Source organism: Arachis ipaensis, chromosome B2 (genome assembly GCF_059453495.1).
Source record: "Arachis ipaensis isolate K30076 ecotype BB chromosome B2, ASM5945349v1, whole genome shotgun sequence".
In the NCBI taxonomy this organism is placed as follows: Eukaryota; Viridiplantae; Streptophyta; class Magnoliopsida; order Fabales; family Fabaceae; genus Arachis; species Arachis ipaensis.
In genome coordinates this window covers 104,041,754-104,113,842 of record NC_142437.1, presented here as the reverse complement: position 1 = coordinate 104,113,842, position 72,089 = coordinate 104,041,754, and the positions used below count along the sequence as shown (strand labels likewise).

Sequence of the window (72,089 nt, the reverse complement as noted above, 5' to 3'; positions counted from 1 at the left end):
AGCGAGCAGGGTATTTGGTGGATTCGTTCAATTTCAAACCAAATATATAACTGAAGAAGCGAGCAGGAAAGAGATGTTTTTAATGTACATTGAAAGTCGCGCTCAGATATCGTTCATTGAGTTGTATATTGAGTTCGAACAATTTGAAGCTGACTAAAATATTGAACGAGAAGATTACAATAGTGATAATGAGGAAGAGTTTGAAAGCAATGATGAAGTTGTTGGTCCAGATGGAGACGAATATCAAGATAACGGCACTACATATGGAGGCAAATGTGACAGACGTGGCAAATGTACTCGCAAATGAACATTCGTTTAAGGACCCATCTTTCATGCGAACTTTGGATTTGGAAGCCATGCATGTTTCGGAGTTTCCAAAATATATGAATGCAGGTACGTAATTGCCTATATTTATACGAAGAATTAAAATTTTGTAATAATTTATATTGATCGATAGATCAAATAGTTATGTGACATGTAAAAATATACTTAATTAGCATTTGTTTATGTGTTTATTTAGTTAAATTTAAAATAATAATTTTTTTAAATAGTTATTGATTTAGTTAAATATTAATTAGTATTTATTTATGTGTTTATGTTTTTATTTTGTTAAAACTGAGATACTAACTTGATGTAAATTTCTTTATATTAATATTAATGTAGTAAGTATTGATTTTTATATTAATATTAAAATAAATATTAATATTGTGAACATTCATTCGACATATGAATATTGTACCGATTTGAAGGTAGTAGGTTATTATATGTCACATTCGGTAAATTATACAAAAACATAATAAACTATTAATAAATTAATAATAATTACTAATTTATTACTAAAAATTAATAATTTTTTAATAATAGTAACTAATTTATTAGACTAATGCTAAACTTATTATAGATTTAACTAATTTAATAACTAGTACGCATGCATAAATACAACTAACTTACGAATTATTTAACTATTATTATTAAAAAATTTTCAAATTTCACTACACAAACCATGTTAATTAAGTATCTAACAATAATCATTAATTATTAAAAATACTAAAAAAAAATTGACTTTACTAAATCCAATTTACTAAACTCCACAATAATACTCATTTAACTTCAATTCTAAATTTTATTAATAATACTAATAAATCAACTGTTTATATCCAGAATAATAATAATTATTAATAATACTAATAATTTAATTCCAAAATATTAATAATTCAACTGTTTCCTAAATTTTTATTCAATCGTGTTTCTTACGTAATTATTTATTTATTTATTCATAGTTTACCGGATAATAATTCCTATATCACTAATAATAAATACTAATTTACTATTAATAATAGCTAATAAATAAATTCAATTCTTATTTAACTAATAATGTTCTATTTTATTAAAACCTCAACTACAATAATATATTTATGTCAATTAAATATCTAACAATAAATAAATAATTATTATCGGAGCAAAAATATATTATATTTTACAAAACCTAATTATTAATCATATTTTTCAAAATTATTAAAAAAATTATACAACAATTAATATAACTCTAAAGTTAATTAATTATAATTCTCAAAATTATTACAAAAAATTCTAAACATATATTTTTTATTAATATATTATATTAGTCTAATTTAAACATTATTATTGATTAAAATATTCACTAACTAAATCTAAACATATATATTTCTAACTATTATTTAAACATATATTCCTAAATTTCTAATAATAATAATAATAATAATAATAATAATAATAATAATTCTGTAACATATATCATTTAAACATATATTCTTAAATTTCTAACAATATATAATAATAATTCTGAAATATAAACAAATTTAAAATACGAACTTATATAATCAAAATGGCAGAAATAATTGATAATATGAAGTTCAGAACGATTAACATCTTTACATTTTTATTTTTTTGGCATTGTAATTTTTTTTTTAACTAAAGAAGAAGAAGAAATTAAAGTGATGAAGAAGAAGAGAGAAAATAGTGGCCGGGTGGGTAAAGAAGAAAGCAACTTTGGAGGGAGAGAATGGGGTTCAGGAAAAGGGCATGTTTGTATAAGGGGCATCGTCGTGGGGGCACAACGCATGCGCAACACGTGGCTGGGAGGACGCAAATTGAATGGTTCGATTTGTGCCCCTTAAATCGGACCGTTTGATTACTTAGTCGTAAATTGTATCGTTTGATTTTTTTAATCCTGACACCACATTCGCATAAAGCACCCATGTACTTTATAACACTGTTCTACATCATTATTTTCTCCATATCAAAATTAAAAAGTGTTATTATAATTATAAAAAAAAGAATATTAAAGGCAATTTTAAGAACATACATGTATATGTATATTTTATTGAATTAAGAAGCTTCTATTTTCACAATGTGTCTTAGACTCTACACCATGTCTTGAAATTTAGGCTCGGTTTAATTTTGAGAACAGAAAAAAAATATTGAGAATAAAATATAAAAAATAAAGATATAAAAATTAGTGTTTATGTATTTTATCTAGTGATAAATTAAAATAATTTATAAAAATCTAATTTATTTTTTTATTTAAAAATTTGAAAAAAATATAATAATAAAAAATATAATTATAACAAATTAACAAAAGTAATAAAAAATAAAAAATAAGTTGTGTCTCTTATTAGTATTTCTGTATTCTTTTTATTAGGATAGATACAAAATATACTAATTTAATATTTTTAGACATAATATCTCTGTCCATGTCTCATCAGTCCAAACACAACTTTATGTTATTTCTGTCTTAGTGTCCCGTAATATTCATAGATTTTTATATATATTTTTTATTTATCGATCTTGTGTTTTTAAAATATATATTAAAATTTTAAATTAAAAAAATTATTAAAAATATAAAAATTTAAATTTTTAATACGTTTATTTTGTACTTATTAACTGAAAATATTATTTAAAATCTTCCACGATAAATTTATCATGTATTCTTACGGCACATATTAGTTAAACCATTTTTTTATTGATTTTTCAGTCAAATTGGACAATTAGCCGGTCCGGTTAGATTTTATACATAAACTTTTATAGTACCATCAATAGAGTAAATGGTCAAATTAGTTCCTGAAAAATTATTCACTCTCTAAATTGGTCCTCGAAAATTTTTTTAATCAAATTCGTCCTTTAAAATTTTAAATTAGCTAGTCATGTTAGTCCTTCTATCACTTTCATTGCTAATGGTGTCAAAATTTGTTGATGTGATACGTTAAATAATATCACAACATACACTTAGTAGTCCTAATTGACTATTAACATAATTAGTTTATAAAATTAGATTAAATCAATTCCAAATTAAGAAATTCCAATACCTCAAATTTTTCCCTCAATTAGGTTTTGATTTGATCTAATTTCATAAATATATTATGTTAATAGTGTTAAGTACCAGACAAATGACACAGCAAAATATAGAGATAAAAAATTAGAAATTTGTATAAAACATGGAAACAATTGAATAACTTTCTTTGAGAATTACAACTTCTCTCTATCACAAGGAGACTACAATAACACTCTTTCTTGACAAAAGGAGAACACACTTCTCTCTCTATATATAGAAGAAAACTACTCAAAGAAATATTATGTTATTCTATCTGGATGACTTTATTGAAATGAATTAAAGAAAAACTCAATTTATAGGTGAGTCTCTTCAATATGAACCATCCATCAATTAGAGGTATATAATTCTTCTCTTTTTCAACCATTAAAATCCTAAGGTTATAAACTAGGATTGTTTATTACCTTTCATTTTATTTAGTTATTATTTATTTTCTAAAATTAGCTTTACTAATTTTCACAATCTCCCACTTAAAGCTAATTTTGATAAATTTTTAAAATTCATGTTGCTCATGTATTCCATAGGCCGTATGAGGATCTACACCATTCAAACTTTTCTGTGTTGATTGGTTTTGTCATGGCATCTGCTAGGTTATCTTTCGTGTGAATCTTCTGCATATCAACACTTCCTTCTTCTACTACTTCCCGAATAAAGTGATATTGTACTCCAATATGTTTTGTTCTTGAATGAAAGGCAGGATTCCTTGCAATGTGCAAGGCACTCTGACTGTCACAATACACAGAAATCTTCTGTTGTTTGTGCCCGAGTTCTTCTATCAACCTTTGGATCCAAATAGCTTCCTTGCATGCTTGTGTAGCTGCCATATATTCAGCTTCTGTAGTAGATAAAGCTACAACAATCTGTAATTTAGATAGCCAGTTTACAGCTCCTCTTGCAAGTGTAAACACATAGCCTGTAGTAAATTTTCGTTTATCAAGATCACCTGCAAAGTCTGAGTCGACATATCCATTGACAATGAATTCTGATCCTCCAAAATATAATGCAACATTCAAGGTCCCTTTGATGTATTTCAAGATCCTCTTAACAACATTCCAATGCTCTTTACCCGAATCTGCCATAAATCGACTTACCACCGCAACTGCTTGAGCAATATCTGGCCTTGTACAAATCATGGCATACATAAGGCTTCCCACCGCTGATGCATACGGTACTCGAGACATTTCCATCCTCTCTGCTTCACTACTAGGGCACATACTTGAGGATAATTTGAAATTCATAGGAAGTGGGGTTGAAATTGGCTTACATTCTTGCATATTGAAGCGTTGCAAGATTTTCTTCAAATAATTCTTTTGCGATAGCCAAATCTTCCTATCTTTTTTGTCTCGGTGAATTTGCATCCCTAAAATCTTGTTTGCTGGTCCCAAGTCTTTCATATCAAACTCCCTAGCCAACTGTACCTTCAATTCTTGGATTTGATCTTTGTTGGGACCTACCACCAACATGTCATCCACATACAACAGCAGAATGATGAAATCATTATCACCAGACCTCTTGTAATAAGTACAATGATCTGAGCTAAGTCTGTTGCATCCAAGGCTAATAATGAAAGAATCAAATTTCTTGTACCAACATCTTGGCGCCTGCTTTAGACCGTACAGAGATTTAGTTAACTTGTAAACCAAGTTTTCTTTTCCTTGTTCTTCATAATCTTCTGGTTGGAGCATATATATCTCTTCTTCAAGTTCTCCATGAAGAAAAGCAGTCTTTATATCTAATTGCTCTCGATGTAAATCAAATACAGCACACGTAGCCAAAACTACTCTAATAGTAGTTAGTCTCACCACTGGAAAAAATATTTTATTGAAGTCAACACCTTCTTTCTGAGCATATCCCTTGATAACTAATCTTGCACGATATCGTTCCACCTGATCATTACTATCTCGTTTGATCTTGTAAACCCATTTGTTACCAATGGCTTTCTGACCTGCTGGAAGTTCAACAAGTTTTCAGGTATGGTTTCTATGTAATGCCTCAATTTCTTCTTGCATTGCTGTCATCCACATAGAAGCGTCTGGATTGCGCATAGCCTCCATAAAAGTTGTTAGTTCTCCATCTTCTGTCAAAAGACAATATGCATCATGGTTTGTCAAAACATAATTTGAGTGCCATGATGGTATTCTTCTTTGTCTAGTGGATCGATGAACTTCTATGTCATTGGCCTCTGCTTCTTGTTCTTCGTGCTGTGGTTCTGCTTCAGAAAGATCACCTTCTCTGCATTTTTCATCTATTTGAACAGTGGTTATCTCTTTAACAGTGCTGTCGTTTTCTTGTTCCTTTTGCAATTCATCTTCTGCAAATATCACATCTCTACTGACAACTACCTTGCGGGCAGTGGGATCCCACAGGCGATACCCCTTAACTCCATCAGCATAACCCAAGAATATACATTTTTTAGACTTTGGGTCCAGCTTTGTTCTTTCCTGGGAATTGTACATTACGTATACAGGACAACCAAATATATGTAAAGAAGAATAATTAGGTGGCTTACCTTGCCACATCTCCATTGGTGTCTTCAACCCAATTGCAGTTGATGGTGACCGATTTATCACATAATAGGCGGTTTTAACAGCTTCTGCCCAAAAAGACTTAGCTAAACCTTCAGTTTGTAACATAGCTCGTGCTCTTTCTAGGAGAGTCCTATTCATTCGCTCTGTTACACCATTTTGCTGAGGCGTGTATGCAACTGTGAATTGCCGTTGAATAACTGCTTGCTTGCAAAATGTTAGAAAATCACCATCGACATATTCTCCTCCATTATCTGTCCTTAAACACTTGATCTTCTTTCCAGATTCAATTTCTAACTTTGCTTTGAACTCTTTGAACATCGCAAACACGTCTGACTTCTTCTTGATCGGGTACATCCATAGCCTCCTAGAGTAATCATCAATAAATGATACAAGATATTTTGCTCCTCCTAGGGACATCTCCGGCGATTCTCACACATCAGAATGAATCAACTCCAATATGTGCTTGCTCCGAGCAGTTGATCTACCAAACGTCAATCTATGTTGTTTGCTTGTAACGCAGTGCTTACAAAACGGTAAGTTTACCGATTTGAGCCCGGGAATGAGATTACGTTCTACAAGAATCTTCAAGCCTCGTTCTGACATGTGGCCTAGTTTGCAATGCCATATCATCGTCATTTCTTCTTGGCTTGTTGAAGCAACTGATGCCTCTGCCTCTTGCAAAGTATCTCCCACAAGCATGTATAGATTTGTTGCAATCTTTTCTGCTTTTATTACCACAAGAGTTCCTTTAACAACTTTTAAGATCCCACCTTCAATATGGGTCTTGCAGCCAAGTTCATCCAATTGCCCAATCGACAACAAATTCTTCTTCAAGCCTTTTACGTGTCTTACCCCTTGAAGTGAACGAATAGAACCATCAAACATTTTTATTTTGACAGTACCCATTCCAACAATTTCTAAGGCATGATCGTTTCCATAAACACCGATCCTTCCGAGACAGGTTCATATGTACAAAACCAATCACGATGAGGAGTCATGTGCCATGTTGCTCCTGAATCAACAATCCAAACATCAGTGAGTTATTTTCTACCTTTAGAACCAATTGTTGCTTCGCCATACAGGATTTTTCCATCATCAGAGGTGCTTGCAACACATCCTTGATAACTTGATCCTTCTGGAATCTTCTCTATACTCTTCTTATTCCAACAATCTTTCTTGAAGTGCCCTCTCTTTCCACAATTGTAGCATTTGACCTGCTTCTTACTTTGTGACTTTGGTCTACTTTGACTCCCACTGAAACCATGCTCCATTGATCTCCCTCTTGTCATCAACAAAGCCTCTGCTTGTTTTGAGCTTTCTAATATATCTTCCTTATTCTTGCGCTTAGATTCTTCTTCAAGAACCGCAGCAGCCATGTCATCAAAAGAAAGATAATTAGTCAAAACATTATTAGTTAAGTTAATGATAAGCTGATAATATGAATCTGGTAGACTTTGAAGTAAGAGCTCTGCACGTTCGTTTTCCGCTATGGTATATTCCAACGATAAGAGTTGGGAAAATAGTGTATTTAGATTGTTGATGTGATCCGTTGTCGATGTGGATTCACTCATTCGAAGAGTATAAAGTCTTCTCTTCAAGAATATCTTGTTGTGAAGTGACTTGACTTCATATAATTTGGTGAGAGCATCCCAAATTTCCTTTGCTGTCTTTTTCTCTGCTACACTTGATAAAACTGAATCAGCTAGTGCCAAGTGTATGTTTGCAACAGCATTGTTGTCCATCTCCTTCCATTTTTCATCTGTAATTCTAGTGGGTCTACTTTCAATTACTGTCACGCAATTGTCTTTTCTCATAATGGCTTTTATTTTCAATTTCCATATGAAAAAATTACTCCCACTGAATTTTAGAATTTCATACTTTGCTGTCATTTTTTTTAGATGGTAACTCACAGCGGAAAAAAAATTATATTAATCAGCAACTTTTGGCTCTGATACCACTGTTAGGTACCAGACAAATGACACAGAAAAATATAAAGATGAAAAATTAGAAATTTGTATAAAATATGGAAACAATTGAATAACTTTCTTTGAGAATTACAACTTCTCTCTATCACAAGGAGACTACAATAACACTCTCTCTTGACAAAAGGAGAACACATTTCTCTCTATATATATAGAAGAAAACTACTCAAAGAAATATTATGTTATTCTATCTGGATGACTTTATTAAAATGAATTAAAGAAAAACTCAATTTATAGGTGAGTCTCTTCAATATGAACCATCCATCAATTAGAGGTATATAATTCTTCTCTTTTTCAACCATTAAAATCATAAGGTTATAAACTAAGATTGTTTATTACCTTTCATTTTATTTAGTTATTATTTATTTATTTATTTATTTTCTAAAATTAATTTTACTAATTTTCACAAATAGTCAATTAAAATTCTTAGGAGTATATTGTGGTATCATTTAACGTGTTATATTAACAAATTTTGATATTATTAATAACAAAAAGTAACAAAAAAACTAATATAACTAATTTAAAATTTTAAAAGATAAATTTAATTAAAAAAATCTTTTAAAAATTAATTTAAAAAAATAAATAATCTTTTAGATACTAATTTGATTATTTACTCACGACCAATGTCTATCACACCAAATTTTTGTTAAACATGCAGGTGTGACTGCATTAGTATACCAACTTTTCCCTCTAATGGTCCACCTGACCACCTCCCTTTGTCGATGATCACTTTTAATTCGTCCTTACCTGCTCTCCTTTCTCCCCAACTATATGCAACTGTTTTAGTGCTTTCTTATTTTATTTAATCATCATCAAGGTATCTGTGTCATTACCGAATACATTGTTGCTAGATTTGATGCACTTTTGAAAGATCGCACCTTAAAACTCTGGTCATAATTTTTAATTTTTTTGTTTTAGCATATTTGGATTAGGTTGTGGAATATCAATCAAATGTCGACACATATATGCTGCTTTCTCCCAGTTAATCTAATTCACATAATGAGTAACGCAAAAAAGTTACATATGCTTGATTCATTAGTGAAAGTTTGATTAATATATATAACTAAACATTCAAAGAGGATCGTCAATTATTGCCACACATAAACATAGGATATAGTCATAATTGGATGTTAGATAACATGATCTATGGAAGGGTGTGATGAAGACGTGCTTATTAAGTGGAAATGCGCAACATTTCTTTTTTTTTTTTTTTTTAACATTATCTTCTATTTCAACTGATTAAGAATTAATTTATTATGAATTTAAATTCTATTTATGAATATATCATCACTACTCAACAAATTAATCGTGTATACAAAATAAAATTTGAATTCTTGATACTTGTTAGCCACACAATTAATCCAAATTAATTCTTAAATACCATATAAATACCATATATATATATATATATATATATATTACTGAAGCTCCGATCCACATGTACCTATAATTACCATTTTGACACTCCAAAAGAAAATAGATCCTGATTAAATGTTTAATTTTCGATAATGTTATATGATTAAATTATTTTAGTAACTAATAACTTCAATTAAGTTAGTTCAATAATTTATTAACATAATAAAAATTAGTGTAAGAAAAAAAGATACATTAAAAAAAAGAAAAAAAAACTTAGTTAAATTTAATTATAAAAATAACTTGTTTACTTAATATTTATGATGAGTTTTTTATTGTGTAAATTAAAACATTAACATGACATGACTATTTTTTATCAAATTTGTTTTTTTAATTATTATTGACATCATTGATATAGTAAGTGTGAAAAATAATTATTTTTATTTATATAATATATTATATAATTATACATATGTAAAACATTTTTACAATGACGGACCAACTTAAAACAGAGTTTGTCTTGCTAGTGTTGAGAGTCATGAATTACACGACCCAATTTCAAGCACTTTAGGTTTAATTACTATAAAATTTTCAAACTTTTTCTAGAAACCAAAGTGATATTGAGGTGACCCTAATCTTTTGAATTAGCTTTTGACTTAATTATTTAAGAATTAATTAACATGGGCTCTTCACATATTAAGATTATCAATTAAAAAAATTTTCATATAAAAAAAATTACAATATTTAAATTTTCAATGTCTTATTTTATTATTCGAAAAAAAATAAAATAAAAATATAAATAATAATCTTAAGTTCTTAACATATACTCTTAACCCTTAAGAGAAATGTCTAGTTAGAATTTTTCTTATGGTATCACACTGTAATTATAATTGTTAGTAGCCACCTTATAACCATTAAAAAAACTTTTAAATATATTGGTATATTGGTATTTCAGTAAATTTTAATCTTGAATCTTAATTAATTATATATATTTTTTTATAATTAAAATTAACGATTAAAAATTACTAAAATATCATAATATTAATATACTTGAAAGTTTTTTTAACCATTAAATATTGCTCTTCAAGTCTTTGTTGAGCTAGCTTTAATTCCTGTTCAGTCTTTTAGTTAATAGATAAGAATTGTTTCACACTTTTTTTTTTAATTTTTGCTTTGATACTATATAAAAAAAATAAGTGGACTTAATTTAAGCTAAAATTAGCTCAAGAAGTAAAGATTACCTATATTTATAAGGACTATCAAATTTTCAATTGTAGATAATGCGAGACTTAATAAGATGGTTACCAAAAAAATTGTTTTATTCGCACCATTCAAAAAAATGAAAAATGAAATATGATGTTTAAACAGTTTAAACAACTACCACTTGTATTGGATTTCATGGTTAAGGCTTGATACCATTTATAATTTTATGTGTTATGCTAACTTTTGAATTTTAGTTATGATCACTAATTTATATATTATATAGTATAAAATTTGGCTTGATTGTAGAATCGTTACACAAGTCGGGGTCATCAAATTTAGCGCTTGAAGTTCTGGCCCAGTGCTAAACATGAGAGGGTGTATTAAAGTTTCACATTATCTAAAAATAAAGATTCAAATTTTTTTATAAATATAAAACAACTTTTACCTTGGAATTAACTTTTAGAATTGAGAAATATCAGCTTAATTTCTTGTATTTTTAAACAAAACTTGGCAAATTGTCAACAAATTGGTATAATAACTTTCATTAGCTTTTCTTTCTTTCACTTTTTTTTCCTTTCTAAAGGAAAAAAATGATTGCCCTTGTGTGTTTCAGACAAAACGATTTTCATTAGTACAAATATCTTCCTTTGATATATCAACATCATCAATATTTAATAATAAAAAAATTAGCTAAAAATGTTAAAATTTATTATTTTTAACTTTATTTAATATACTCTGTAATAAATAAATATTCAATGAAATAAATTTAAATTATTTTTGGATTAATTATTTTTTATTTCTCTAATATTATCGTGTTAATATTGTATAATAACTTTAATTAATTGCCATAAGGTCCAACCTCTGCTTTTCTCTCTATTTCTTTTTTAGTATATCTTTTAGAAAGAAAGAAAAGTTCAAAAACGATTGCCTTTAATTATGTGATTGAGACAGAAAATTTTCCTTAGTGAATAATATCTTCCTCTAACATATGATTATCCTCTCTCAGCTCTATATAAGGAGGTTCTCACTTCTCATGTATAGAGTATAGTTAATTATTTGTGTAGCTCCACTAATTAATAATTAAGCAAGGTAATTGAAGCTAGTGAATTTCTACTACAGCACAACCTTAGCCGCATGGAGAAGAACAGAATTGATGCAAAAACTGCAGAGATTGAAAATAATGAGATGAAATGGGTTCATGATTCTTCAGTTGATTATAAGGGACGAGTTCCACTCCGAGATTCAACTGGTTCTTGGAAAACTTCTCTCTTCATTATTGGTAAGTAATAACGACAACACTTCTTTTTGGTTAAACTAAAACTTCCTTATCGTTAACTAAACTGCTTTATCTGTTTATTTTGATTGTAGTTATCTCTGCCTTTTTTTTTTCCTTCTTTTTGTGGAAATTTTGAAATTCCATGGATTAATGGGTTAAGTTGTTTTCTTTTCCAAACATTTATGTATTCAATTTTGAAATAGAAAGATGGAGGAGCTTCCGAACTAAGCTGATTCTAATTTATGCATGGCTCCGTCCTCCGTAGGTTTATGAACATCTTAAGCCAATACTTCCATGAGCAGGGGTGTTCGCGGTGCGGTTTTGATCGGTTTTGAATAAAAAATTCACCCGATTTGAACACTAATTTTACTTGCGGTGCGGTTTAGATTGGATGCTATTTTTAAAAAAATTCGATCCGATCCGATCCAATTTCAAGCGGTTTGGATTTGATTGGATTTGCGGTTTTATAAATTAAAAAAATTAAATATATATAACAAGTCTCAACATCAAATTTTAAATAATCAACAATGACATAACAAGTCTCAACAATATCTTAAAAAGCCAACAATAACATAACAATAGAAATAAAATTATAGATTAGTTAAAATAAATAAATAAATAACATTTTGAACATAAAATATTTATTAAATAATAATACATAAATAATATAAAAATATATAAAAAATTGAACATCTTATAAGTATAATTGTAAATATAATAATAAAATAATAATATTATAGTACATTGTGCGATTTGGATTGGATTGGATCGGTTATGAAAATTAGATCCGAAATCCGATCCGAATCCGATCAAGCGGTTTGCGAAAAATAGAATCCAATCAAATCCGAATTAGTGCGGTTTTAATCGATTTTCGGTTTGGATTGGATTGGATGAGCGGTTTAATTTGGATCAGTTTGGATTTGAACACCAACAACTAAACAACACACAATTTTTAATCATATAACACATAAATTGTTTTTAATTGTGCAATTTTTAGTTAAATAACAAAAAATAATATATATTTTTTTGAAAAATACATAAATTTTAATTACATTACACTAAAATTGTCTTTTCTTCCTTTTTTTTTCTTCAAAAAATTCTGTGTTTTTTCGTTTATTTCTCATTAAAAAGATATGTTTATTGTGATTGAATTTTTGTATTTTTTTTCTTACTAAGTTTCTCTTCAAGAATAGTACGTGTATCCTTAAATTATTGCGTGTTTTATGTAAAACATTTATGTGTTTTTTTCTTGCACATTTTTATTTCTAATTTTGTCTCGCCACACACATACGAGTGGAAATAAGTTAGGTCAAGCCAGATTTTGATCTTAACAAGTGAGGCTTGTTATGTAATCAATTGATTTGAATTTGGCTTGTTATTCAATCTGATTTGACCTAAAACTTATTAAAAAGTCTGATAATTTTTTTTTATAAAAATAAAAATATTATTTAAAAAAATTTATTTTTTAATAAATATATTTATATATAATATGTCATATTTAATATTTATAAAAAATTTTAAATTTTAAAATATTTAAAATATATAAAATTATTTATAATTAAATATAATAAATTTAAAATATCTTATAATTTTATTAATAATAAAAAAAGTATTTATATATATAATTATGTATTAATAGATCCATATAAATTTAACAGGCCAATAAAATTAATTAATAAATCTTGACCTAACCTATTAACATAATAAAATTTTTATAAGAGATTACAAGTCCTTGCTAAACCACTTGACCTTTTTCTACCTAATTTGTCATTCTTAGGACGGCAGGTTAATATGCGAACCTAAAGTGCATCTCGCTCCGTTTTTTGGTGTGGGCTAGCTTGTTAGAAAGATTTTTTTTTTTAAATTAAAAATAAAATAATACAAATATGTTTATCTAAAATTTTTAATTTAAAAAATACCGTTAATTTAAACTAATATAAATATGTTTATTTATATATTTTTATTTAAAAATAATTCTAATACTCTTAAAAATCAAACATAATTATACAAGTTTTTTCTGCATAAAAATTTATATTATCATGATATTTATTATAGTCAAGACAGTAATAAATTTTTTTTTTATATTTTTAACCTCTTTATTTATATTTTCTGCCACATAAGCAATTCTATATTTTTAAATAAATATACTTGTATTAGTTTAAATTGATGTATTTGTATTTTTTTAAATTAAAATTTTAAATAAATATATTTGTATTATTTTAAATTAATGTAATAGTGTTTTTTAAATTAAAAATTTTAAATGAACATACTTATATTTTTTTTTCAATTAACGTATTCATATTTTTTAAATTAAAAATTTAAATAAATATATTATTACTAATTTTATATTTGTATAATCAGTGAATGTTAGATAAATATACTGTTATTAATTTCATACTTGTATAATTAGTGAATATTAGATAAATGTATTATTGCTAATTTCACTCTCCAACATAATTTTTTTTTTTAACGTAAATCATGGGTTTTTCTTTTGTTTTTAGTTTCGTACACATAAATCATGAGAATCTCTGATATTTTACTCTTTCTTGACATAAAACTCAGGTTGATACCATAATTTATGCTCAAAAGAAGAATTTGGCCACTGCACACTATCAGTGCATGAATTGTGGTATTTATATGGTTTTATATAATTTTTTTTAAAAACTTATAATAAACTCCTGATTTATATAAAAAGAGAAAAATCTTAAATGACTCTTGACAATTATTTCAAAAGACAACAAGGTTTTTAACAAAAAAAAAATCGTTTTCGATTTCTAATTTTTACTTTTATGAGACTGATTAGCTTCTCTGTCAATATTTTCTCTTTGTATTAACAGAATAAGCCAATATGCCATCTTAAACTATTAATTTATCCATTAAGAACCAATTAGGATTAATAAATTCTTTTTTGTTGGGCCGTTTAGTATACCTTTTTTAAATACATTAGCTAAATTAGCTAAATTTATTGTATAAAACTAAGAAATATTAGTAATTTTTAAATTATTTTTATTTATAAAAATTAAATAAAAAATATATTAGTAATTAACATGTCATATAAATATGTTTTGAAAAGAGATTATTGACAAAAAAATTAACCAATCTCAAAAAATTAAATATCAAAAATAAAAAAAAATACATTTTTTTGTTTGAAAATCTGATATTTTTTTCAAATAAATTATCAAAGACCGAATTAAGTATTCACTCGTATAAAAAAATAAAAAAACAAAAATATTATCTTTTTTATTTAGAACAATTTGATAATTTTTACCCTCAATTAGTTTATTTAAGTAATTTATCTTTTTTATCATGTTAAACGGGTAGATGTATTATTATTATTATTATTATTATTATTATTATTATTATTATTGCGTTTGCTTAAACATTATTGAAATTATGCTTTTTATTTAGTTACTTTTTCATTATAATAGTAAACCGTACCTTTTTGTTCATTTTTTGTAGTTAATCTACATGCTTGTATATCCGGTGTATATATAGATATTATATATTTGGAAACATTTCAAGTGCACCGAGAGTATCGGTGCACCAGTTATTTTAACCATTGATTTTAATTAATATATATTATATATTTTTTATAATTCAGATCAACGGTTAGAATAAATGGTGCACCAGTACTCTCCAGTATACTTGAAATGTTTCCTATATATTTATACCGTTATTGGTACCCATGTAACACTTAATTTTATCCTTGTTCGTTTGCAGTGTTTGAATTTAGTGAGAGGTTAAGCTACTTTGGAGTAGCAACCAGCTTGGTCCTTTATCTTACAAAGATTATTCATCAAGATCTAAAAATGGCAGCTAAAAATGTGAACTATTGGATTGGTGTCACCACATTGATGCCGTTGTTGGGAGGATTCATTGCTGATGCATATTTCAGTCGCTACATTACTATCATTATATCATCCATTGTTTATCTCATGGTAATTGAAAAGAACTAGAACATTAATTAGGTATACTCAAAAAGTTCTAAGATTCCTCTATTGAAGTATAAGCGAGTTTTGTTTCGTTAATTATCACATTAATCCAAGATATTATTAATCATTTAAATTGAGAAAATTAAAGAGTCTTCCCCTGAAGTCTTTGAATATTACAAATGTTACTCCTCTGTTTTTAAGTATTGCATTTGTCTCTCTTATATTGTTTGATTATACACATGCATGTTAGCTTAATTAGTGTTGTTAGAGATATATTTATTCATATACATCTTTTTATTAGTTTAAGATTTTGGGACAAATAATTTTGTAGCATTATTATATCAAAATTTTTATGATAAAAAAATATACAAAATTTACACAAATCTAAAAACAGCTATCATTAGTTTCTTATGAAAATACAGGGTTTGGTTCTTCTTTCTCTATCATGGTTCTTGCCAGCATTAAGGCCATGTGATCATCATAACATTAATAACACATGCACCAAAGCTAGGAGGGTACATGAAGTAGTGTTCTTCATAGCCATGTACTTAATATCCTTTGGAACTGGAGGGCATAAACCTTCTTTACAAAGCTTTGGAGCTGATCAATTTGATGATGATCATGTTTCTGAAAGGAGGAAGAAAATGTCATTCTTTAATTGGTGGAGTTGTGGTGTTTGTAGTGGACTCATTCTAGGAGTAACCCTAATTGTTTATGTACAAGATCATGTTAATTGGGGAGTTGCTGATATCATCCTCATAGGGGTTATGGCCTTTTCATTGATCATATTCTTGTTGGGAAGAAAATCTTATCGTTATAGGGTACCAAGTGGGAGCCCCTTGACACCAATGTTTCAAGTTCTAGTTGCAGCCATTTCCAAAAGAAAGCTTCCATATCCTTCCAATCCTAGTGAACTATATGAAGCTTCTAATTTTCAGAGTTGCAATGGAAGATTTCTATGCCACACAGAGAAACTCAAGTATGTATGGTACTAGTATAATATAACTAAGAATTAATTAGGGTTAATAGTCAAATTTTTTTCTAAAAGATCAAGTGTACACCAGTTTTGAATTAGTGTCGGAAAGATGCTACTGTGAATTAAATTGGTCGTCCTTTTATAAGTTAGACGATGATACGTGATATAAATATTTTGAGACACGTCATCGTCTAATTAGCAAAAGGACTAATATGATTTAATATTGCATCTTTCAAGAACTAATTCAAAACATTTAATTTTTTGACGACCGAATTGATGAACAGGTAATTTTTAATGGACCATTTTAACTATTAACTAGAATTATTTATTATCTTTTGTTGGTGTTAAAATTTTATTTCCCATATAGTATATTTCATATATTAATTATTTCTCTTTTAATACCACTTGTTATAGATAATGTAGTCCAGATGATCAACAATTTTTTAACTAATAACATCACTTTCATTTTTCTCTTTCATAAAAGAAAAAGAACATGTTGATTCGGTAGAAACATTGAACGTATCTAATCTTTTACTGCATTTATTATCTAAGATGTTTAGAAGTATTTTGAGCATGTTAAATTATTCCTCATCTATAATTTATAATAATTAAAATATTAGTATGCATGTATTTCAGATTTCTTGACAAGGCAGCTATGCTTGAAAGTGATGATGATGGAAACATAGCAAAGAAACAGAGTCCTTGGAAGCTTGCTACTGTAACCAAGGTTGAAGAGGTGAAGCTTATTATCAACATGATACCTATTTGGGTATTCACTTTACCATTTGGAATATGCATGGCACAAACAACCACTTTCTTTATCAAACAAGGTGCAATCATGGATAGAAAAATAAGCAATAACTTTGAGATCCCTCCAGCTTCAATTTTCGCCCTTACCGCCACCGGAATGATACTTTCCGTCGCAGTTTATGACCGGATCCTTGTACCGTCGCTAAAAAAGCTGACGGCAAACGAAAGAGGAATGAACATCCTTCAGAGGATCGGTACCGGAATGCTCTTTTCAATCATTTCAATGGTGGTAGCAGCATTGGTTGAAAGAAAGAGACTTAAAATGGTTCACCTTAAAATGAATGTGTCTTGGTTGGTTCCACAATTTCTAATTATTGGTTTTGGTGACGGTTTTACACTTGTAGGGTTGCAAGAATATTTCTATGACCAAGTTCCGGATTCAATGAGAAGCTTAGGGATAGCACTTTATCTTAGTGTGATTGGAGCTGGAAGTTTTCTTAGTAGTTTGATCATTACAATTGTTGACCATGTGACAAGCAAGATTGGAAAGAGTTGGTTTGGTAAGGACTTGAACAATAGTCGCTTGGACAAATTCTACTGGATGTTGGCGGTTATGAGCACATTGAATTTGTTTCTCTTTGTCTTCTTTGCTAGACAATATTCCTATAAGAATGTTCAAAAGGTGGTGGTGTAATTAAGGATAATGCTTTGATACTTTGATTTGAATTATTACTTCAATATTCTTTGTTTCTCTAAACCCCCCCCCCTTCTCCTCTCCCCCTTCTCTGTTTCTTTAAGGAACCATATGTATTCTTTTTATTATGATTATGTGAATTAGTTAGATATAAATAGATATAAATAATTGATGATGTTGTCCTGTATATAAGTTATAATGTTCAACACCTACACCTATTATATTAAATAATAGAGTAAACTACGGGTGTTTACGAGTTCGAATAATCTGATTATCCAATCGATTACTACACAGATACTCTATGGTCACGGTTTTTTAAAAAAAGTGGCCTAAAAGGGTTTATAGTTACGATTTTGGAAAGTAACCTAAAGGGATCTATGATCATGGTTTTTTATAGAGATAAAAAAAGTCTATGGTCACGTTTTTTAAAAAAAGGTGACTTAAAAGATTCTATGGTCATAATTTTGGGGAGTGACTTAAAGAGGTCTATGGTCACCGTTTTTCGAAAAAAAAGTGACCTAAAAGGGTCTATAGTCATGGTTTTGTGGGATAACCTAAAGGTATCTATGGTTATGGTTTTGGTGGGTGACCTAAAGGATCTATGATCACGGTTTTTTGAAAAGGTGACCTAAAAAGGTCTATGGTCACGGTTTAAGGGGTGATCTAAAGGGGTCTATGATCACAGTTTTGGAGGATGACCTAAAAGGGTCTATGGTCACGGTTTTGGAACATGACCTAAAGTGATCTATGGTCACGGTTTTGGAGGGTGACCTAAAAGAGTCTATGGTCACGGTTTTGGTGGTTGACTTAAAGGGGTATATGGTCACGGTTTCGGAGTGTGACCTAAAAGGGTCTATGGTCACAGTTTTTCAAAAAGGGCGACATAAAAGAGTTTATGGTCACGGTTTTGGGAAGTGACCTAAAGGGGGTATATAGTCACGGTTTTAGTAGCTGACTTAAAGTGGTTTATGGTCACGGTTTTACAAAAGAGTGATGTAAAAGGGGTTTGTGGTCACAGTTTTTGAGAGTGAATTTTTTTTAACTAAATCAGATTTTGATCATTTGAGTTTAAATTAATTAAGATTTTTATATATATTTTATGATTTTCAATATTTCATATATTTAAAATTTAAAAATTTTAATAATTGAAAACTAACAAAAATTTTATATGATTTAGTTTAAATATTAAAATTTAAAATTTAATTTTATAAATAAAAAATTAAGTGGAATACTTTAAATTTAAATTAAAAAAATTATTTAAAACTTAAAACTAATTAGTAAGTTGACAAATAAATATTATATTTTTAAAATAATTTAAATAAATTATGGTTGATTTTCAACTACTATTCTACCTTCTAATTTTATTAAAATTTTTACACTATTCTAATCATAATCCTAACTCTAATCCTAATTACTTTCAAGAACTTTTTTTAACTAAATTAGGTTTCGATCATTTGAGTTTAAATTAATTAAGATTTTTATTTTTTATATGATTTTGGGTATTCCATATATTTAAAATTTAAAAATTTTAATAGTTGAAAACTAATGAGAATTTTATATCATTTACTTTAAATATTAAAATTTTAAATCTAATTTTATAAATAAAAAATTAAGTAGAATACTATTAACTTTAAATTAAAAAATTATTTAAATCTTAAAACTAATTAGTAAGTTGACAAATAAATATTATATTTTGAAAATAATTTAAGTAAATTATGGTTTATTTTCAATTACTATTTTACTTTCTAATTTTATTAAAATTTTTACACTACTCTAATCCTAACCCTAACCCTAATTATTATTCAAGAATATTTTTGTAACTAAATCAGATTTTGATAATTTGAATTTAAATTAATTAAGGTTCTTATATATTTTTTATAATTTTGAGTATTTTTTATGATTTATTTTAAATATTAAAATTTTAAATATAATTTTATAAATAAAAAATTAAGTAGAATACTATTGACTTTAAATTAAAAAATTATTTAAAATTTAAAATTAATTAGTAAGTTGACAAATAAATATTATATTTTTAAAATAATATAAGTAAATTATTGTTGATTTTTAATTACTATTCTATCTTCTAATTTTATTAAAATTTCTACACTACCCTAGTCCTAACTCTTATCCTAACCCTAATTACTATTCAAGAATATTTTTGTAACTAAATCAGATTTTGATCATTTGAATTTAAATTAATTAAAGTTTTTATATATTTTTTATGATTTTAAGTTTTATATATTTAAAATTTAAAAATTTTAATAATAACTAATGAGAATTTTATATAATTTACTTTAAATATTAAAATTTTAAATCTAATTTTATAAATAAAAAATTAAATAGAATACTATTAACTTTAAATTAAAAATTATTTAAAACTTAAAACTAATTAGTAAGTTGACAAATAAATATTATATTTTTAAAATAATTTAAGTAAATTATAGTTGATTTTCAATTACTATTCTTCCTTCTAATTTTATTAAAATTTTTATGTTATCCTAATTCTAATCCTAACCCTAATCCTAATTACTATTTAAGAATATTTTTGTAAATAAAATAGGTTTTGATAATTTGAATTTAAATTAATTAAGGTTCTTAGATATTTTTTATGATTTTGGGTATTTCATATATTAAAAATTTAAAAATTTTAATAATTGAAAACTAATAAAAAATTTATATAATTTAATTTAAATATTAAAATTTTAAATTAAAGTACTTGATTGAAAATTAATGAGCAAATTGATAATTAAATAATATTTTTAAAATAATTTTTATAGAATTAAATTAAATCTTAAATTAATACTCTATACCCTAATTTAATTAAAATTATTAAACCCTAACCCTAAAATTCAAAACACAAACTAACCCTCAGAACTCTATCCGTCACTCACCTTTACCCCCTCACCCCTTATCCACGGTTAGAAAGAAAGAAAGAAAGAAAGAAAGAAAGAAAGAAAGAAAGAAAGAAAGAAGCGAAAAAAATAGAAAGAGAGGGAGTAGGGAGATGAAGAGAGGGAGGTGACAGCGCCGGCGGGGATGGGTGTCGTTGTCAGAACTGAGAAAGAGATGGAGTGGACATTGAGAGAGAGAGAGGGACGTCGTCAAGCCAAACGCGCGAGAGAGGGGGCCGCAACAATCCATGCCGCCGCTAGAAGGATCGTCGCACGTCGCTGTTGCCGTCAAGATCACCATCGTTGTCGTCCAGTGTCGTCATCGCGTCGCCATTGAAGAAAAGAGGGAGAAGAGAACGCAGGCCAGTGGCCTAGGGGAGGATTTACCGCCGTTCGTGCATCTCGTCGCCGTTGCTCCCTCGCCATCACCGCTGTTTGGGTAGTCACTGGATGGAGCCGTGGCTGTCGGAGATGCTGCTCCATTATGTCAGTCTTCTTTGTTATAGTAAGTTGTTATCGCTCCGAAACTCTTGTAGTTATTGGACAGGTGAGTTTCAGCTTTGGCCTTGTTATTTCTCTTTCAATCTCATTTTTGTAAATCATTAGTACATCTTGAATTTGTTGTTAAAAGTTGAATTTGTTGCTAAAATTATGATTTAGTTAATTTTGTTTTACTGAATAATAGGGATTTGAAAATTATCATAGTTAAATTTGTTGTTGCAAATTATTATTAAGATGAATTTATTGTAGTATGTTGAATTGTTGCTGAAAAAGGATGGAATATTGACACCATTGGCCATTGAATTAAGTGTGCCACATCCTGGTGGGGACATATTTGGTGTTATCAGCAGAGTTGTCTTGCCTCCTAAAAAAGGTGCTGAAGGTACTATTTGGCTTCTTGCCAAGGTTTATCTTGTCGTCAATGACTCATGTTATCATCAACTCATGAGCCACTGGTATAACTCTCTTTTTCTTTTTTCAACTTTCACTAATTAATATTCTTATTTGAGTAGTTATTCCTAATTTCTTTTCTTTTCATGTAACCAATTAAAGGTTGAATACTCATGCTACAATGGAGCCATTTATCATTGCAACATACAGGCATCTTAGTGTGCTCCATCCTATTCACAAACTTCTAAAACCTCACTACCGCGACACCAGGAATATCAATGGACTTGCAAGACAGTCCTTGATTAATGCATGTGGTATCATTGAGTTGAGGTGAGTTTCAGTTTCGACTCTATTATTTCTCTTTCAATTTCATTGCTATAAATCATTAGTACATCTTGAATTTGTTGTTGAAAGTTGAGTTTGTTGCTGAAATTATTGTAAAACCTGGTTAATTAATGACTAATTAGCCCATAAATAAGAATTTATTCTAGAAAGCCAAAAATGTGATTTTTATGGCTTAATATGATAGAGGAGATTAAAACGAGAATTTTGATACCAATTTTAAAGAAATCGGCCCAAAATTGGACCGAACGGACCAAACCGGGCCAACTGGACCCATATTGGGCCCTTAACCCAACTAAACTAAACCTAAAATCTTAAAAACAGCACTCTCTCTCCTCACTAGACCCTAAAACACACTGAAAATGGTGAAAGGGAAAGGAAGAACACTCTTCTAAGGTTCTACCCTTGTTTGATCTTCAAATCACCATAACTTTTGATCCGGAGCTCCGATTGCAGCACCATTTGTGGCCACGCATTCACCGCGTTGAGCTTTACAAAATCCACTACTTTGTTCTTGAGGTAAGCCACGTTTTCCCCTATGAAATTTATGTATGTATTTCGAATTTAATGAAAAAAAGTATTGAGATTTTGGGCTCTTTGATGTTATAGGACCCAACTAGCTTGAAGGAGAAGAAGAGTAATCTTATCTCTTTGATCCTTGGGTGTGGTAAGATTCTCAACCCTAGTAGAATTTGTTGGTTTATGATGTTGGGTGTTGAGTTGTTGTGTTTGAATATAATAATTGTGGCTTAGGTAGTGTGTATGTGAATATTGAAGCTTGATTGGGATTTTGGAAAGCTTGGAAAAGGGCTTTGGTGTGTTAAAAATATGTTCTTGGAGGTGTTGAAGCTTGGTGAGCTTGTGAAAAAGTGATTTGGAGGTGTTCCGGGTTAAGCGAAAAAGCGACTAAGGTATGGTCTCGGTTTCCTGTATCTAAAATGTAATGTGGTGTGAAAACTTAGGCTAGAGGCCCTAAGATAGAAATTGAATGATTGATATTATTGAATGGTTGAGATATATTGTGTGGTCATATATGTGATTATGAATATTGGTGTTTTGATGGTATGATGCATGAGAGATATGCATGTTTTGATATATGCTTAATGATTGACTGAGGTTGAATTGTGGATGAAGCCATATTGATGGTGAGGGTGATATTGATTGTGTGTATGGATGGTTGATTGGAAATGGTATTGTTGGGAATTGGGATGAGAAATTATGTATTATATGGTATTGTGTTTGAAGTTGAGTTACTTGATTGAAATTGGTTAAAATGATGGATTGATGGGTTATGATTTGATAAAATTGCTAATGTATGAGTTGAGGAGGCTTGAGGTTGATTTTTGGTATGTTTTGATTGATTTTAAAAAGGGTTGGAATTGGTTTGTTTAGAAAATGGCACTTTGTGGTTTTGTATGAAAATGTGGTTTTTGGGCATACTTTGACGGAGCATAACTTGGACTCCGGATCCCCATTTTGTGCCAAACTTATTTAGAAATGAAATTGGATCCGGGTTGTTTATGCCGTTCGAAGAAGGGTGAAAAATAAGTTGAAACAGAGAAGTTATGCCCGTCGGAAGATTGGGATTTGAAACTGTGAATTCTGCAGCTTTTTAACTTAGTACAATTTTTGGCAAAACGCACTCCCACGCGTATGCGTGGCCGACGCGCACGCGTCATTTTCAAATATTCACTACCCACGCGTGTGCCTGGCCCACGCGTACGAGTCAATGGGCTAAATCAATTGCCCAGCCAAAATTTCCGACGGGAGTTGTGCTGGTTTTGTGCGTAGGGCACAAAACGCACCCACGCGTACGTGTGGCTAACGCGTAGGCGTCACTTGGCTTTTCTCCCATCCACGCATGCGTGTGGATGACGTACACGCATGACCCTGTTTTCATTCCAAAGTTAATTTTTGAGTTTTCAAAGCCAAATTTCAGACTTCTATGCCTCCGATCTCACCCATTATGTCTTAAAACTTGATGATATGCCTAGCAATGAGAAGGGCTAGCAAATGTGGTAACTTGTGGATGAAGAAAGGGGAGAATTAATGATTAATGATGATAAAAAATCATTGTATGAGATACGGAGGGTGATTGTGGAAGTGCTTTATATGCCATGAGCCGAAGGGCTGCATTTGTTAATAAATTGGCTGGTTATGGATTGAATTATAAGCCGGATGGCTGAGTTATTGCCGAATTATGGCTGAGCCATTATTGAATTATGGCTGAGTATGATTGCATATATGCGTATTGAATAAAATGTGAATGTTACACTTCCACTATCTGAGATACGAGTTTCCTGGGAGAAAGCAGTGGCTAGCCACCACGTGCTCCAGGTGGAGACTCGATACTCTACTGACCCTATGTCGTAAGTGTGGCCGGACACTGTGAAAGTTCCGGAGGAGCTCACCCCCGTGTATATACACCAGTGAGGGTGTTGGATATGAATTATGATTTATGACTGAGTATAACTCGAGTTGGGGATGCACGACAGAGGGACAGTCCAATGGTTAGCTACCAGGACTTGTTGGATTGGCTTTATAGCCGACAGATGAGACTCATCAGCCATTAGGACAAAAATTCATCATATGCATATTATGTGAATTGTTTGGGATTGCATAATTGACTGCATATTACCTGCTAATTGTCTAAATGTCATATCTGTTCCCTATTTGTATATCTCCTTATCTAATATAATTGTGTTTGCCATATTATATTACTGCTGGCGGTTGGAAGGTCTGCAAGAATTGGAAAGGGGAATGTTAGTTAGACTGAAGATCTTTAGTCAGTTGCCATTTATGGTTTAGTCTGTTTATAAGCTTTGAATTATCTGTTGGAAGTTCTAGGATTTCCTGGCCTTCGGCTTTTCCAGGACATTACGTGTTAGATATGTGGGCATTGTTACCATATTGAGAACCTCCGGTTCTCACCCATGCGGATTTTGTGGTTTTCAGATGCAGGACATGAGGCTTCTCGCTGAGGCATGCTGGAGACTTCTGGATTAGCGAAGATCCTTGTTTCTCAGGATTTTATTTTGGTTTTATGTAGATAGTTATTATCTCCACTAATAAATATATACTGTTTTGACTCCTCTTAGAAGTTGTTTTGGAGAATAGGTTTTTGGTAATTTGTCCTTTAGGTTTCTCTTGGGTTTCTTACTATATATATATATATATATATATATATATATATATATATATATATATATATGTATGTATATGTATATGTATACTTTTATGCTCGGACCGGTTATCTTCGCAACTGAATCTTGAGTTTTGATATTCGTATCTTGGCACTGTCTTGTTTCGGTTTCGCTTTAGTTATCCCATATGTGTTCGTTATGTTATCGATCGGAGTGTTGCGCTTTTGAATTTAACGGTTTGTTTTATCCCTTTTCTTCAAAGACTCCTAGTTATAAACATTTTTCATAATATTATATGTACTAAATTTTATTTTTTAGAGGTCGTAATACCTCACCGCCTCTGTCTTATGACTTAAGCATAAGGCCCTGTGTGGTAGGGTGTTACAATTATGATTTAGCTAATTTTGTTTTGCTAAATCTAGGGATTTGAAAATGGTCATAGTTGAATTTGTTGTTATAAATTATGATTGAGATGAATTTGTTGTTGTATGTTAAACTGTTGCTCAACATATCACTGAGCTTTAGTTTCTTGTTGCTGGATAACGTTATTGAATATTGAGTTGAATTTTGTTGCTGAACAACATCACTGAATAGTATAATTCTTTCCACTATATAACTAAGAATTTTATATATAATAACTTGTTACTTGTAGAGATTAAAGTAAACTAATGATCACTATATAACCAAGAATATAATATTTCATATTTGTAATGATCTAATTCTGAAATTTTTGTGCTCTCACTAGTTTACGATGGTCAATTAATGTGAATATGTATTTATCAATTAGCTATAAAAGAGTAAACAGCCATTTCTGACCATAAAAAATTTAAGCGTTGACAAAATTAACCACGAAAAATTAAATTAACATTGTACCCATGAAAGATGAGTATCGCTTGACAAAAATATCCAATCATTAAATTTAAAATTAATTCCATTAAAAATGTTATGAAATTCCCAAAATACCATTTTCTTTTCTCTTTTCCATCCCAATCTTTTACCCTAACAGATTGAACCAGCCCCACTTCACCTCCCTCGTTCTTCTTCACTCACCATTCTCAAATCATCGCCGGTAGTTTTCCCAGATCTTCGCTCCCTTCTCTCGCTCTGACAAACCATAGGCGTTCAATTCGAGTTTCACAGCTTCTTCTGCTCTAGCCTTTTGGATCTTGACCTGAAAATGCTCTAAATCCAAGCCGAAGAAGCCGTTGTGGTTAATTCTATTTTCAAGTTGCATCGTATGCTGGCTTGCCCCCGGTTTCGTCAAGAAAGTCCTTGCCACAGTTAAGAAAATCAAGCCAAAGATCTTCACGATGGTGGAGTAGGAAGCCAACCATAACGGTCCAGTTTTTGTGGATCTATTCACGGAGTCGTTACATTATTACTCGCGATCAAGCTTGTTTGACTCGCTGGAGGGATCGGTGGCGATGGAGATGGCGGTGCCACCGCTGGTGAGGAAATATTGATGTCAGAGCTGTAGCTCGGGATGCAATTTGCAACGTGGTGGCGTGCGAGAGCACAGACTGGCTGTAGCGGCACAAGACCCTTCATTTTGATGCAAATTGAACCTTTAAGATGCTTGAAGCCTAAGCTGGTCACTAAATTGCCAAAAATATTGCTAATTATTGTTCTCCATGGCCACCAAATGCATATAGATTTAGTAATATTAATTCGAATTACCACCAAAAGCAGAAGAAGAACAATAACAACATATAAAGATTGGTGGGTGAGTAAAAGAAACCCTTGAGATTAGAATTGGAATAGACGATAGGAATGAGGAAAATGATTAAAAAAATAAAGAAATGTTAACTAATAAAGAGGGGGGTTTGGTTTAGGGGTATGAAATTCTCAGGAAAGTGAATTTGACTGGAGTAGTTGGGTATGACTTTGATTATTTTCTCTTGTTTTGATTTTGTATACATATACATATTTCTAGAACATGTAGCTAAGTTTGAATTGATGAGGATGAAGCACTCTCAGTGAAAGCGAGAGGAGGGGCCGAGGATCTGGGGAAACTGCCGGCGATGATTTGAGAGTGGTGAGTGAAGAAGAACGAAGGAGGTGAAGTGGGGCTGATTCATTCTGGTAATTAAGGTAAAAGATTGGGATGGAGAAGATGAAAGAAAATGGTATTTTGGGAATTTCATAAAATTTTTAATGGAATTAATTTTAAATTTAATGATTGGGTATTTTTGTCAAACGATACTCATTTTTCATGGGTACAATGTTAGTTTAATTTTTTTTTGTGGTTAGTTTTATCGGCGTTTAAATATTTGATGGTCAGAAATAGCTATTTACTCGCTATAAAATAGATATGCTTTGTATATTAATACATATATCTCCATTTTGAGCACTTACTGCCATATTTTTTTTTATTGTAGTTCTGATATATTCTAGATGTTGTCATAATAATTTAAGAAGTTAAAGAGAGTTCCAAATTTAAAAATATGCAGAAAAATAGAACAATGCAATCAAGATACATATCTTGTATCGAGAAGTTTAATTTATGTACGTGTATCGTAAGTTACATAAACATCAATATTAAAAAATAAAAAAGACTAAAAACTGTTAAATTGTAGATAAACTTCTTAATTTAATTTTCAAAAAAAATCATAATTCATAAATAAAAAGCAAATCAAAGTTTCATGTGTATGCAAGTTAATGCTAGCTGAGTACCTCTTGATTATGTTTGTAGTTGACTAGTTGGTATGAATGAATTGATGGTGGGTTGTCAATCATTCTTTACAGAATATGTGTACTGAGTTTAGTCTTAAAGTTGATTTGGCATTATTTATGATGCGTTGTCTGAATAAGTGCCTTTACAATCATACGAGTAAAATAGCCTAGTTTGTGGGATTATACGGTGCATGATGTTCAAAACACTTTGATAGTTTTGTCTTGAAACGTTCATTTAGATGTGTTGTTGATTGTGATCAACATCACCTTTTTTTTCCTTCATTGTTATTGGAATTATTTTTACGGGTAACTTTCTATTGTTGATTGACTTGTTAATATAGTCCTTTCTAATATTAATTTACTTACTAAACATGCGTCACATATTTATTACTGATGAGCGGATAATTTATACGCTTTTGGCATTGTTTTTAAGTAGTTTTTAGTATGATTTAGTTAGTTTTTAGTATATTTTTATTAGTTTTTAAATAAAAATCACATTTCTGGACTTTACTATGAGTTTGTGTGTTTTTTTGTGATTTCAGGTAATTTCTGGCTGAAATTGAGGTACTTGAGCAAAAATCTTATTCAGAGGCTGAAGAAGGACTGCAGATGCTGTTGGATTCTGACCTCCCTGCACTCGAAATAGATTTTCTGGAGCTACAGACACCCAATTGGCGCACTCTCAATTGCGTTGGAAATTAGACATCCAGGGCTTTCCAGAAATATATATTAGTCCATACTTTGCCCGAGTTTTGATGACGCAAACTGGTGTTCAAACGCCAACTTCCTGTCCTATTCTGAAGTTAAACGCCAGAAACAGGTTGCAAATCAGAGTTAAATGCCAGAAACAGGCTACAACCTGGTGTTTAGCTCCAAAAAGAGTCTCTACATATAAAAGCTCAGGCTCAGCCCAAGCACATACCAAGTGGGCCCGGAAGTGGATTTCTGCATCAATTACTTATCTTATGTAACCCTAGCTACTAGTTTAGTATAAAAACTACTTTTAGTGATTTATTTCACAATCTTTAGGATATTTTTATGTTCAGAGATCATGATTAGGGGCTGGCCATTCGGCCATGCCTAGACCACTTTCACTTATGTAATTTTCAACGGTGGAGTTTCTACACCCCATAGATTAAGGTGTGGAGCTCTGCTGTTCCTCATGAATTAATGCAAAGTACTATTATTTTTCTATTCAATTCAAGCTTATTCTTATTCCAAGATATTCACTCGCACTTCAACTTGTTGAATGTGATGATCCGTGACACTCATCATCATTCTCACCTATGAACGCGTGCCTGACAACTACTTCCGTTCTACCTCAGATTGAGCGTATATCTCTTACCCTCCATTCCGAAAGATCGGAGTCTTCGTGGTATAAGCTAGAATTATTGGCGGCCATTCCTAAGATCCAGAAAGTCTAAACCTTGTCTGTGGTATTCTGAGTAGGATCTGGGATGGGATGACTGTGACGAGCTTCAAACTCGCGAGTGTTGGGCGTAGTGACAGACGCAAAAGGATCAATGGATCCTATTCCAACATGAGTGGGAACTGACAGATGATTAGCCGTGCGGTGACAGCGTATTTGGACCATTTTCACTGAAAAGACGGACGGTAGCCATTGACAAGGGTGATCCCCCAACATACAGCTTGTCATGGAAAGGAGTATGAATGATTGGATGAAGGCAGTAGGAAAGCAGAGATTCAGAAGGAACAAAGCATCTCCATATGCTTATCTGAAATTCCTACCAATGAATTGCATAAGTATTTCTATCCTATTTTATATTTTATTTCTATTTTAATTATTAAAATCTCATAACCATTTGAATCTGCCTGACTGAGATTTACAAGATGACCATAGCTTGCTTCAAGCCGACAATCTCTGTGGGATCGACCCTTACTCACGTAAGGTTTATTACTTGGACGACCCAGTGCACTTACTGGTTAGTTGTGCAGAGTTGTGAAAAAGAATTGAGATTATGATCGTACGTACCAAGTTTTTGGCGCCGTTGAGATCACAATTTCATGTACCAAGTTTTTGGCGCCATTGCTGGGGATTGTTCGAGTTTGGACAACTGACGATTCATCTTGTTGCTCAGATTAGGTAATTTTATTTTATTTTTAAGCTTTTTATTTTCGAAAAATTTTCAAAAAAAATAAAATAAATTATTCTATGTTCTTCAGAATTTTTAAGAATGAATTCTAGAGTTTCATCATGATCTGTTGAAGCCTGGCTGGCTGTCAAGCCATGTCTAATTTTTGGACTGAGGTTTTCACTCATCATGGCAAGAGCCCTTGGACTCCCATCTAATCAGCTGTTGTATGTCTGATTTGTATGCTAAAGCTTGGCTGGCCGTTGGCCATGTCTAGTGTTTTGGACCGAAGCTTTCACTGAAAGCTTGGCTGGCTAGTAAGCCATGTCTAATTCCTAGACCGGAGTTTTAGACTAACATTGCATGATTCCTGGAATTCTCATTAGAAATTTTGAAATCTTTATTTTCTTTTTCCAATTAATTTTTGAAAAATACCAAAAAATTTTAATAAAATCATAAAAAAACCAAAAATTTGATGTTTCTTGCTTAAGTCTAGTGTTAATTTTTAAGTTTGGTGTCAATTGTATCTTTTTAATTTTTCTTAAAATTTTTGAAAACTCATGCATGATGTTCTTCATAATCTTCAAGTTGTTCTTGATGATTTGCTTTGTTTGATCTTTGCATTTTCATGTTTTGTGTCTTTTCTTATTTTTCATATGTATTTTCAAATTGTTAGTGTCTAAACATTGAAAATTTCTAAGTTTGGTGTCTTGCATGTTTCTCTTTTCTTAAAAATTTTCAAAAATAAAGTTCTTAGTGTTCATCTTGACATTCAAAGTGTTCTTGGTGTTCATCTTGACATTCAAAGTGTTCTTGCATGCATTGTGTGTTTTGATTCATAATTTTCAAAAATTTGGTTTGATTTAGTCAAAAGTTTTAAAAATCTAGTTGTTTCTTATGAGTCAAGTCAAATTTTCAATTTAAAAATCCTATCTTTTCAAAACTTTTTCAAAAATCAAATCTTTTTCATTTTTCTTTTATGATTTTCGAAAATTTAAAAAAATGATTTTCAAAATCTTTTTCTTAATTTCATTTCATAATTTCAAAATCTTTACTAACAATTAATGTGAAAGGTTCAATCTTTAAATTTTAGAATCATATCTTTTAGTTTCTTGTTAGTCAAGTAATCAACTTCAATTTTCAAAATCAAATATTTTTAAATTTCTTTTTCAAAATAAATTTCAATCATATATTTTTCAAAACTTAATTTCAAAATCATTTCTAACTTCTTATCTTTTCAAAATTGATTTTCAAATCTTTTTCAATTAACTACTTGACTTTTTGTTTGTTTTACTAATTCTCATCTTTTGCAAAACCACCTAACTACTTTTCTCTCTCATTTTCAAAAACTCCCCCCTCCACTTTCTCAAAATTTCTTTCAAATTAACTAATTGTTTTAAATTTTAATTTAATTTAATTTTATTTCTCTTTTAAATTTCAAATTATAACTAATATTTAAAATAAAAATAAAAATATTTTTATTTTATTTAATTTTCGAATTTTTCCCCCTCTCATCTCTTTCTATTTATTTATTTATCTACTAACACTTCTCTTCTACTCAAAATTTGAACCCCCTCTTCTTCTCTGTGTTCGAATTTTTCTCTTCTCCTTCTTCTATTCTTCTCTTCTTCTACTCACATAAAGGAATCTCTATACTGTGACATAGATGATTCCTCTTCTTTTCTGTTCTCTTCTTCTTCATATGAGCAGGAACAGGGATAAAGACATTCTTATTGATGCTGATTCTGAACCTGAAAGGACCCTTAAGAGGAAACTAAGAGAAGCTAAAGCACAACCCTCTGGAGAGGACCTGACAGAAATTTTTGAAAAAGAAGGAGACATGGCCGAACCCAATAACAATGGTGGAGATACAAGGAAGATGATTGGTGACTTTATTGCACCCTCTTCTAACTTCTATGGAAGAAGCATCTCAATTCCTGCCATTGGAGCAAACAACTTTGAGCTTAAGCCTCAATTAGTTTCTCTAATGCAACAGAATTGCAAGTTTCATGGACTTCCATTGGAAGATTCTCATCAGTTCCTATCTGAATTCTTGCAAATCTGTGACACTGTCAAGATCAATGGAGTTGATCCCGAGGTCTACAGGCTTATGCTTTTCCCTTTTGCTGTAAGAGACAAAGCTAGAACATGGTTGGATTCACAACCTAAGGAAAGCCTGAACTCTTGGGAAAAGCTGGTCAGTGCTTTCCTGGCCAAATTTTTTTCACCTCAAAAGATGAGCAAGCTTAGAGTGGAAATCCAAACCTTCAGACAGAAAGAATGTGAGTCCCTCTATGAAGCTTGGGAAAGATATAAGCAATTCATCAAAAGGTGTCCTACTGACATGCTTCCAGAATGGAGCATCATATGTATATTCTATGATGGTCTGTCTGAGTTGTCAAAAATGTCATTGGACTATTCTGCAGGAGGATCTCTTCATCTGAAAACCCCTGCAGAAGATCAGGAACTCATTGAAATGGTTACAAATAACCAGTTCATGTACACCTCTGAGAGGAATCCTGTGAACAATGGGATGCCTCAGAAAAAGGGAGTTCTTGAAATCGATACTCTGAATACCATATTGGCTCAGAACAAAATATTGACTCAGCAAGTCAATATGATTTCTCAGAGTCTGAATGGATTGCAAGCTGCATCCAACAGTACTAAAGAAGCATCTTCTGAAGAAGAAGCTTATGATCCTGAGAACCCTACAATGGCAGAGGTGAATTACATGGGAGAACCCTATGGAAACACCTATAATCCATCATGGAGAAATCATCCAAATTTCTCATGGAAGGACCAACAGAAGCCTCAACAAGGCTTCAATAATAATGGTGGAAGAAATAGGTTTAGCAATAGCAAGCCTTTTCCATCATCTTCTCAGCAACAGACAGAAAATTCTGAACAGAGCCATTCTGGCCTGGAAACCATAGTCTCTGATCTATCCAAGACCACACTAAGTTTCATGAATGAAACAAGGTCCTCCATCAGAAATTTGGAGGCATAGGTGGGTCAGCTGAGTAAGAAGATTACTGAAACTCCTCCCAGTACTCTCCCAAGCAATACAGAAGAAAATTCCAAGAGAGAGTGCAAGGCCATAACCATGATCAACATGGCCGAACCTGGAGAGAGTGAGGAGGACGTGAGTCCCAGTGAGAAAAGCTTCATGGGACGTCCTTTGGACAGAAAGGAGTTTCCCTTTGAGGAACCAAAGGAATCTGAGGCTCATACAGAGACCATAGAGATTCCATTGAACTTCCTTCTGCCATTCATGAGCTCTGATGAATATTCTTCCTCTGAAAAGGATGAAGACATCACTGAAGAGCAAGTTGCTAAATATCTAGGAGCAATCATGAAGTTGAATGCCAAATTATTTGGTACTGAGACTAGGGAGGATGAACCCCCCTTGTTCACCAATGAACTGAGTGCATTAATGAGGCAGACATTACCTTAGAAGAAACTGGATCCCGAAAAATTCTTCATACCTTGTACCATAGGCACCATGACCTTTGAAAAGGCTCTGTGTGAGCTGGGGTCAGCGATAAACCTCATGCCACTCTCTGTAATGGAGAAACTGGAAATCTTTGAGGTACAAGCTGCAAGAATCTCACTAGAGATGGCAGACAAATCAATGAAACAGGCTTATGGATTAGTAGAGGACGTGCTAGTGAAGGTTGAAAGCCTTTACATCCCTGATGATTTCATAATCCTAGATACTGGGAAGGATGAGGATGAATCCATCATCCATGGCAGACCCTTCCTAGCCACAGCAAAAGCTGTGATTGATGTTGACAGAGGAGAGTTGGTCCTTAAGTTGAATGAGGACTACCTTGTATTCAAGACTCAAGGTTCTCTTTCTGTAACCATGGAGAGGAAGCATGAAAAGCTTCTCTCAATACAGAGTCAAACAAAACCCCCACATTTAAACTCTAAGTTTGGTGTTGGAAAGCCACAATCAAACTCTAAGTTTGGTGTTGAGAGGCCCCAACCTTGCTCTGATTATTTGTGAGGCTCCATGAGAGCTCACTGTCAAGCTATTGACATTAAAGAAGCGCTTATTGGGAGGCAACCCAATGTTATTTAATTATATCTATTTATTTTCCATTGTTATTTTATGTTTTCTTTAGGTTGATGATCATGTGAAGTCACAAAAATAACTGAAAAATCAAAAATAGAATAAAAAATAGCATTAAAAATAGCTCACCCTGGAGGAAGAGCTTACTAGTGTTTAAACGCCAGTAAGAAGCATCAGACTGGCGTTTAACGCCAGAAACAGGCACCAGACTGGCGTTTAATGCCAGAACAGAGCATATACTTGGCGTTTAACGCCAAGAATGGGAGAAAAGCTGGCGTTAAACACCAGAAACAAGCAGTAACCTGGCGTTTAACGCCAGAAGTGCACTCTAAGGGCGTTTTGCACGCCTAAATGGAGCAGGGAATGCTAAGTCCTTGACCCCTCAGGATCTGTGGACCCCACAGAATCCCCACCTACCCCACCTCTTCTTCTCTCCTCTTCACACTCTTTCATAACACTCTTCCACAAATACCCTTCACCAATCACCTCCATATCTCTTCCCCAAAAACTCTTCCCCACTCACATTCATCCACTCTTCCCCAAAAATCTCACCTACCTCTAAATTCAAAATCCTTTCCCTCCCAAACCCAACCCTAATACACGAAAACTAACCCTTCCCCTACCCCTATATAAACCCCCAACACTACCTCATTTCACACATTACAAACACTTCTTTTCCCTCCTTGGCCGAATACACACTTTCCCTCCATCTCCTCTATTTTCTTCTTCTTCTACTATTTTCCTTCTTCTTTTGCTCGAGGATGAGCAAACATTTTAAGTTTGGTGTGGTAAAAACATTGCTTTTTGTTTTTCCATAATCATTAATGGCACCCAAGGCCAGAGAAACCTCAAGAAAGAGGAAAGGGAAGGAAATTTCTTCCACCTCTGAGTCATGGGAGATGGAGAGATTCATCTCAAAGGTCCATCAAGACCACTTCTATGAAGTTGTGGCCAAGAAAAAGGTAATCCCTGAGGTCCCTTTTAAGCTCAAAAAGGGCGAGTATCCGGAGATCCAACAAGAGATTAGAAGAAGAGGATGGGAAGTTCTCTCCAATCCTATTCAACAAGTCGGAATCTTAATGGTTCAAGAGTTCTATGCAAACGCATGGATCACTAGGAACCATGATCAAAGTATGAACCCAAACCCAAAGAATTGGCTTACAATGGTTCGGGAGAAATACTTAGATTTCAGTTCGAAAAATGTAAGGTTGGCGTTCAACTTGCCAATGATGCAAGAAAACGCACGCCCCTACACTAGAAGGGTCAACTTTGATCAAAGGTTGGACCAAGTCCTCATGGACATATGTGTGGAAGGAGCTCAATGGAAAATTGACTCAAGAGGCAAGCCGGTTCAATTGAAAAGGCATGACCTTAAGCCTGTGGCTAGAGGATGGTTGGAGTTCATCCAACACTCAATCATTCCCACTAGCAACCAGTCTGAAGTTACTATAGACCGGGCCATCATGATCCATAGTATCATGATTGGGGAGGAGGTGGAAGTTCATGAGATTATACCTCAAGAACTCTACAAGGTGGCTGACAAGTCCCCCACTTTGGCAAAGTTAGCCTTTCCTCACCTCATTTGTCACCTCTGCAATTCGGCTGGGATTGTCATAGAGGGAGACATCCTCATTGAAGAGGACAAGCCCATCACCAAAAAGAGGATGGAGTAAACAAGAGAACCCACTCATGGACCTCAACAAGAGCATGAGGAAGTTCCTCATCATGAAATCCCTGAGATGCCTCAAGGGATGCATTTCCCTCCACAAAACTATTGGGAGCAAATCAATACTTCCCTAGGAGAATTAAGTTCCAACATGGGACAACTAAGGGTGGAGCACCAAGAGCATTCCATCCTCCTCCATGAAATTAGAGAGGATCAAAGAGCTATGAGGGAGGAGCAACAAAGGCAAGGAAGAGACATTGAGGAGCTAAAGCACTCCATAAGATCTTCAAAAGGAAGAACTAGCCACCATCACTAAGGTGGACCCGTTCTTTAATTTCCTTGTTCTTTATTTTTCTGTTTTTCGTTTACTATGCCTTATGTTTTATTTATGTTTGTGTCTTTACTACATGATCATTAGTGTCTAGTAACTATGTCTTAAAGCTATGAATGTCCTATAAATCCATCACCTCTCTTAAATGAAAAAAATGTTTTAAACACAAAAGAACAAGAAGTACATGATTTTGAATTCATCCTTGAAATTAGTTTAATTATTTTGATGTGGTGACAATACTTTTTGTTTTCTGAATGAATGCTTGAACAGTGCATATGTCTTTTGAATTTGCTGTTTATGAATATTAAAATTGTTGGCTCTTGAAAGAATGATGAAAAAGGAGAAATGTTATTGATAATCTGAAAAATCATAAAATTGATTCTTGAAGCAAGAAAAAGCAGTGAAGAACAAAGCTTGCGAAAAAAAAGAAAAAAGAAAAAGAAAAAAAAAGCAAGCAGAAAAAGCCAAGAGCTCTTTAAACCAAAAGGCAAGAGCAAAAAGCCAGTAACCCTTTAAACCAAAAGGCAAGGGTAAAAAGGAATCCAAGGCTTTGAGCATCAGTGGATAGGAGGGCCCAAAGGAATAAAATCCTGGCCTAAGCGGCTAAACCAAGCTGTCCCTAACCATGTGCTTGTGGCGTGAAGGTGTCAAGTGAAGAGCTTGAGACTGAGCGGTTAAAGTCATGATCCAAAGCAAAGAGAGTGTGCTTAAGAACCCTGGACACCTCTAATTGGGGACTCTAGCAAAGCTGAGTCACAATCTGAAAAGGTTCACCCAGTTATGTGTCTGTGGCATTTATGTATCCGGTGGTAATACTGGAAAACAAAGTGCTTAGGGCCACGGCCAAGACTCATAAAGTAGCTGTGTTCAAGAATCAACATACTGAACTAGGAGAATCAATAATACCATCTAAATTCTGAGTTCTTATAGATGCCAATCATTCTGAACTTCAAGGGATAAAGTGAGATGCCAAAACTATTCAGAGGCAAAAAGCTACTAGTCCCGCTCATCTAATTGGAGCTAAGTTTCATTTATATTTTAGAATTTATACTATATTCTCTTCTTTTTATCCTATTTGATTTTCAGTTGCTTGGAGACAAGCAACAATTTAAGTTTGGTGTTGTGATGAGCTGATAATTTATACGCTTTTTGGCATTGTTTTTAAGTAGTTTTTAGTATGATTTAGTTAGTTTTTAGTATATTTTTATTAGTTTTTAAATAAAAAATCACATTTATGGACTTTAATATGATTTTATGTGTTTTTTTGTGATTTCAGGTAATTTCTGGTTGAAATTGAGGGACTTGAGCAAAAATCTTATTCAGAGGCTGAAGAAGGACTGCAGATGTTGTTGGATTCTGACCTCGCTGCACTCGAAATGGATTTTCTAGAGCTACAAAAATCCAATTGCCACGCTCTCAAATGCGTTGGAAAGTAGACATCCAGGGCTTTTCAGAGATATATAATAGTCCATACTTTGTCTGAGTTTTGATGACGCAAACTGGCGTTCAAACGCCAACTTCCTGCCCTATTCTGAAGTTAAACGCCAGAAACAGGCTACAACCTGGCGTTTAACTCCAAAAAGAGTCTCTACACATGAAAGCTCAATGCTCAGCCCAAGCACATACCAAGTGGGCCCGAAAGTGGATTTCTGCATCAATTACTTATCTTATGTAACCCTAGCTACTAGTTTAGTATAAAAACTACTTTTAGTGATTTATTTCACAATCTTTTGGATATTTTTATGTTCAGAGATCACGATTAGGAGGCTGGCCATTCAGCCATGCCTGGACCACTTTCACTTATGTAATTTTCAACGGTGGAGCTTCTACACCCCATAGATTAAGGTGTGGAGTTCTGCTGTTCCTCATGAATTAATGCAAAGTACTATTGTTTTTCTATTCAATTCAAGCTTATTCTTATTCCAAGATATTCACTCGCACTTCAACCTGTTGAATGTGATGATCCGTGACACTCATCATCATTCTCACCTATGAACGCGTGCCTGACAACCACTTCCGTCCTACCTCAGATTGAGCGTATATCTCTTAGCCTCCATTCCGAAAGATCAGAGTCTTTGTGGTATAAGCTAGAATTATTGGCGGCCATTCCTGAGATCCGGAAAGTCTAAACCTTGTCTGTGGTATTCCGAGTAGGATCTGGGATGGGATGACTGTGACGAGCTTCAAACTCGCGAGTGTTGGGCGTAGTGACAGACGCAAAAGGATCAATGGATCCTATTCCAACATGAGTGGGAACCGACAGATGATTAGCCGTGCGGTGACAGCGCATTTGGACCATTTTCACTGAAAGGACGGACGGTAGCCATTGACAAGGGTGATCCCCAACATACAGCTTGCCATGAAAAGGAGTATGAATGATTGGATGAAGGCAGTAGGAAAGCAGAGATTCAGAAGGAACAAAGCATCTCCATACGCTTATCTGATATTCCTACCAATGAATTGCATAAGTATTTCTATCCTATTTTATATTTTATTTATATTTTAATTATTAAAACCTCATAATCATTTGAATCTGTCTGACTGAGATTTACAAGATGACCATAGCTTGCTTCAAACCGACAATCTCCGTGGGATCGACCCTTACTCACGTAAGGTTTATTACTTGGACGACCCAGTGCACTTGCTGGTTAGTTGTGCGGAGTTGTGAAAAAAGAATTGAGATTATGATCGTGCGTACCAAGTTTTTGGCGCCGTTGAGATCACAATTTCATGCACCAATTACTCAACTGTACTGTGTCATCAAAAGCATTTTTATTCCGTTCTAACATGTTTATTTCTTTTGCTAGCAGGAGGACTTGATGTAAAGAAAATATTATTTTTTTATAGAAATATGAGATGGGATGGGATGGGATGGGTCTCATATATACTTTAGTTATCTAAATGTAATATTTTCATGTCTTCTGTACTTTTTTTAAGAGACTTTACTCGGTATTACATGTAATGGATAAATTATGCACTATTTTAATTTGTGCTGTTTGGACTAAACATATGTAGCTTATAATGTAAATTTTATGATTTAGATTTCTTGGAATTTTCTTTTTTAGACTTATTTTATGATTATAATAATTTTGGGATGTGATTATATTTTAAAAATAAATAAATATCAGAAAATTGAGTAAGCTATGGTCACGATTTTTCAAAAGGGTGACCATAGACTGAGCTATGATCACAGTTTAAAAAAGGAACGACCACATAGTAAGCTATGGTCACGATTTTAAAATAGGGTGACCATAGATAAGTTATGGTCACGGTATTTTATCATGACCATAAATAAGGCTATAGTCACGATTTTTCAAAAGGGTGACCATAGAGTGAGCTATGGTCACAGTTTTAAAATAGGGTGACCATAGGTAAGTTATGATTATGCTAAAATCGTGACCATAAATCAGCCTATGGTCACAGATTTACAAAAGGGTGACCATAGCCTAATCTATGGTCACAGTTTTAAAATAGGGTGACCATAGATAAGCTATGGTCACAGTTTTTACGTATGACCAAAGAGTAACCTATGGTCACGGTAAAAAAACGTGGCCTAAAATATCAGATTTAAGCACTACAACCATGACCATAAAAACCATGACTATAGATAAAAAAAAACTGTGACCATAGACCTATGGACACAACAAAATTGGCCACGGTGGAAAAACCGTGACCATAGGCGAAAAACCGTGACCATAGACCTACAGTCACCCTTTTCACTAGCTAACCGTGACCATATACCTTTTTTTGTAGTGGATTCGATTAAATTAGTTTCAGAACCAATAGATAATCAAGTATAATTGGACTCAATTCGATGCACTTGATCATAATTGGTCTAGGTAATGATTCTGGGGGAACGGAATCTAAACCAACCCATAGACCCGAACCCCTTTTTATTAAATAAAAAATATAAAGTTAAAAAATATATATTATTTTTGCTGAAATACCTAACTCTAAAACCAAAGTACCAAACACAACAGCCACCCCCACCCATTGTATTATATTATTTTCTCTCCATATTCCCCACCCCCAAAATCAAAATTCAAGAAAACTCTAGCAGAGGTCAAAGCCTATTCACACCCTTACTCACCTCCGTCACTAACGGCGAGTATGGAATCACTCGCTCACGGCAGTGGCTGAAGGTTGAAGGCAAGCTTACTCCCTCATTCACGACAATCACTAACTCACTTAAGGAAGGCCGTAGCAACATCGTCGTGTCACTCACAACACTGCAGCAACGTCGTCCTCTTCAGCAGCGACGTCCTCTCTAGCATGACAACGTGTGTTGTCCAGTCGAGCGTGTGTTAGTGTCACCCTCTCAAGGCAGCGATGTCGTCGTCTCCAGCATGCGTTGTGTAGTTGTCAACAGCATTCTCCAGTTGTCAACAATGTCGTTCTCCTCAGATCTGTGGTGATCATCTTCTTCGGTTAAGTATGAATCCAATTTTTTTAGGATTAAGTGTCGTTAATTTTTTTATATACTCTATTAATTGGTTTGTTATAAGAATTGGAGGTTGTTCTTTTTAATCTCTGTTAAAATTTTTGTTCAATTCATTTGTTTTGAAATTCTGAGTTTAGAGTTCTTGTTAAAATCCATGTTAGTGACAAATTCTAAGTTCTTGTAAAATGTGTAAGAATTCTGAGTGGCTGATGTTTTGACAGTTTTGTTATGATTTTTTGTAGTTTAAAAAATGGCAAAAACTAATCTTGATAGTGACACTGTTGTTGGAAGCATATCCTCTCCAAGTGCAGTCACTCTCACTGCCATTCATGATGGTATTTCTGGTGGAACTTCATTGAGTCCAGCTCCCTCACTACTGCCTGCCTTAAATCCTCCATCAGAACCTAATGCACAAATACAAACACATACTAAAGCTACTAGAGCTACCGTTAAGCCTCCAAAAGAGGTATAACATAAACCCAGTAGGACATTTAGGGTGTTTGGGCTCATTTTTCTAAAAGTTCTCCTAATGAAGTCACTTGTAACTATTGTAAAAAAAAATATGCATGCAATAGTGCTAGTCATAGTGCCGCAAATGTGCATAAATATTTGAGAATTTGCACTAAAAATTTTCATAAGCAAGTTGAAAAGGGACAAAAGACCATTGCACTTGGGAGCCAATTTGAGGACGACCCTAATGTTGTTAGTATGAAGCTTGTTGATTTTAATCAAGAGCAAACTCGTCTTGCCCTTACAAAGATGATAATTGTTGATGACTTCATTTTAAATTTGTTAAGGCTCAAAACTTTATAGAGTTTATGAGTGAAGCACGACCTAAGTTTGGAGTTTTCTCACGTATCACAATTTCTAGAGATTGTATGACTTTATTTAGATATGAAAAAGAGAAGTTGAGAAAGATGCTATCTGAAAATCACTCATGCAAATGGTTTTCCTTACTACTGATATTTGGACCTCAATTCAGAATTTATACTATATCTGTGACTGCACATTATATTGATGTGGGGTGGACATTGAATAAAAAAATTTTGAATTTTGGTTTGATTACTTATCATAAGGGTGAGACTATAGGAAGAGCCTTAGAACAATGCTTGCAAGAGTGGAGTATTAGAAAGATATGTTGTGTAACTGTTAACAATGTTAGTACTAATGGTGTTACAATTATTGCATATTTACTTAGAGGCATGATTGGAATGGGTCAATATTGTTAAATGGAATTTCATGCATATGAAATGTTGTGCTTACATCTTAAATCTAATTATCGATGATGATATGAAGGAGATTGATAGCTCAATAAGTAAAATCAGAACTGCATCAAGTTTGTTAGGTCATCTCCTGCTAGGATGCAAGTTTTTAAGATGTGTATTCAAGAGGCAAACATAACTTGTAAGGCTATGGTAGTGTTAGATGTGCCTATTAGGTGGAACTCCACTTATTTGAAATGCTGCTGAAAAGTTTGAGTCAGCTTTTAGTCGGTTTAATTATCAAGACTCCTTCTATTTGTTAGCGCTTGAGTTTGAAAGAAGATCTCTAATGCTAATGATTGAAAAATGGCACCTGTGTTTGTGAAGTTTTTGAAGATATTTTATGATGCTACTCTTTCTTTCTCTAGTTCTTTGAATATTACATGTAATAATTTTTTCAATAAATTGTGTGACATTTAAAAAATTTTGAATAAGTAGAGAAAGAGTAATGATGTTGGTTTGCCAAAAATGGCTACACGAATGAAAGTGAAATTAGACAAATATTGAGAGGATAATAGCATAAATTACTTTTTTTGTGGTTGTTTTTCTTGATTCTCGTTATAAGTTGAAGGACATCATTCATAAGCTATTTGAGTATTACTCCATGATATATTTCCTTCCGAATGGTAGTTCTTCTGGTAGTTTCAACTCTAGTAGCATTGCCTCTCATAATCATGGCCTTGGTGGTAAAAATACAAATAAGGAGGAAGATGGCTATAAGGATGAGTTTAAATTGAAGGATTAAAAAAAATAAGATGAGGTCAAAAGGAATGAGTTGAAAGATACATGGAAGATAATGCAGAGGATAACATTCTCAGTTTTGACATTTAGCGTTGATAAAAATTAAAATCAATAAAGTATTATGTTCTTTCTCACATGACTAAGAATTTGTTAGCTAGCTATTTCTGTCTCTACCATGTCTCCTGAGTCGACATTTACTATTAGTGGTTATGTGCTTGACCCATTTAGAAGTTTTTTGAGTTATTCTACTGTTGAGTCTCTAATTTGCATACAAAGTTGGTTGAGGGCTCGAGAGAAGATGCATGATTTAAAGAAAGAATTTGAGGATAAAAAATAACTTGAATTAGGTAACTATTTTTTTACTTATATTTTTTAAAATCATTATGTATTGTTGTTATTGTTGAGTCTCTAATTATAATTTAATTCTTGTGATTGTAGAGTTTTTAGTTTTATCAATATCTAATGAAACCGTTGGAGTTGATATTGTTTAGAACAATTTAAGGTTAACATTTTTTTTATTAATTATTTGTTTACTAAATTACTTTTAATTAATCAATTTATATATTGACATTGACTAATTATATGCTGATTTTTTAAAGGTCACAACTCCTCTCTTGAATATACTTAGTTGATGGAATGAAGAATTATGGAGTGAAGCTTTTGAGGACTTGTTGTTATTGCACTTTTATTTGTAGTTTTTAATGTGTTTGAATTATTATGGGTATTTTGTTATTGTTATAATATTATTGACTTGTTTATTGATACTACATGTTTACTATATATATTTACAGAATTAAAAAAAAAACTCTTTTTTTCAATTTTTTTTCTAAATTCCTATTTCATCGAGTGCTCAATTACCCAAATCGAACCAATCCGTTCTTAATTGGTTTGGTTTGGTTCAGGTATTCATATAAAAAAAAATGCAAAACTGAACCAATTACAATTTAATTTATTTGATTCTCATTTCACCTTAAATTTGAACCAACTTAACCCGTGAATACCTCTAAAGTAAATTATTTAAATTAGTCCTCAACGAATTTTAGATAATAAGATATTTTAATTCTTAACCAATTTTTATTTTCAATAAGTTTTTGAGAATTGTTATAAATGGCTTCTTCTTTGTTTTTATTCAAATTTTAATTTTAATATATTTCTTGAACAAATAAATTCCTAACCAATTTTAGTTATAAGTCAATTAGAACTTTCTAAAAAAAATTATTATAAGATAAATTAGTCCTCATTTATAGAAGAACAATCTATTTGACAAAAATAGTTTTAGAAAAATTTTAAAAGGTAAAAATATATTTAAAAGGATATTAAAGTGTTAATTTAATTTAAAATTACTTATAACCAATAAATAATAACGGTTTCGTTGCAACAGTCCTTAGTTGATGTAACAAAAACACATGGAATTTAATTAGCTTCCACATGCATTTGATTCCTCTTCCCATGCTTGATCAAATAGCATATTTTCAGTTCTTCGAATGATATGGTGCTGGCCTAAAGTGTCTAAATTTTATAAATAATGATCAGGTGCAAAAATTTGCTCAAAATAAATTAAAATTTGGTTTTTGGAATATTAAAGGATCGGAGAGAAGGTACTTATATTTGACAAGATTAAACAGACAATAAAATGTTAGTAAGGAGTTGGTGAAGGCTTATATGGAGATCATAGTGGTGCTGCTGTGTGTATTGCTATTATATCCATTTAGAAGTTGAGTATGATGAACAATTGTATGTCTTTATGTTCAAATAATATTGTATTTTGCTTTTTTGTTTGGTTGTAATACTACAACATTTTGGATCTATGGTTACGGTTTTTTACCGTAACAAAAAAAAATTATGGTCACGGTATTTTAAAAAAGGGTGGGTGACTATAGAATAATTATGGTCACGGTTTTAAAAAAAAAAGGGTGGTCTAAAAGGGTCTATGGTCACAGTTTATAGGGGTGACCTAAAGGGGTCTATGGTCACGGTTTTTTGGGGTGGCCAAAAAGGGTTTATGGTCACGGGTTTTTAAAAAAAGGGTGACCTAAAGGGTCTATGGTCACGATTTTTTGTGATGACCTAAAGGGGTCTATGGTCATGGTTTTTGTGGTGACCTAAAGGGGTTTATGGTCACGGTTTTTCACCATGACCAAAAGACATCTATGGCCACGGTTTTTTGGAGTGACCAAAAAGGATCTATGGTCACGGTTTTTTAAAAAAGGGTGACCTAAAGGGGTCTATAGTCACGATTTTTTAGGGTGACCTAAAGGGGTCTATAGTCACGGTTTTGGGGGTGATCTAAAATGGTCTATGGTCACGATTTTTTACCGTGCCTAAACCCTAAACCCTAAACCCTAAATCCTAAAATGGTCTTTGGTCACGGTTTTGAGGGTGACAAAAAAAAGTCAATGGTCACGGTTTTACAAAAGAATGACCTAAAGGAGTCTATAGTCACGATTTTTTAGGGTGACTAAAGGAGTTTATGGTCACGGGTTTAGAGGGTGACCTTAAATAGTCTATCTATGATCACAGTTTTTTAGAGTGACCATAGTCTATGGTTTTTGAAATTATTTTGTTTAAACCTCACCCCCCACCCAAAACCAAAAAATCCCCCTTCCATCCCAAAATCTCTATTCCCTCGTATTAGCTAGGTCTTAACTTAGGAAAAAATAATGGAAAAAGATAACCCTAGCCAAGCCCTCTTTCATTCTTGCTCCCTGACCTATTCGTCGTGCAAAACCCTCGTTGTCTTGCTTCAACCATCTCAGTGTGCCGTCACCGTCGCCGTCGCCATTCCATCTTCTCAAACGCAGAACTAGAACCAGTTGCCAGTTGCCAGTTACGCAGAACCAGTTTCACGAAGTTGCCGCGCCTTCACCGGTCACCAATTCGTCACCGCTCTGCCACTCCTTTGTCACCTCTTTGCTGTGCTTCGTTTCCATCTTCGCCGCCGTTCCTAGTAAGTCCTTTTTTTTGTGTGATTTTTGAACTCTGAAAAATAGAGTTCATGTGAAATGTGTGTTACTTTTTCTGGTTTTATATATATCATGCTATGTTGTTTGGTTCTAATTAAAAATTTAATAAAATTATAAGATTAAATTGTTGGTTGCAACTTAGACAGGCCAAAAATGATGATGTTCATTTCCATTTCTATTTTTGAATCCTAAAAAGGTTGTTGTTCCCAAAGATAGCGAACGAGGAGTGCATTTTAGAATGATTGGTAGCTTTATTTGTGCAATGGTGATTGGTATGTATGGTACTTTCTTATTGCTAATGGCAATGGTCTTTTAAAATTGGAATTCTCAAGTGTATTTCAAGTCATTTTGCATCTTTGGATTAGGTTAGAACTTGAGAAGAGGATTAGGGAGCGAGCAGAAAGGGAGTTGCTGCAAGCTACTGGTTAGGCATATGCTAAGGTTGTTGCTTAAATCTTATTTTATCACTTATTTTTAGTTTCTTTGAAGGAAATATTTTTTCTCCTTTACTTGTTATAATTCTAAATGTCTAGGATTGAAAACAAGAGAAAAACACAAGGGTGAAGAGTTAGCTGTTAAAACTTAAAAGTAGGGGTAAAGTTTCATGGATGAGCTTTATGTCTTAAATTGTGGGGTTCGACACAAATAGTTCCCTTAACTAGTTAACCATGTTATTTAAGTCTTCTGTTTGTTGTTCTTTTGTATAGAAAGTAATTAGATGAAAGCAAACGATTGTCAATCTATGGGTTTTCTTTTTCCTTAAATTTCCATTCTATAATGCTTGTCAATCTACAAGTTTTCTTTTTCCTTAAATTCTCATTCTATGGTTTCATAATAACATTGCCTATTAATATCATACAGAACTCAAATGCACCCATTTTTATGCATGGATCATATATTTTTTATTTCAAGGCTTGAATTTCTCATGAGTTGCATGTTGAATGGAAATATCTTTGTTATTTTCTATGGTTAATCTATTTATCTTTTATTTGCTTAACATTCACTTCTCACCAAAGTGTCTAATATCCAGTTAGTTGTGGAATGTGGGCTATATCATGATTTCATTCATTTGTTTTTTCTTGCTTTCTATCTTTATTAATTTTTTTTTTTGGTTATCTTAGATTTCTGAAATTTGCTATGCAAGTGTTTGTGGAAAATTTTCCTGTTATACTATAATACTGACATTGGTGAAAGAGTTTTAGCCATGCTAAGGAATATTTTTTATTGTGATGCACCTATAATGCTTGGCACCAAAATAGTAATTCTTTACTGATTAATCATCATTGGACTAAGAAAATCCAAAGATTCCAAATGACAAATATATATCATGTGTATATTTAATATAAAAAGATTATTTGTAATATAAAAATAAATAACATGTGTATATGTACAGAGAAAAACACAAAATTTTAATTAGTGGTGATGATGATAGATGGAGCCAAACTTTTGTGTGTTAGTACTTCTCATAATGGATCGGATATCCGCTCTTAATTAATATCATATCATCAACTTTATATATATTAGTCTAAAATAATTACATTCACATGTACATCATATGCATTCGCAATTCTTTTATAAGAGTAATTAGTTTTCATGGTAGAAAATAAAAAATATTTAATTTGTTCAGATTAGTAATTTAGTATTATTAGAACTTTAAATTAGGGTATATAGCTAAATCCTTAAAAAATAAAAGATACAACTTTTATTTGTTATTAGCTTTTTCTTTGAAGATAGAAAGTGTAGTTTTTAAGAAATGCTATATTATCAATGATTTTTCCTCTTAACTTAAGCATATGAACCTTTGCCGTATAAATGGCTTGTTTCTGTGGAAGGCAAATAATTGAATGGATTTGACATAAGCATAAAAGTGATTCTGCTTTAGTTGTAAATTCTCTCTATGACTTGTTCTATTTTATTGGGAGTTGGGGAATTTTCTTATGATTTTATAGTAAAATTGATAGTAAGAAATTAAGAATATTGAATATTGAATATTTAATTACATTGTCATTGCATAGCAATTAAACTCATGTGTAGCTATTTATTGTGGTGTGTGTTAACTATTAAGGATTAATGGTATTCTGTTGGGAAATATTTATAAGTTGATGGTGGCAAGAAGAAGGGTGGAGGTGGATTTCAAGTGAGGAAGAGAAAGGTGAAGACCAAGTTGACAGGCAATGGAGCTTGATAAATGAGGTTTGACTTTATTTTTGTGATTTTAGGTCTGTTTCATTGTAATAGTTGTCTCTCTTCTACAATTTTGTCTCTAATCACCATCTATGAACTTTATAATACAATCTAAAAATTTTCATTTAGATATTACTATTCATTGATAACAAATAATGCTCGTGTATTCAACTTTGTTGTGGTAGTTGTCTCTCCTCTGTAACTTTGCCTCTAATCATCTATGAATTTTATACAATTTATAAATCTACCTTTTCATATTATTATTAATAAAAGATAATTTACACTCAATTCACTGTACATACACGATGCCTATATAATATGTTTGTTGGATAAATTAGTTGTTGATAAGAAGAAAGCTTAGCTTTTTGTTTACTTGATGCGGTATATACTTAGTAGTAGCACTGAGTGAAGTTCATTATTATAGGATCTTGTGAGGTGTAGTTGATTTATTAATGTCCTTCTATGCCATCTAAGTCTGCATATTTGCATCTTGAACATCAAATATTTGCATATTCTCTTTTATTTTATCACTTATTTTTAGTGTACTGGCCATTTTTAATAACATGGAATGAAATTATCCCAAGAAGTATGATCCTACTTTTTTGGCACATGAATGTTTTAAGGAAGGGTAATTTATTTTTTCTGGAAACAGAATATGAAGCTTGTTTCTTTTGTGAATTCGTTCTCTTTTATTTTAGCAAAATTTTTGGAAATAGCAAAAAAGGAGAAAATGTAAACAGAAACTAATAGTATACAATTTTTGGTGCATTTGCTTATTTGTTATTATGTTCTTTGCAGTTGCTTTCAGATGTACAATGTTCTCTGTTCTAACATGTTTATTTCTTTTGCTACCAGGATGACATATCTATGAAGAAAATATTTTTCATAGCAATATGAGATGGGATGGGTCACATATATATATTTTTAGTTATCTAAATGTAATATTTTAATGTGTTCTGTACTTTTTGTAAACAGACTTTATCCGGTATTATATGTAATGGATAAATTACACTCTACCTTTATTTGTGTTGTTTGGACTAAAAGCATATCTAGCTTAAAATATAATTTTTATGATTTAGATGTCTTGAATTTCTCATTTTTAGATTTATTTTGTGATTATCATAAATTTAGGATGTGATTATGCTTTAAAAAAAATAAATCTCATAAAACAAAATAGGCTATGGCCACGGTAAAAACTGTGACCATAGATACGGCTATGGTCACGGTTTTAAGGAGGGGTGATCATAGAGGCTATGGCCACGGCAAAAACCGTGACTATAGATAAGGCTATGGTCACGGTTTTAAGGAGGGGTAATCATAGAGGCTATGGTCACAGCAAAAACCGTGACCATAGATAAGACTATGGTCACGATTTTAAGGAGGGGTGACCATAGAGTCTATGGTCACGGTGATAAGGCTATGGTCACGGTTTTAAGGAGGGGTAATCATAGAGGCTATGGTCACGGTGAAAACTGTGACCATAGATAAGGCTATGGTCATGGTTTTTACGCGTGACCATAGATTAACCTATGGTCACGGTGAAAAAACGTGGCTTAAAGTGTCAGAATTTGAAAATTAAAACTGTGACCATAGATAAAAAAATCGTGATCATAGACCTATGGCCACAAGAGAATAGACTATGGTAAAAAACCGTGACCATAGGTCTAAAACTGTGACCATAGATCTATGGTCACCCTTTTTACTAGTTATGGTCACGTTTTTTGCCGTGACCATAGGCCTTTTTTTATTCCCCCTTGATTTGGACCTAGTGAATGAACAACTATAAAAAAGTAAATTAAAAAAATTTTTTTGCGTCTCTGGTTAAATAAAAAAATTAAAAAAAAAATCGTTCCTTTTTATTAGTTTTGGGTTCAAATTATTTTTAGTAATTTTTAATTGAAGTATTTTATTAGGAAAATTATTGTGAAACAACAATGTGGATTATATTCATGTCTTATAGTTAGTGGAGACGCGAAAGAGAAGTTGATCACATATTGATAATGAAACTTTGAATGGTTAAAGTTGAAAATGACCTAATGACAGGACAACCCAAACCAGCTTATTATCGTTTGTGATTTGTGATTAATAGTGTTAACATACATTATATAGTACAGTTAACATACAAAATAATTCTCAATTCAAAATTACATACAGTAACATGTGCTCTAATTTATAAACAACTAGTTATATAAAATATACGGTAATATACAAAATACATACGAAAAATATTTGAATAAAGATTTTCAATTGAAAATATTTATTATTATTATTATTAATAAAAATATTATATATATATTAACTATTAAATTAATTACTATATATTTTTACAATGTAATTAAGTATTTTTAAAAAATTGTCTTTTATATATTCAACCTTTAAAAAAAAGATAAGTAATTTTTCGAATTTTCTGAACAATCAGTACCGTAAAAGTGGGTATAAAAAATTAAAATAATATATTATTAAATTTAAAGGTTGATCAAAAGCTAAAATTTAAAGGATGAGTAACATTTTCAATATTTCTATTTTACAATAAATTATCAGAATAATCAAACTTGCAATGTAAACTAATAATAAACCTTTTTTGTAGTAATACTAGTATTAAATCTGTGCGATGCACGGACTTATGTTTTAATTTCACATGATAAATAAAAAATAATATTTTATAATTATAAATTTTTCAAATTTAGTATAACATTATCATCGTCATTATTATATAATAAACGTATTTAATATGTTATTTTATCTTTATTCAAAGTAAAATACAAATGAAATAGTTTGAAGTCTATAATATTTTTGAACCATAAGAAATGAGATCTGAAAAAATAAGAACATATATAACTGTAATAGTAGCATGTTAATTTTACACTAAACTTTATATTATAAGACTAATAAAAATTTATCAACAACCTAGTATTTTACTAACCTCATTAGAAGAGTAATTGGCATATGATGTTGTACTCCAAGTTACACATTTTATTTCAAGTTTGAAAGTATAATTAATAAATTAGTTATATCTACGAGAAATATTTGTATAAAAGTGCAAATCATAACATGTTACTAAAATAAAAATACTATTTTCTTCTCTAAATATTATTAAAAATTTCGTTGAACGCGACATTTGTTGTTGAGGAGTTTGGATTACTGTCTTTATTTAGAATTAGAATGTTCAAGCCATTGCGACTCTTAATTCTTGACAAAATAACGTAAAGTTACCCATTGGTAAACACTGATTTTGGCAAGTAAAGTCCTACATGCGATAATGATTGACCATATAGTGAAATACCTTGGTTTCAATGTTTTCTCCTCATATATAGTATCTCGTCAACGAATAATGTCTAAGTTGCATTCTAAATATGATTTAGTTTGTTAACACTATTAGATATCAATAGCATCACAAACAGTTTTCTCAATTGATGACCAGACCTCATTAATAGTTGCAATGAATTTTCTATCGTCACACAGTAGTCCCATAAGATAGAAAATATCTTGGAAATTAGGATATGTAATCCCATTAACTATCCTAATAGACTCATATGTTGTGCAATTTTTTTAAATAATTAACAAAATTCTCATATAGTAGATATCACATGTACCCGGTGGAACATAGTTTAATCTCCCGATAAAATACTCTCTCTTGCGTGGATATCATTCCCTTTCTTCTATATTATAAACAAATTGATTTGGAAACTCAACATACGTTAAAGTTTGACCTGCTTCAAATTTTTTGTTGGCCTCCATCTATGTTAAGAACATCGTACCTTTCTCTTTCTCTTAATCAATAATTTTCTCAAGATTGTCATTGTTTTTAAAGATGATATTTTGTTTTCTAGATAAATAAAAGGTTAATCTCATAACTGAATATCATAAGCCAAAGTTCTCCATACAGCCTCCTGTGTAGATAAATACCCATAATTATAAAATTATTTGATCTCATAATACATTTTTTTTAAATATGTTTTATCATTTATATTTTTAATATTAACATACCAATAATAACATTTTAAATAAAAAAATAGAAAAATATTTATTCACCGAAAATAATTTTTTCCTCAACAAATTAAAATCTTTCCAGCACAAAAAAATTTAATATTACAAAAATATATATAATAAAATAAAATAAAAATAACAATATAAATAGAGAATACTAAAATAAATAAATTTAAATTTATAAAATAAAATCTTAAAATAAATCTAAATAAATAAACTTACATTGAAGTCAATATTAAAATTTCTAGATTTCGTTTTACTCATTTAATACGTGTAAGTATTTATATTAAAAAAAATTAATTATAACTTAAAAAATAACAACAAAAAAATTGTACCAAATTATATACATATATATTTTATATTTTAAAATTTAAAAATTAACAAATTCAAAAAATTTTAAACACAATTTATAAATTATCTTTTATTAAAGAAATGGTTACAATTTAAAAATTAATAATTAATTAATTATTTTATTTTATAAAGATAAAACGATGTAAAGTATTTTTTTAAAGTATGTTTATTTTTTATATTTTTAATATTAACATATCAATAATAATATTTTAAATAAAAAGATAGAAAAGATATTTATTTAAAAAATAATTTTTTAATAAGTTAAAATATTTTAAGTACAAACAAAATTAATATTATAAAATTTTTTTAACAAAATAAAATTAAAATAATAATTTAAATACAAAATACTAAAATAAATAAATTCAAATATATAGAATAAAATCTTGAAACAAATTCAAATAAATAAACTTACAATGAAGTTAATATTAAAATTCATAGATTTCATTTTACTTATCTATTATGTGTAAGTGTTTATATATAAAAAATAATAATTGATTATCCATCATCGATTTTTCTTAGCAAATTTATGAATCGAGTCATAAGAGTCCTCTTAACTGAGACACGTATTTTTAAAAAAAATTTTTAAAATTTAATTATGAGAAAATAATTTAAAATTAAAAAATAACAACTTAAACAAATAATAATAATTTATGATTTAAAAGAGTAATTTGTAAATAACTTAAAATTTAAAAAATAACAAACTAAGCAAATAACTTAAAATTTAAAAAATAACCACCTAAGCAAAATAACTTAAAATTTAAAAAATAACAACCTAAGCAAAACAACTTAAAGAAATAACTTAAGTTTAAAAAATAACAACCTCTTTTAAAGATGATGTTTTGTTTCTGTTTTCAAATTTAAGCTCTTATTATTTTGTTTTTGAACTTGTTTCTTACTATTACTTGTTTTTTGTTGTTTTGTTATTACTTTTAAATTGTTGATTTCATTATTAAACAACCGTCTTAATTTTAAAATAATTTATAAATAGCTTTGTTTAAATTAGTTCAATAATATTAAGATTTAAATATCTAACTACCTTGTTAATAAATTCGAAAACTAAATCTTTATTGATATTGATATTGATATCTAATAATATAACCACATAATTTATTAATTTTTTAAATTAGTTTAATAATATTAAGATTTAAATATCTAACTACCTTGCTAATAAACTCAAAAACTAAATCCTTATTATTATCTAACAATCTAACCAAATAATCTATTAATTTATAAATAAAATTACAAAAATTTCTAATAACGATATTTAAGAAAATAATCTCGAAACCCAACATATGAGCATCACGTCAGCAAAAAGTATTTCCATTTGTATTCAGTCTAGAAAAAAGATTATTTTAAATTTTAAAAATAACAACTTAAACAAATAATAAATTATAATGTATAAATAATATTTTTAAAAATAATGACACCTAAGTAAATTATTAGTTCAACAATATTAAAAATTAAATACCCAATAACCTAAGAAAGTGTATTTAAAAATTCAAAAGTAACAACCTAAGTAAATAAAATATGTTATAATTTATAAATAAAATTTTAAAAATTTCTAGTATCGACATTTAAACAAATAAATTCCTAAACTCAATGTATGAGCACCACGTCAGCATAAGAAGAGCTCCCTATTTATATTGTTATTGCTATAAAGATAAAAATAAAAATAAAGATACGCTTATGAAATGTGTAATATAATATAAAAATATATATTTTTTAAAATAAGAAAATATTTGTTTTATTTTATTTATTTAAAAAATCTGTTAAGAATTTTATCGAGAGAATTGTCATAATACTCCAAATTACTTTTCTAAATATTTTTTGTCGAAAAGTTTAGTTATAAATATATTTTAATCACAAAATATTTTATTTTATTAGATAAATGAGTTCTAATGTCAAAATTCTAGTAAAAAACTTTTAACAAATAATAAAAAGTTTAATTTCACAGTCAATAAATTTAACTAATAGTTAAAATCTTTTTTTTTTCGTTTCTTTAAATAATGAAATTGAAAATGAATAGCTTATAATTAAAAAGAGAGAAAAAGATGAAAGTGTCTCTATTATTGTATAGAGACAATCTAAAAAATAACAATATAAATGGAGTAAAGAGAAAATTTATAAATGTGACAAATAAAAAAATTAAATTTAAAAATCGAAACGGTTAAGAAGTCACTTAATTAGGAATTAGTATTAGAAGTTCAAATTTCAAATTTTTAAATAGAGTTTGCTAATTAGCTAGTGCAAATTTTAAATAAAATTTTTTAATTAAATGTTCGTTGTTCATCAAGAATATAAAAATTTGTTAATTTAAGAATGATTTTATTAGTTTCGTCATAAATAGTATCAATCCTATCATTTGTCGATAAAAATAAATAAAATTAAATACAATCTAAAAATTAATAACCTTATAAATTACATAAATTTAGAAAAAATATTTAAAAAGAGAGAAAAAAAAGTGAAAGTACTTCTATTGTGCAGAAACAATTTAAAAGATAACAATGTAAATTGAGTAAAGAGAAAATTTATAAATATGGCAAGTAAAAGAATTTAAATTTAAAAATCGAAACGGTTAAGAAGTCACTTAATTAGAAATTAGCATTAGAATTTCAAATTTAAAATTTTTAAATAGAGTTTTTTAATTAGCTAGTACAAATTTTAAATTTTTAAATAAAATTTTTTAAATTAATTCAATTTTGTCGAAACAACATTAGAAATAGAATTAAGTATAGAAAAATGTCAAATTAATTTTTTTTTAAATAGTATAAATAACCTCACATTTTAATAAGATTGATAATTCTATTTACTTTAATATAATCTTTTGTAATTAGCATAGTAGCTTATAAATTATAAAATTTTAAAAAATATTCTCAAACCTAATTGCTTACTTAAAAATTCAAAAAAAAGTTTATTTGAATTTAAATTTAAAATTTTAAACATAATACTTTAATTAAAAATTATAATTAGATTTTCTTTTTAAAATAAGTACACATTAAAAATTAATAACTAACTTAATTGTATTAACAATAATTCATATGAGAAATTGATAACTTTATGACATTAAATACTAAATTAGAAATTAACATAATATCAATGGTGTGAATCAAATTAAAAATAAAACTATAAATAATAATCAAATAACTTCAATTTATATTTAAAAAAATTTTAAATTTCAAAATAAAAATCCAAAAGAACCAAAAGAAAAATAACAACTCAAGAAAAGATAATGTTTCCACCAAAACAAATATATGCTTAGCATTATTCTATTAGATATACTCTAAAAGGGATTCTAAAACATGTGCATCAAAATTCTCAAGTTTTATTCTCAATCTTGATCTTCTTGCAAGTTGAGGTATCTCCTTGCACCTTCGAATTTTCTGACTCCAAAGATAGTTGCTTGGTTGGTGTAATAGCATTTTCCAATACTTCGGATTCATCACTGATACGTTACCCGTATCCTCGGTCGCCTGGAATACTCGGCACACTAATATCCGAGGCCAACGCCGCACTAAACAAGCTCGGAACAAAGGCAGATAAGCTCGGCCTCACTCATTCGAATAAAAAGACACGTGCGCCATAAAGCTCGGTCCCGTATCAACCGTCCGAAAATCTCGGCACGTGATCAGGACCGAAGCAGCATCACCTAAATTGAAAATGAAAAACGTGCTCAGCAGATTTATAGCACCATAACAGAATATCTTAACTAATCTATAAACTAGGACTCACCCACTAACGGGTAGAAACCAACTTCTATAAAACCTAGCCAATACACTCGGCTAGGTCTCAGGTTCCATCACTCTCAGTCTCTTACTCTTTACTCTAAACTCATTTTATTCATTTACTCTGAATCACTACTGACTTGAGCGTCGGAGTATCTTGTGCAGGTATTCCCGCCGCAGTGTTTGATTCCGGCCGACGTAAAGCTCTTCCCCCTTATCGGCGACTTGATCGGAAGCGCTTAAGCTCGGCCGCCCTAGTGTTCGAACGAACCACTTGGCGCCCACCGTGGGGCCCGGAGTACATCTAACCCCACTGTTTCCTTTGTTTAGTCTCTTACCTTATTTTGCAGGATCCCCGATCCTCGGACATGGCTGACAAGGAAAATCCACAACTTTCACAGGATGACCTCCTGGCTCAGATCGCTGAGCTTCAGGCGGAGGTACGAAGGATAGCCGAGTTCTCAACACAAAATAATGGAGAGAACTCCAAAGGCTCAGCTCAAAGTACGGCGGACCCTTTAAACATCGTCCCGCCAAAGGAAAAGCTCACCCTCGACAACCCCTTCTCCGAGGAGATCACGAATTACCAGATGCCAAAAAACTTCACGCTGCCCACCGCGCTGGAGCCGTACAAGGGGTTCGGCGACCCCCGAGCCCATGTAAAGAAGTTCCAATCAATGATGTTCTTCAACGGCCCGAACAATGAGCCTGTCCTCTGTCGAGCATTTCCCACTTACCTAGATGGTGCAGCGTTACTCTGGTTTTCTAAACTTTCTGCAGGTTCGATCTCCTCCTTTGAAGACCTCGCCAGATCATTTATTGATTACTTCGCTGCATCAAGAATATATGTACATGGCTCGGACTTTCTCGGCACCATCAAACAAGGTCAGCACGAGAGTCTGAAAGACTACATGACCAGATTCGCGGACGCCACTATGGAGATCCAAGACTTGGACCCGGCCGTCCACCTGCATGCTCTCAAGGCCGGCCTCAGACCAGGCAAATTTCGGGAAACCATTGCCATAACAAAACCAAAGACGCTAGAGGAATTCCGAGAAAGGGCGGCTGGGCAAATGGAGATCGAAGAACTCCGAGAAGCCCAGAAATCAGACAAACAGCCACATCGGAGAGATGAGGAAAGGACTTTCAGATCGCCAGGTAACAGGGACACAAAGAAACCTCCTAAGCCCGCGTCAAAGTACAACACATACACCAGATTTAACACTAGAAGAGAGAACATCATCAGAGAGATCCTCAACGCCAGAATCATAAAACCACCAGCCCGAGCAGGGAACTACCAGGATCAACGATTCGTGGACAAGACAAAACATTGTGCCTTCCACCGAAAGTTCGGTCATACCACAGATGACTGCATCGTTGCGAAGGACCTCCTGGAAAGACTAGCACGCCAAGGTCTCCTGGACAAATACATTGAGACCCGGAAGGGCAGAGGAGGAAACTCGGACAGGGCAGAGCATAAGCAAGCAACGGCTGACGACAAAAAAGAGAGGACGACTCCTGATCCGCCAAGAGGAGTCATCAACCACATATCAGGAGGATTCGCAGGCGGAGGAGAAACAAGCTCGGCCAGGAAGCGGAGCTATAGAGCAATGCTGGCAATCGAAGGAACCATACAACCAAAGAAGGGCAAAGAACCAGACGTCACAATATCCTTCAACCAAATAGACTTCAAATCGGCAAGCCCTAACCTCGACGACCCCGTGGTAATTTCCATCCAGGTCGGAGAGCTGTTGGTAAGAAAAACATTGTTAGATCCAGGTAGTAGTGCTGACGTTTTATTTTACTCTACTTTTACCAAAATGAAATTATCAGAGAAATTGATACAACCCTCCTCTGGAGAGCTAATTGGGTTCTCCGGAGAGAGAGTCCCCATCATGGGGCATATATGGCTAAAGACCACAATGGGAGAGATCCCTATGCCAAAATCAATTGATATTCAATATCTAATAGTAAACTGTTACAGCCCTTATAATATTATACTTGGGAGACCCGCACTGAACATATTCAGGGCAGTGGTGTCCACATTACACCTGTGTGTCAAGTTTCCAGTGCAGGAAAACAAGATCGCTACGGTGTACGCCGACCATCAAGAAGCTCGGCAGTGTTACAACGCTGGTCTAAAACCAGTCCAAAAAGAACAGGAAGCTCAGCCCCAGGTTCAAGCAATCCACACGACGGCCAACTCAGCAACACTAGCCGATCTAGACCCAAGGGAAGACCTCGGCGAAAGACCTCGGCCAATGGACGATCTTCAACAAATAACACTAACAGCAGACGACAAACAATGTACATATGTGGGAGAGGCATTAGAAGGAGCAGACCGAGCAAGACTCATTCACATACTGCGTCAGAACGCCGACCTTTTTGCATGGACACCAGATGACATGCCCGGAATCAATCCAGAAGTCATCTGCCACAAGCTAGCAATCGACAAAACAATCCTACCAGTTGCACAAAAGAAAAGGAACCTCGGAGAAGAGAAAAAACAAGCAGCACTCGAAGAAACCCAGAAGCTCCTCAATGCAGGTTTCATCAGAGAGATTCGCTTCACCACATGGTTGTCCAACGTGGTAATGGTAAGGAAGAGCTCAGGTAAATGGCGCATGTGCGTCGACTTTACAAATTTAAATAAAGCTTGCCCTAAAGATGCATATCCACTGCCTTGCATTGATAAATTAGTTGATAACGCCTCTGGTTATAAAGCTTTGAGTTTTATGGATGCATACTCTGGCTATAACCAGATTCTAATGCACCCAGAAGACCAAAGCAAAATAGCTTTTATAACAGAACACGAGAATTTTTGTTACAAGGTAATGCCCTTTGGCCTAAAGAATGCAGGTGCGACATATCAAAGGCTAATGGACAAAGTGTTCCAACAACAGATAGGCCGCAATATGGAGGTATACGTAGATGACATGGTAGCAAAAACACCAATGCAGAGGTCACACTGTGACGACCTAGTAGAAATCTTCAGACAACTCCGAGCATATAACATGAGACTCAATCCAGACAAATGTGCGTTCGGAGTACAAGGGGGGAAGTTCCTGAGATTCATGTTAACATCTCGAGGCATCGAGGCCAACCCAGAAAAGTGCAGGGCCGTGCTGAACATGGCAAGCCCAAAAACGGTAAAGGAAGTCCAGCAACTTGCAGGACGAATAGCTGCCCTGTCACGTTTCCTACCTGCAGTGGCAAACCGATCTTATCACTTTTTCCAGACATTCTCTAAAGGTAGGAAGTTCAACTGGACAGACGAATGCGAAAATGCTTTTACCGAACTTAAACAACACTTAACATCACCACCAATCCTCCAAAGACCAGAGACAGGTAACCCACTGTATTTATACCTATCAGTATCTAACCATGCTATAAGCTCGGTTTTAGTAACAGAAACAGGAAGAAAGCAAAACCCAGTATACTTTATCAGTAGGGTGCTACAACCAACAGAAACAAGGTACCCGAAGATAGAACAACTGGCGCTAGCACTGATCACCACAGCAAGAAGACTGCGGCACTATTTTCAAGGCCACACAATCATAGTACGAACGAACCAACCGCTAAGGCAGATATTAACCAAACCCGAGCTCGCCGGCAGATTGATAAAATGGTCGGTTGAGCTCTCCGAGTTCGACATCCAGTACGAACCAAGGAAAACACTGAAGTCACAGGTGCTGGCCGACTTTATATCGGAGATGAATAATGACACACATAATACAGAGGTCAGGTGGAGCATGCATGTAGACGGAGCGTCAAACAAAGAAGGCAGTGGGGCAGGGATACTACTAAAAGAAGGAGACAAAGTGGTGGCCGAACAGTCACTACAGTTCCGCTTCAACGCAAGCAACAATCAGGCAGAATACGAAGCCCTACTCGCTGGGCTAAAGCTCGCCCTACAACTACAAGTACCCCGAATAACAGCCTACTGCGACTCTTCCTTGGTGGTACATCAAATAAAGGGCGAATTTCAGGTAAAAGATCCTTTGTTAGAGAAATATTGGCTCATAACAAAGGATCTAATTTCAAAATTTAAAGAGTTTAATATTATCCATGTAAACCGAGAACAAAATACCAGGGCCGATGTGTTATCTAAGTTAGCCACAACACGGCAAGCCGAAAACACATCGGCACTGTCCCAGCTAACACTTGACAAACCCAGTTTTGAGCAAGAAACAATTTTGAGTATTACACAGGTCCCAGATTGGCGAACACCTTTTATCGATTACATTAATACAGGCACCATTCCAAATGATGAGCCGAACTTGCCGCTCTTCCGAAGAAGAGCAAGCTTCTATACAGTGCTCGGAAACACCCTATACAGGCGAGGACACTCACAACCATTGCTCAAGTGCATCAGCAACGAGGAAGCCGAGGAGGTTATGGCCGAAACGCATGAAGGAGTCTGCGGCAACCATATCGGCGGCCGAGCATTAGCAGCAAAGATATTGCGAACAGGATACTATTGGCCGACGATAAAACGGGACTGCATCACAAAAGTCAAAGCATGCGATAATTGTCAAAAGCATGCCACCCTTTCAGAGACCCCAGCCCAGGAGCTCCATACCATAGAGGTAAGCTGGCCTTTCGATAGGTGGGGATTGGATATCCTCGGACCCTTTCCGAAAGCGCCAGGCCAGGTAAAGTTCCTCCTAGTGTCAATCGATTATTTCTCTAAGTGGATAGAAGCACAACCACTAGCATACATAACATCAGAAAAAGTACGATCTTTCCTATGGAAAAATATCATATGCAGATTCGGTATCCCAAGAGAAATAATCTCAGATAACGGAAGACAATTTACAGACCATAAGCTCGCCACCTTTCTGACAAATTTTAACATCAAACATCATTTCAGCTCAGTAGAGCACCCGCAGACTAACGGACAAGTTGAATCAGCTAACAGAATTATCTTGCAGGGATTAAAGAAAAAGCTCGGCGAAGCTAAAGGAGAATGGGCCGACCTCATTCCAGAAGTCCTATGGAGTTACAACACCAGCATTCAATCCGCCACAGGGGAAACTCCCTTCAAATTGGTATATGGCGCAGAAGCGCTCATCCCAGTAGAGGTCAGCGTCCCCACGTTAAGGACCGAGCTCTACAATCAACCAAACAATCAACAAGCTCGGTTAGCCGAATTGGACCTCGTAGAAGAAGACAGAGACATCTCTGCCATAAAGCAGCGAGCCAGAAAACGATACCTAGAGCAAAGACACCACAAAAGAGTAGTTCACAGGTCTTTCAACAATGGAGACCTTGTACTCAGACGAACAGAAGATGCACGTAAACCACCAGCACATGGCAAATTAGCGGCAAATTGGGAAGGACCTTTCCGAGTCCTTCAAAACCTCGGAAAGAGGGCTTACAAATTAGAAACCCTTAGAGGAGAACAACTTCCAGGAACATGGAACGTCTCCTTTTTAAGGAAATATCAGTCGTGACATAGCCTGAATAATAGCGAATGATGGTACTCTTTTTTCCCTCCGAAGGTTTTTTCCCAAAACACAAGGGTTTTACTCGGAAAGGGTTTTAATGAGGCCAGACGCAACAAATCATTGTACCCATACAACTTAATGTGCAACCAAAACAGTTCTCATTTTGACAGTTAACATACATTTCAACTAGTAAACACTTCAAATTATCCGAGCTTCATACTCGGAACCCTACCATCACGATCCGAGCTTATTCCTCGGAAAACCTTCACCACAAAAACAAATCAACGTTTTTTCCAATAAACAAACTAATACGAGCTTCATCCTCGGAAGTTCAACAACACATACCGAACATGAATACTCGGACAAGTACAAAACTAACATTTATCACGACGGTTTCTACCATACATTCCAACAAATAAAAATTTCAAAGAAATCCGAGCTTCATACTCGGAAAACAACATGCGCATGCCGAGCACACTGCTCGGAAGAAGTACAAACGAACAATATCATCAAATCGCTTAAACAAATCCTAACGTGCTTCTATACAAGTTCTACACTAGAACATCTACTCTCATTTCCAAACAAGTTCACTTAAACAGAATGGCTTCGGCCATCTTCGATTTATATATATACACGACTACCTCTAACACACAATCATAAGTTTATCCAAAATGTCAAATTTTATAAGTCATCATCAAGCCGAACTGTATGCTCGGAAAACAAAAAGTGTCACAACCAAGATTATATACTTGGTACCCAAAACATTTCCACCAAATATTCATAAACAAAGTTCAAGGTAGACAGCCACAAAGTTCAAAAGAGGCTACACATATACAAAATAAACAAATACTAAAGGCTTAGTCTGCCTTATCGCCAATACTAGACTCCCCGCTACCATATGAAGCAGCAGCACCATCACCCACAAGCTGCCCGTTCACAACCACTTTAGTTGCATCAAGCATATCCGCATCTGATCCAGGAAACAGCACCCGCACTTGAGAAACAGCGCACTCGAAGCCTTGTGCATATGACTCATAAACCTCAGTCTGCAACTCCTTCACCCTTGACCCCAAGCAATCATTGTCAGCCTTAACAGTCTTCACCTCCTCTGCACAAGAAAGATGAAGACGTTTTTCATCAGCAAGCTCGGACTCTTTCAACTTCAGCGAGGAGGACAATTCCATAATAGTCTTATCCTTTTTTTCCAAAGCCGAAGACAGCTCGGCAACATCCACAGCAGACTTGTGCTCTCTCTCAAAAACTAGCTCTTGAGCACGACCAACAGCTACCATACGTGCACCAATGACCTAACACCAAAACAAAGAACATCAACAAAATATAACAAATGCACACTAAGACAAAATACAACCCTCACCTGCATAAAACGGCTCACTCCTACATGACCAACATCCTCGATCATCTTCATATCATCTGGGAAGCAACACAGCTCATCAGCCATGACAGAAAAAGGGTACAGTTTTCCCCACAACGAGCGACAATGAACATCCTCCGAATAGCCATGCAGTCTTTTTTGAGACTCATAGGCAGACTCCACTCGCTGAAGCTCCACAGAAGACTCCCCTTCCTTCAGGAAAGTCTCGGCAATCTTTTCCTTCGTGAAACCCCTCTTTCGTTTAGACTTAAGAGCAGCCTCGGACTGAATCACAAGGTCCCTATCAGCATTGGTAGCCGAGCTCCCCTTCTCAGCCTTCTTCCGCTGATTGAAGAATGACTTCAAACCAGCAGTAGTAATCGTAGGCACCTTTTCACCTGCACCAAAAAGCCAACAAGGTAAGAACAGACAAGGACAAAAATGACAAACTAATCAAAAAACAACTAATTTACCTAGATATCTCAGAACCGCCTCTCTATCAGAATCCCATTTTAACAATTCGGACACAGATAGCAAACCCTTCGGACCCAACTCTTCAAACAGAAACTCCATCACAAGTTGATCATCAACCGACCTATCATCCACGTCTAACGCTTGCACAGGCTCGGAACACCAAGATAAAGGGAACTTCTCAACAAGAAACTCATTTAGATAAAAAGGAAACTCCTCAGGAACACTCCTCACTTTAACATACATAGTCTTAAAGTCCTTAAAAGAAGACTTATAAAGGCCAAAAATAGCGCGACGGGGGTAACTACTTAGATTAATCCAGAGACCTCGGTTAACCCCTTTAGCTTGAAACAAGGAGAAAAACAACCGAAGAGAGGGCGGCTGCTCAAGGAATTCCATCAACACCTCAAAAGCCCTAACAAACCCCCAGGAGTTTGGGTGAAGCTGACTCGGAGCACAATTCAACCAATAAAGAACACCACATTCAAATTCAGTAAAAGGAACCCTAACCCCCAACTCAGTAAAAAGGCAGCTGTACATATAAAAGTAAGCCCAATCATCACGAGAATGAAAAACCCGGTCGTCAACACCACAGGGAAGTATCTCTATCATTATATCACTACCACTCCTAACCCAAACATTCGAACCCAGCATATCAACAGACTCTTTATCGCTAAACTGAGACACATACTCCTTAACCCTAGAATCAACCCAACCATATAACCCCCCCCACCTTCATTAGACACTGTACCTTCCATAAGAACAGGGAGCAGAAATCAAAACTAAGAGAAGTAGGGAGAGGCAGCAAGAAAATGAATCAACACTCACCTTTCTTACTCATCTTCTCCGAAAAACGCAGAAGCACCAAACACAAACGAAAAATATTAGGGAAGGGGAGCACGTTTATTACATAGTGGAAAGGCAGTTACATATGAAACGTCTCCCTATGATCTACACCCTTAGAAAGCCCACGATCAACACTCAGCAAATCAAACGGTCAGGGGCTCCTCGAAACTTACAAATGCAATCAAATCAATCATTCATTACCGCACGAAGAACAACGCAGGCAATAAATACTACAAACCATTTCAAAACACCAATGCGCCAAAACTAAGACAAGCTCGGGGGCTGTGAGGAGCACACACAAAAGCGACCGAGGATTTGGCCATCCGAAGTATACAAAGCTCGCCTTAGTCTTGTCCAAACCAAGGCAAGCTTGGGGGCTATGATACGTTACCCGTATCCTCGGTCGCCCGGAATACTCGGCACACTAATATCCGAGGCCAACGCCGCACTAAACAAGCTCGGAACAAAGGCAGATAAGCTCGGCCTCACTCATTCGAATAAAAAGACACGTGCGCCATAAAGCTCGGTCCCGTATCAACCGTCCGAAAATCTCGGCACGTGATCAGGACCGAAGCAGCATCACCTAAATTGAAAATGAAAAACGTGCTCAGCAGATTTATAGCACCATAACAGAATATCTTAACTAATCTATAAACTAGGACTCACCCACTAACGGGTAGAAACCAACTTCTATAAAACCTAGCCAATACACTCGGCTAGGTCTCAGGTTCCATCACTCTCAGTCTCTTACTCTTTACTCTAAACTCATTTTATTCATTTACTCTGAATCACTACTGACTTGAGCGTCGGAGTATCTTGTGCAGGTATTCCCGCCGCAGTGTTTGATTCCGGCCGACGTAAAGCTCTTCCCCCTTATCGGCGACTTGATCGGAAGCGCTTAAGCTCGGCCGCCCTAGTGTTCGAACGAACCAATCACTATCCGCAACTTCTTTGGAGAATTCAAACAACAAATTCCGTACAAAATACTACGTTAAATTAAAGACTTCCTTTTCACTTTTGATTTTATCTCAATAATATTTTTTAATAAAATAAAGATCTAACTTTGAGAAAACAAACAAACAAAAAATTCATTTTTTGAACAAATACCTTAACACCTCCTACTTTCTCCCTTTCAATGATTGACGAAGCCTTTGAAATTGTAAGCAATCCACCGGTGTAGTCAACATCTTAAAATTATAATTAGTTATTAATTATTATTTATAAATTAGATATTACTAATAAAATAAGGAGAAAACATTGCCTTTTTTTCAAAAATGTTGCCCTTAATAAAAACGTTTGTTACCTATTAATAATATTAATAAAAATATTCATAACAAAATAAGTTAAATAATAATTTAAAAAGATGAAAATATAAAAAATTTTAGATTTATAAACATAAATATATAATTACTCATCATCAATCTCTAATTTAATAATAGTGTACTTGATAAATTTGTCATTCTTTTCAAGAGTTTTCTCACTTCCAATTCCAACACGATATCCAATAACATCTGAAATGATTTAAAATAAAAAAAATTGTTATCAATAAGTTGTTAAAAATAAAACACAGCCGAAATTATCAATAAAATAAATAAATTTATAAATAAATTATACTTTTTCTAAAACAATAAACTTACCAACTAAGTAGGTGTAATCATACTAAGGCGTGTATTTTTCTTTCCTATAATTGATAAACAAAAATCAAAGAACAATTAGATGGGGATAAACAAACAAATTTAAAATATAAATAATATAAATTTAAAATAAAATAAAAAAATATTAGTAGAAAACTCACGTGTTCATCGAACCAAACCATTTCAATTGAGAATGGCAATGAAAAATTTCCATAACTTGGTAGTGTCTATAACCGTATCACTCGTATACGTACACACAAACTATCGATTGTAGGTTTAATTTTTGCGATTTTGTGAATACCAGCCATTGGAATAAGTAGAGAAATTTAGATTTTGGATGTATATAAAGAAAGAATTTGATGTACTTTGAATTGTGGTGCTATACATATCTCATAACTTATACTTTTATAGTTGAGTCATAACTAAAATTTTTTAAATTTGATTGACTTTAATATAAATTTGAATTAAATTTACAGATAAAATAAATAAATATATTAACAATTTTTAAAATTCTAAATTAACGTAAATATATTTAAATTTACACATGTAGTTGTAATTTTTGAAAAAAAGTCTATAAAAATTAAAAAAATAGTGCTAAAAAGAATCAACAAATTTTTAAAAAATAGTGTTAAAATTTAAAAAATAACAACCCAAATAAAATAATTTAAAATTTTAAAAATAACAACTTAAGTATAACAATCTAAAATTTAAAAAATAACAACCTAAATAAAATAATTTAAAATTTAAAAAATAACAATCTAAATATAACAATCTAAATAAATAATTTAAAATTTAAAAATAACAACCTAAGGAAACAATAATTTATAATTTATAATTTATAAATCTAAAATTTTTTAGTGACAACACCTAAGCAAATAAACTCCCATACTCAACATATGAGCGCCACGTCAGCATATGAACTCTCTATTTGTATTATTATAAAGATAAAGATAAACATAAAGATAATAAAAGAATTTAAGATACCAAATATGTATTTTTATACACAATAATTAATTAATAATTGATTTTGTTATACATATAAGATGATTTTATTATTATTTCTCATGAGTCATGGCATATAATTCGACAAAGGTAATAAAAACAAGCTAACAGAATAATTTTGTTAGTATCATAAAATCAGGTTTGTTAGGATTTTTTGATTGTTTGTCGTCTTTGCTTTATCACCGTAGCAGCCCCAACTGTGGGTAACGAGTTTCATGACAACAAAAAAGATAAAGGACTTTGTCACACATTCACATATTGGGATGTAAAGAGAATAAAAGGTGTCTAGATGACATGCATTATAACTGTTTTGGATTGAATATACAAATATAGCTGCAAGCAATAATGTTTTGAAGAAATCTAGTACGTAAAATTTAAGATGATAAAAAAATTCATTGAAACTATAATTATTTGTATGAAATTATTGTTAAAATATAGGTAAGGTAGATAAAATTGATATTTTACGAGAAATATAAAATTTTAAGAAAATTTAAATTATAAAATCATCAGACTTAGTACAGATTTTGTAAAATCGATTTATTCATTTAAAATTGTAATATCAAAAGATTTTAATAATAAAATCGAAATTCTAACTGCTATGAAAATAGGTGTACTTAACTAAATTTTAATTGTTTTATAGTTTAAAAGTTTAGTTATTGAGCTCTTGTATTAATAAAAATTTTCAATTAAGTATTTTTTAATTATTTTTGTTTAAAAATACAAAAATTCTGTTGGAATATTTATTTTTCTATTTGGCGTAAGATGAATTATACAATATTTTCAAAATAAATATTCTAAAACTATTGTAATTTTATGAAAAATAATAATTAATAAAAGTTTATAATTAAATTTTAATTTAGAGACTCAATTACAAACTTTTAAACGGTAAATATTTAATTAAAAACTCAGTGAAATTAACCAAATCATTATATAAGATTAAGTAGCATAATTTTTTCGAGGCCATAGGAAAATGATTATAAGAAACGAGGCATCTCAAACTTAAAGGTGATCATAGTTAGAGAATACGATTAAATTAATTATCGGCTCGCTCAACCTAAAGTAAAAATGGTTAATATTTAATAATAAATCTATAAGTGTATTGTAATATAAAAATAGGGCGTGAGTGGTTAAAATGTGATTTTATGTCTCTTATACATATAGAAAAGCTTTGGGTTCCAAAGTACAAAGGAAGAAACCATCTCTATTATTATGGTTTCAAACTCTTAGTTACTATTATTATGGTTTCAAACTCTTTCATAATATAAATAATAGTAATAAGTAAAATTAATTTACAAATTTTACATCTTTTAAAAATATAATTTCTAAACAATTTTATAAGTAAAGAATATTTTTTATATAAATATATTTTTTAATTATTTTTTTTATAATTTAAATGAAATATTTTCTATAGAACTAAAAAAAATGATAAATTAATGTATTGATGCATCCATGGTTGATTTTGTACCTTTGAACCTTGTACTTATTCTCCGTATTATCGACTTTTTGTTCTTGTATTGTTGTTCTGGAAGACATTTCGTTAATTATTAAATTTTGACCTCACGGTGGACTACATTGAAGCTAAATAAATTTTTTTTTATTTAAATAGAACATTTTAAATTTTAAAGACCAAAACAGAATTACACCTAAACGTAGAGGACCAATTTAATACTTTACCCAAATATTTAATACTTCTATATATCTATCTATTCATCTAACCAACTAATTTTGTTGTAGTTTTTTGTTGTTGTCATTATTATTATTGTTATTTGAGTTTAATTTAAATACACTGATAGTATTATTTATAATTATACAGTCATTTAATTAAATTTATTCTTTTAAAAAATAATTATTTTAAATACACGTGTAGAACTGTTTTATATTGAAATTGCATCAAAATTAAATTATTATTATTATTATTATTATTATTATTATTATTATTATTATTATTATTATTATTATTATTATTATTATTATTATTGGAAATCAATTTTGATCTTTATTTTATTAAAAAATTATTAGACAATTATAAAATATATAATGGAATATGAAGAGCTTGGTGTATAATTTTTTTTCTAAAATACTTTTTTTGGTGACTTTTCTAAAATACTTTTAATAATATATAACTCATAAAAAACGTATTTCACTATTTTAAAGATTCAAATAAAAAACCTCCAAATTAAAAGATTATTTGTTTACCCTCTTAGTTAATCTCATTTTTACTATTATTATATGTAATTAGTTTATAAAAGAGTGAATTAAAACCTCGTTAGTACTTATTTATATACCAACATTAATAATAAATAAATAAAAGGTTATTTCATATTCAATATTTTTATGTTATTTTATTTTATATGCTTTGATATGTTACAAAAAAAATTTATAATTCTTATATATTATATATTCGTTTTCACAGTTTAAAATTTCTGGATCTGTCATTTTATATAAATATATATTAATAGATAATAATAATTTTTTTTTTTTTTTAATAATAAGTAGCGAACGTCCCATATATATAATGTCACCGAATCCATTATTGTATTAGTGTATATATACCACAACTATATTGGTCAACGTCCATCCTCCATGATGATGATGATGATCACAATTAAGCTTCTTGTCATCTTCCTCTTCTCCCTCAAATAAATATGAACGGTTTAATTTAGTGGGTTGTTGGATGATTCAATATAATCTCCTCCGATCGATATATTCACATCACGAAAGGGTATGTCACTTGTGAATATATAGGTCTTTTTATTGGTTTTTTTTTTAAATTCAATGCACTTTTGAACGAAGATCAGAGTCAAACTTAATTCAAGTCATAATGCTAGCTAGAGCCTAGCTACTTCGATTAAATGGTGGAAAAATTTTGTTTCAGTTGTGGACTCTTGTCATTCTGGATAAGTATTTAACCACAAGTATGGTGCTAAAACTGCTAATAAGGTATCGACATATATTCCTGACCATTATCCTTAAAGATATTTTCCAAGATTTTTAGCAATATAAATTGATAGAGGTTATTGGCACACCCAACAAGAAATATATTAAATAATTATTTCTTTATTAATTAGAGTTATTCATTCATGCAACGGGCACATTACGGAGGAAAATTAAAGCATATAGAAACAAATGAATGAGGTGTGGCAATAGCTTCTCCTATATAAATTTTGATATTTTAATGTAACAATGAATATATTGGTAATCTAATCTTTTTTATTTTTAAAAATAAAAAACTTTCACTTAAAAATTTAATCAATTTCTTGATTAAAACACACATAATTAAGTAAAATTTATTATCTTTATATTAGGATTGATAATGAATAATATAGAATAAAATTTAGGTTCTATTCTAATTTTAATAATAGGTTCAAAAGTTGTCTCTTTAAAATTTAATTTTATCATGCTCTTTTAACTCTAATTTTATTCGTATTTTAAAATTTGACACCAAATCTATCCGATCTGACCCATAATAAATTAATTTTATAATCAAATATAATATTTAATCATTTTATAGTTTATAAATATATTAATAAAATAAAAAATACAAAATTAAGTGTATATTAAAATTAAAAGTAATAAAATCTATATTAAAATTACAAAATGAGAAGATATGAATTTGATCTCTATCAACTTCATTATATATATTTGTATAATAATTTTTAATTATATATTATAATATATTAAGAACGTGAATTGGTTGAGTTGGATTAATCTAAATTCATACCTAATTTTACTCGTAATTTAACTTACTTTATTCTTAATCTGACTTATTACGAATTAAATTGTCAATATTATATAAATAAATTAGATCAAATTAAATACTCACAGATAAAATTAGTATTATCATCTCTACTTACAAATTAATGGAAAATTAGTTTACTAATAAAATATCCGCATTGGCTCTTCCAATATAACAACATAATTGACAAGCACCATGATTCAAGGATGTATATTTTTATGTCTATTCAAGTATGTAGATGCTATACTAGCTAGTCTAGGCTCTTAGAATTTAGAAAATGTATATGGTTGACGATTGTGAATATATATCTGTTTTGCACTATATCGTCATTGCATATGAAGTAATTGGTTTGAAATTTGCTTTGTCGTTGATGTGCCTACATTTATATTACACGAGGCTTATCAATTACGGTCTCTGCTAGCTTTATTTCGTCTTCATTTTGAAATTTTATATCATACCTCAATTTAATATATCTTGCTACGATAGTTCAGACAGTTACAGTATTTTAAAAATATTACTAAAATATAAAAAATATAACTTTAATTTTAACAATATTTATATATTCACTTTAATTATTATAAATATAGACATACACACTAAAATTTACCTTTTATCATATGTTTGTAAATTATTAAAGAATCTTAAAGTTATATAATTGTATTTATTTATTAAATAATTCACATATGGTTTTTTAAATATTATGAAAGAATTGAGTTTTAGAAGAGTAAATCTTTAAAATGGTCCTTCAGACTGGCCCGTACACCAATGTTACTCCTCAATTTTTAAATGCTCTAAATACACCCTCCAATTTGAGCTCCGTGCGAAATCCTGGTACTTCCACCCAATTCCGGCATGACTCAGCAGCCGGAGCGCAGTTCCAACGGAGCCACTATCCTTCTCTCTTCTTCCAATCCTCTTTTCCTTTTCTCCCTTCCTCAAGCATTGTAGCCATTTCCTTCTCTCAGTTCACCAGCCTTCAGATCACTACCTTAGAACCACCACCGCAACCCTTTCTCTTTTCTTCTTCCTCTCTTCTTTTCTCTTCTCCTCTGCCCATTGGCCTAAGGCTGAACCACCACCGCGAGCCACCATAGCCTCCACAATCTGCGACCACCGCGTCCAACCTCCTCCCTCTACCCTCTCCTTCCCCGTCAGGTCCAGAGACATCGAGCTTTCTTCTTGGCGAACCACCTCCGTCGGGCCCGAGCTTACTATCGCCGCCAATCTGCCATCTTCATCACCCTCTTCCACGCACCGAACCCTAGCCCTATCGCAGCTTCCAGCATCTCCATCGCAACCACCATCACCTCCGGCCTTTACCCAGTGCCGCCACATCTTCCTCCCCCATTTCCTCTTCTCAGCTAAAGAGCGAGGTACCTTCATCTTTGTTCCTCATCACCGAACTACTGCTACCGCAATAGCCGCTGCAACCACTACTCTACCGGTGTCCTCCCCGCGTCTGCTTCTCCTTGTCATTTCCATCACCCACGATGACTAACCCTCCTCTTCTTCCTCACGTTTTGGTTTGCCTTCTTTCCCTATCTGACCACCCCAACTTCCCCTATTAGTTTAGGTTTATTTAGAATTTAGTTTTAATTTTTACCAGTTTTAGGCTTAGTTTAGTTTGATTTTCTGTTTTAATTGATTTTAGGTGGTTATGATAGGTTAATTTAGTTTGTTGGATTCTGATTGTTGCTGAAAGTGTATGAAAATATTATCCAAGCAACCGTTCTGATTCATCCACCCCCTCCAATGGACAGA

The 72,089-nt window shown here is 32.1% G+C and overlaps 2 protein-coding genes and 1 non-coding gene across 3 annotated transcripts; 2 read left to right on the top strand and 1 right to left on the bottom strand.

The window, feature by feature from the left end:
• Positions 1 to 11,319: 11,319 nt before the first annotated feature.
• Positions 11,320 to 18,105, top strand: LOC107625623 (protein NRT1/ PTR FAMILY 5.6). Its single transcript, XM_016328306.3, has 4 exons — positions 11,320 to 11,712; positions 15,430 to 15,647; positions 16,064 to 16,620; positions 17,254 to 18,105. The coding sequence occupies exons 1-4, from the start codon at positions 11,568 to 11,570 to the stop codon at positions 18,059 to 18,061; spliced, it is 1,728 nt and encodes a 575-aa protein (XP_016183792.1). The 5' UTR covers positions 11,320 to 11,567; the 3' UTR covers positions 18,062 to 18,105.
• Positions 18,106 to 32,336: 14,231 nt separating this feature from the next.
• Positions 32,337 to 32,444, bottom strand: LOC148575084 (small nucleolar RNA R71). The gene has a single exon (XR_015906008.1). It is a non-coding gene; the product is annotated as a small nucleolar RNA R71 (small nucleolar RNA).
• An 8,413-nt stretch (positions 32,445 to 40,857) lies between these two features.
• Positions 40,858 to 61,273, top strand: LOC107625622 (uncharacterized). The gene is made up of 6 exons (XM_088506046.1): positions 40,858 to 41,073; positions 44,144 to 44,208; positions 45,367 to 45,557; positions 55,983 to 56,074; positions 56,168 to 58,414; positions 58,580 to 61,273. The coding sequence occupies exons 1-6, from the start codon at positions 40,858 to 40,860 to the stop codon at positions 61,271 to 61,273; spliced, it is 5,505 nt and encodes a 1,834-aa protein (XP_088362172.1).
• Positions 61,274 to 72,089: the final 10,816 nt, after the last annotated feature.

Coding starts and splice junctions, on each gene's coding strand:
- LOC107625623 (XM_016328306.3), top strand. CDS start 11,568: ATGGAGAAGAACAGAATTGATGCAAAAACTGCAGAGATTGAAAATAAT. Junction 15,648..16,063: donor CATCCATTGTTTATCTCATG/GTAATTGAAAAG, acceptor ATGAAAATACAG/GGTTTGGTTCTTCTTTCTCT. Junction 16,621..17,253: donor TGCCACACAGAGAAACTCAA/GTATGTATGGTA, acceptor CATGTATTTCAG/ATTTCTTGACAAGGCAGCTA.
- LOC107625622 (XM_088506046.1), top strand. CDS start 40,858: ATGGCAAAAACTAATCTTGATAGTGACACTGTTGTTGGAAGCATATCC. Junction 41,074..44,143: donor CCGTTAAGCCTCCAAAAGAG/GTATAACATAAA, acceptor AATAATGATCAG/GTGCAAAAATTTGCTCAAAA. Junction 45,558..55,982: donor CATCTTCGCCGCCGTTCCTA/GTAAGTCCTTTT, acceptor TATCTTGTGCAG/GTATTCCCGCCGCAGTGTTT.